General features: G+C 43.5%; 2 protein-coding genes across 7 annotated transcripts; one reads left to right on the top strand and one right to left on the bottom strand.

Moving 5' to 3' along the window:
• Positions 1–10,806: 10,806 nt before the first annotated feature.
• Positions 10,807–24,971, bottom strand: DYDC2 (DPY30 domain containing 2). Its single transcript, XM_070616923.1, is given in 6 exon segments — positions 10,807–11,172; positions 11,986–11,993; positions 14,112–14,226; positions 14,569–14,725; positions 14,875–15,515; positions 24,512–24,971. Coding segments are annotated over 4 exon segments (495 nt in total). The 5' UTR covers positions 14,716–14,725; positions 14,875–15,515; positions 24,512–24,971; the 3' UTR covers positions 10,807–10,947.
• Positions 24,972–25,124: 153 nt separating this feature from the next.
• Positions 25,125–47,533, top strand: DYDC1 (DPY30 domain containing 1). Of its 6 annotated transcripts, none has more exons than XR_011539343.1 (8): positions 25,173–25,326; positions 28,077–28,239; positions 28,681–28,782; positions 41,277–41,369; positions 44,475–44,531; positions 45,010–45,114; positions 46,317–46,518; positions 47,452–47,533. XR_011539343.1 is itself a non-coding variant. In XM_070616915.1 (7 exons), exons 2-7 carry the CDS (start codon positions 28,093–28,095, stop codon positions 47,479–47,481), a joined length of 534 nt encoding a protein of 177 aa, XP_070473016.1. In that variant the 5' UTR covers positions 25,125–25,326; positions 28,077–28,092; the 3' UTR covers positions 47,482–47,533. The 6 variants fall into 6 exon arrangements, 3 of the variants coding, with proteins under 3 accessions (XP_070473016.1, XP_070472991.1, XP_070473000.1); XR_011539341.1 differs by having other exon boundaries at positions 25,180–25,459; XR_011539342.1 differs by having other exon boundaries at positions 25,213–25,459; positions 28,080–28,239.
• The last annotated feature ends 20,040 nt before the right edge of the window (positions 47,534–67,573 follow it).

The following is a 67,573-nucleotide window of genomic DNA, read 5'->3' on the forward strand; positions in this document are numbered from 1 at the left end:
CATTGAGTCAACAAACCTTTCTTCAGAGTCAGCTTCTTCTGAGATTTTGGTCCAAACATTTTGATCTTTGGGCAGTATTTTTCTGTATGAATTTTCCGAGCATCTTCTGTTTTGGTCCATCCAACTGGTGGGAACTTCTCCTTCTAAGGCCATTTTGTTTTTTTCCAGTATTTGTGTTCTAAGTGTAGAACTGGAAAGTCTCCTTTCCAGACCAGAATTTGGGAGGAATTTTGCTCGGGATTTCTCTGTCAGTTTGACTCAAATGCTCCTGAATAGACCTGTGAGGAATCTTGTCTTGGTCAAACTCTTTTTGACATGGTACCCCGCTGAAAGAGCAGCTTGGGGAATTGCAGCCCAGTCACATGTGTCTGTTGGTAAGATATCCATTGATGTCACTTGAGAAAATGTGCCTCAATCATCTTTTATTTTTTTTAATGAGCTAAATATATATATATTTTGAAACATTGCTTTTTGAAGGGCCTCATCTTGAATATCTTCATCCAGGGATCTCAGGCCTCCAAGGGACCCTCCCGGGATGCTTACTTTGTAGCTAATTTTATTCAGGGAATTTCTTTTTTTCTGCAGCTGATTTTTGAGGAGTCTCGTAAACACTGATTTCATGCACTGATGGTGACAGTGATGAATATTGAGGAATTTCTTCCTGGCTAACTTTTCTCACTAAATTGCTTTCTATTGGCCATTATTCATGGGTGCTTTTAAGGTCTCTCCTCAGCTAGTGTCATCTACATGCTTAGTTTCTGCAGACAAATGGTCTGGAGGTTCTTCATTCTGGCCCATGACGGTCCTGGAATATGTCCTCAGTGGTGACTTTGTGTGTTTGTGGGGGTGGGGGGTGGATAATTGTAGCCTGGCTGAAAATAGCCACAGGTTTCATCTTAGGGGCAATGATTCCTCATCATTTTCTCCCTTCTTGGCATGATGTGTGGGTGTTTTCTTTTCTGGCACCTCTTGTGGAGCAATTTTTGCACCAACAAGCCCTATCTGTGAACTGTGTTTCTCCTAATATTTTTGATTATTCCGTTTCACTTTGGCTAAACTTATCTACAAGTGTGGTATTTTCAGACAATGGTATCTTTGGATCCTGTCATTTTATTCCTGAAGGTCATCCTTTTTGACAACAGCAACTGAAGAATTTTTTCTTTTCTAATAATTTCTTTGGAATAGGTATCTTTTGATCTTGACTCTAGGCGATGGTAGACACAAGAAACCCAATCTAGCATCAGCATGACTCTGACCAGGGCTTCCGAAGGTCTCCTTCCTGGGGGCACCTCCGGGGACTCTGCCCTCTGTGACATTTGGACTTGCCTTTTGTTGAAGGAAGTCTCTTACTTTTTGTTTTGTGAATTTCTTCTTGATAGAACTCAAACATGAAAGCAGAAAGACCCAGAGAGCCTTCCTCGACTAGCATGAGACGTGCAACATGACTCAGCCGTGAGCCGTCTCTGAGGAATTGCTGGCTCAGACACTGAATTGTCTTCATACAAACGGTAAATTTTAATCCTACCAGGAAAACCACTCACCAGTCTTTCCTGGCTGACAAGCATCTTCTTCTAGCCACATTTTTAGTTGATTTAGCCATTTCATTCTCGCATCTGAAAATACCTGGTTGTGACATCACAGTTTTTGTATTTGCTCCCCAAAGATCATTCTTCTTGTTCCCTTTCTAAAGATTGAAAAGGGGGATTTATTTCCCATAGGATATTATTCAACCTTTGAAAAATATTTAAAATTTTTACGTAGAATGATATCACTCAGTACTAATTATTCAAAAGAATGCTTTCACTGGACTATTACTCCGTCACTGGGAAGAACCGTAATTTATGGACCTTCTCACTTATGTGGTTACAACAATGTCTCTAAATGATCTGACGTGAACTTGTAAAGCATCCTGTTTGTGACCGTAAATGCTTAGAGCATTGGTTGGTTTGGGCTGATAATCAAGGCGATAAAATATGCATGAGTGAGCTTAAATGCTTCTGGATAACAATGATCATTTGAAAGCTCTTTAAAGATTTAATTTCATCTAAGAGGTAAGAAAAAGACTGTAGTTGACTTGGAACAAAATGTCCATGGACAAAGGATGAAGATTCCTTAATCAGACCGTGTTCTGCAGCACAGCCGGGCAGTCAAGTATGTGCGCTCCTGACAGACAGACCTGAGTACTGCCCCCGACCCTCTGACCTTGGGCCGGCAATTAGCCTCTGACCCTTAGTTGTTTCCTCATCCATAACACAGGGATTGTTAAAGTGCCCACTCATGGAGTGTTGGGAGAATTAAACGACATATTGTTATTAAGCACTTAGCACAGTGCCTGGCACGTATTAAACACCCAACATAAGTCAGATATTATCATCGAAAACTAAGATAATGCTTTTTAACTCTGTTCCTTTCTTTCTTTTTTTTACTGAGGTCATAATAGTTTATAAGATTGTGAAATTTCAGTTGTACATTATTATTTGTCCATGGCCATATAAATGTGCCCCTTTACCCCTTATGCCCACCCCTACCCCCCCTTCCCCTCTGGTAACTATGAATACATTCTCTTTGTCCTTGTGTTTGTTTATCATCTTCTGCATATGAGTGAAATCATATGGTGTTTGTCTTTCTCTGTCTGGCTTATTTTGCTTAACATAATACCCTCAAGGTCCATCCATGTTGTTGCAAATGGGACGATTTTGTCTTTTTTATGGTTGAGTAGTATTCTATTACATATGTATCTTTATCCATTCATCAGTTGATGGACACTTGGGTTTTTTCTATGTCTTGGCTATTGTGAACAATGCTGCAATGAACAGAGGGGTGCATAAGTCTCTTTGAATTGTTGATCTCATGTTCCTTGGATAAATAGCCAGTAGTGGGATGGCTGGGTCATATGATAATTCTATTTTTAATTTTTTGAGAAATCTCATACTGTTTTCCATAGCGGCTGCACCAGTTTGCCCATCTGATTTACACCTCGGCACCAACATCAGGTTCCAAAAATTTCCATGGGGCGAGCAAGAGAACCTGCCAGCCACCCAAGACATGGCCCTGCAGACAGGCCTGGATGCAGCGTCCCCGGCAGACGGTGGACCGTGCTGCAGGACACGGATGCTTCCATTCGCTCACCACGAAGAGAGGCGAGCGGCTTCCAGACCTGCGTGCCCATCAGGCACAGCTCGAATGAAGCCAGGTCAGGACAGGAGCTGACAGCGGCCACCTCCCATCCTCCCATCTCCCACCCGCTCAGAGGCGTCCCTGTACCTAGTTTCTCCAAATGGCAACAACTCTAGAACAACTGTGATATTGACATTGATACTGTCCACCAATCTGATTCAGTTTCTCCTGTTTACTTGCGCTTACTTGTGTACGTGTGTGTGTTTAACTCTAAGCAATTTATTTCAGATGTGTAGGTTTCTGTATCCACCATCACAATCAAAATATGAAACTGTTACATCACCATAAGAATCCTCTTTATTGCCTATTTATAGGAGACTTCCTTCCCCAATGTGTGTGAACACATGTGTGTGAACATAAGTTTTAATTTCTCTAGGATAAGTGCTCAAGTGTACAATTAATGAGTTGTGTGGCAATTGCATGTTTAGTTTTATAAGAAACTGCCAAACTATTTTCCAGAGTAACTGTACCATTTCACGTTCCCACCAGCAAAGTATGAGTGATCCAGTTTCTCCTCATCCTTGCCGGCATTTGATGGTGTTGTTTTTTCACCTTTAGTCATTCTGACAGGCATGTAGTGATGTATCATTGTGATTTTAATTTGCATTTCCCTAATGCCTAATGCTGAGCATATTTTCATGTGCTTATTTGACATCTGTATAATCTTTGGTGAAATATCTGTTCATCTCTTTTGCTCACAAAATGCAAAAATCTTTTCACTAGTAAATTCATAGATATATCAGCGGAGATTTGCTAGGATACAGGTGCAAGAAAGTTCATTGTAACAATATTTTAGGAACAAAACAGCAACAGCCACAAAGCCCACCCTGGAAACAGTGTAAAGAACGTTAGTAGGGATTGACCCAATTATCACTGCTCTGTGGTATGATCAAACAGTGGGGCCAAATAATGGGACAAAGGTAAAAGTCTGGAGTCCCTTAAAGAAGGAAAGGTTACCACTCACCTCACATGGATTGTGACATCCCAGAGACGACAGCTCCCAGGGAGAGGACAAGCATCCCGAACTTCGCTTTCCCATGGGGCGCTGCAGACACCACCTCATCGGCCAGGGGTCCCCCTGGGCCCTCTGCAAAGCTCCCTTTGCTTCTGCTTGTGGGGTTTTGGGTCCCCTGGCTTTTTCCAGCCACTCTGGAAAGTCTTCCCACCAGGTGCCAGTTGGAAGTGGAGACCTCAGCACACACCTGGAGCGATGTACTGAAGACTGAGCTGGTCCAGGCCACTCCAAGTTTCCCACGTTTCTCCTCTGTAATGGAACCTGACTCTGTGTTTCGATGTTTGACTGCTGACACATCTGAGGCTTCTACTCTCCCTCTTCCCCTGGTGCCCCACATCCAGGCAAGCTGGAAAGCTCAGCTGCTCCCAGCTTTGGCACGGCGGCAGTTTCAAACCATGCCAGCCCCTTCCTGGGGACAGTAGCTCCTACCTGGGCCCACCCACAGCCACAACACAAACCCCAAGCCGGTCTCCTTTCCTTGCTCTCTCAGCCATTTCCAAACCCGCTTGGGAAGCTCTCCTGTTCTTCCCTGAATGCCTCATCATGAAAGTAACTAATCTTTCACACCCTCTTGGTGTGCGGCCACCGCACCCTCCCTGGTACGTCCAGGCCTGAGGCCCTATTCTTATAATCCATGACTGAAGTCTGTTCCTATAACCCATCCCTGACCTAAGATTTCATACTTTTTAACCAGTAATGCAGTAGGTCTAATCTCTTTTCAACTTATTTTTTTAAAATAAAATGTTCTTACATCTCAGGTAGAAAACAAAACAAATCACATTTCCGTTGCTACAGTAACACTCTGAAGTCAGTGAGGAATCAATTATACGCATCACAGTATTTCACATTTCTTTCCCAGCAGTTTGTTCCTCCCAACCCCACTCCACCATTTTTATTTATTTATTTAAAGATTGGCACCTGAGCTAACACCTGCTGCCCATCTTTTTTCTTTTTCTTTTTCTTCTCCCCAAATCCCCCCAGCACATAGTTGTATAATCTAGTTGTGAGTCCTTCTGGTTCTGCTATGTGGGACGCCACCTCAGCATGGCCTGATGAGCGGTGCCATGTCTGTGCCCAGGATCCAAACCAGCAACACCCCAGGCCGCTGAAGCAGAGTGCACGATCTTAACCACTCGGCCACGGGGGCGGCACACCACCATTTTTAAATAAAAGAACATGGCTACTAATTAACCCATGTTAGAAGATTTGCAGTGGTTCTCAAATGCAAGCTAGTTTGTCCCTTAGGTAGGGTGACCAGTGGTCTTAGTGTGCCCAGGACTTTCCTGATTTTAGCTCTGAAAGTCTGTATCCTGGAAACCCCCCAGTCCCAGGTAAGTTGGGACAGTTGGTCACCCTACCCCCAGGGGATCTTGGTAAGGTCTGGAGACATTTTTGGTTGTTACGACTGTGTGTGTGTGTGTTCTACTGTATCTAGTGAGTAGAGGCCACAGACGCTGCTAACCATCTTACAACATATGGACAGTTCACCACAACAAAGGATATCCAAAATGTCAACAGTGCTAAGGTTGAGAAACTGCTGTAGCACTGTGCTCTTCAAAGTGTGGTCTTTGGATTAGCAGCTTGGGTACCAAGGAGAGTCTGCATGTTAGAAATGCAGCAACTCTGGGCCCATCCCAGAGCCAGTGGGCCGGGGTCAGCCAGCCATTTAACAAGCCCCCTGGGTGATTTGCGTACACATTGAAGCTGGAGAAGTGCTGCTCCAGTATTTACGGTTTATTCTTTCTGAGTGTCAGCATGACACAGGCTCAGACAGTTCTGATTAATTATATTCACTGATTTTTATTGAGCTCCAGTGTCACCATGGGGTCACCAGTAGCCTCTCTTTCCAGGGTGCCTTCTCACCCAGGGGCCTCTGAAAGCATTGTTGACCTGTGACACGATGTCTCAGATTCATCTTCTGCTCTCCTGCACCTGGAAGGAACCTTCTTTCTAAAGAGAGCTGCTTCCATTTAGTGGAGAACAAGACTGAGAGACCAAAACCCGGCCGTGGAGTTGTACATCTGAGCACGGGATAGAATAAGACAATAGCCAAGAAGTTAAACAGACCTTTCCCTCACAGGGTCCTCCAATGGGATCCGTACAGTGAGTGGATAGAAGCCGTGAAAGGAAACCTTAGAAAAATACAAGTGACTGCATTTCAGCCTAACACTCTTCTTTCACCCTTCATCTGCATGGGCACTAGTGTCATTTATCATGCACAGTTTTAGTTTTGAACTCCACTTTCTCAAAGACCTTTGGACAATTACGTAATAACTACAGCAATACAGCAGTCCAAATTTAAAAAGTTAATAAAGCATGTAAGCAAATACAACTGCGTTAATATTAAGAGTCATCAGAGGTGGAGAGTTATTTCATGGGATGGCCTGTGTTTCAAGGGAAGCAGCTAAAAATGAGGTAGCAAGTAATGATCTGGGAGCAGCAGTTGGAGGCCGGAAGAATTCTGGGCGGGCGAGCTGCTGGGAAGGTAGGGGCTTGGGGAAACACCAGGCTTCCGCAGAGGCAGGAAGTGAATTCTGCTAACAACCAATGAGCTTGAAAAAGAACCTTGAGCCTCTGATGAGACTGTGGCCCCGGCCAGCACCCTGCCTGCGGCCTGTGAGCGCGTGAGCCCGCGAGCAGAGAACCTGGTTGAGTCATGCCTGGACTTCTGACCTACAGAACAGTAAATGGGTGCTGTTTTAAGCTACTAGTTTGTGGTAATTTGTTACACGGCAATAGAAAACTAATACATTCCACCTTCTATGTTCAATTGTAGAGCATAGGATCCTTAATCCTTTCTCTGTCCTGCCATTCCAGAGGAACTGGTTAAAGTGTGTCAGTGACTGCAGGTCATCACGGCAGGATTTTCCCCAGGGATGGGAGGGGTCGTCTGAAAGAGCCATCACTTGATTCTGTTCACCTCTGTTATCAATCACTACTGCAAATGATTTAGGCATTTTCTTCCATTTTTTCTATTTATCAAAACACAAAATTAAGATGATTTTACCTTGATGGCTCTCAGTTGACTTTTCCCCCATCACTCGATGGCCCTTTGATGATGAAGTTTCCGTGCTCATCCTCTATGCTATCTCAGATCCCCACTGAGTCAACTGGTGTTTGTCCCACACAAGAATTTACTTGACTTGGCTGAACTCATCAACACTACGCACTAGCCAAATGAGCTTGTGCCCAGATCACTCCGAAAAACGGAAGAGGAGAGCACAGCATTAATGTGATTTTTAGATGTACTTTAAAACAGCCCACATTTTCACTGATATTACCACACTGTTGGGTTTCCACGTCCCTTTCATATCTCAAATCCAATTTTATAATTTTAAAGAAGACATGATGTTTATGATGTTACACATTTTCAGCTGAAGCATCATTAGAAAGTAAGAAGGGATTCTAAGTTCTTGGGTCTCTTCTACGTCCTGGGTGGACTGAGAATGTCCCTGGATCCTTGTGGACTGGAGGAGTGGACGCTGGCCCCTGACAGTGATTGCCAGTCCCACAGGGGGCCTGCTCTCTCATGGGAGGCAGAGATTGAAAATCACTTTAAGGAACATTTGTAATAGCATTCTAATCCCGAGGTGGCCTTGTCCAACGACCAGGCAGTGTATATCCATTTTAGTATTGGTTTTAAACCATAGCTGCAAAGGTAAATTTGCTTCTGGAAGATAAATGAAATGATGGTTTTACAAGCTAAGCATTACGTTATTATCTTCTAATATCCAAGAGTACCTCCCACAGGATGTCAAATATTTAACACAGTTGAACTTGGAAATGAACACTGCCATTTTCAGGGTTGAATTTCAGACCTTCTGAAGCCCCTTCAGATGATGGAGAGCAAATCTCACCCCCTTCTCTGGCATCTTGCGGAAAAGCCAGGGCTGGGCTGGGGCCTTTGGACTTTCTTGGGGCTCAAAGGAAGGGCCAGTGGCTCAGGACTGCCCTCCCTTGTGGCGCCTTCATGTCAGTCCCTTTTACTGGCACTAAATCCTTAGCAATGACCACACCTGTCCTTCCTCCTGTGTCTTTACTGCAAGAAAAGCCACCACCATCCACCCATGTCACTCAAACAAGAAATTTCGCCACCATCTTGGATTTCCCCTGCCTCCACCCTCTTCATCCTATTTAGTGACCAAATTCTCTGACTTTACTTTTGAATTATTTCTTACATAGCATGTATTGGCTAAATGGAGAGACTCTGAAACTCTACTCAGGCGATGCCCAACATTAAAAGGAATCATTGTCTATAATATGCTCCACCTCTCTTGTCCTGCAACAAGAAAGCGTTTTCTGTAGAAACACCATTCTGAATGATGTTAGGTTACTAGGCTGGCCTACAGCAGCCTGTTCAGACCATAATGTCCATGAATGGTGGCTGGGACTCCTTTCACTCTGGGGGTCTCTGAGGAAAGCCCACTCCCACCTCTGACCTGTGTTAGCCACTCACACCCATGAGACAAAGAAGGGACACCGCAGGAGCAGTGGCTTCCAAAGTTCTGAGCATTTTCCTTAAGCTTGGCACGTGTAGGCCTGCCTGTGGCCGCCTTGGATGATGTGTGTGTGCTGTGGAAGGCCAGGGGAGACCGCACCCACGCTTGAGTCTGTAGTGGTTTGAGCTTTGAGTTGCCTGTCCTAAGTTCTGACCTTATGGTTGGGGAAGACAAGGCCCCAGTAGATACTCCATGTGGCAGCAGCTCTGGCAGGAGCACGGATGGCCTCATGAGTGTGTGTCCTGTGCAGCTGCACAGGGCCTGCATTTGGAAGGGCAGCACACTTATTTAATGCTCTGCTATCATCATAATGAAAAACATAATTTTGAACAAGGAAGCCCACATTTTCATTTTGTCCTGGGCCCTGCATATCGTGTGGCCAGTCCTGGACTGGAGGAAGGGGTCAGCGTGCGGAACTGCAAACTCATCCTTGTGCCAATCAAAACCGGGCAGCTTGCCATTTTCACATGTCTGCTATGAATTGCCAGCCCTTGTAAGAGTTCAATTCATTCATTCACTTATTTGGCAAATATTTATTGCATACTTCTTGTGTGCTGGGCACCATTTTAGGTGCGAAACTAAACCAAGGTACCAAAGTAAACAGATAAAATCTCTGCCTTCAGGGAGCTCACATTCTACTGAGGGACACTGATGGAAGAAAGTATGAAATGTGGGTGGCATACACATAGGATGTATATATATAGATATATATAGATATAGGAAGTATAGATAGGATGGCCAGAAAAGGGTTCACTGAAAAGGCAACTTTTGAGCAAAGACCTGAGGGAAGAGAGAATCTGCAGAAATCAAGGGGTGTGGGGAGACGGAAGAATTCCAAGCAGAGAGAAGAGAAAGCAAAAGTTCTGAGGTGGGACCATGCCTGGCATGTTTGAAGAACAAAAGGGGTCAGTGTGGCTGGAATGGAGAGAACAAACGGAGAGTAGAAAGGCGATGGGGAATCAGGTCTTACAGATCTGGTAGGTCATAGCAAGGGCCTTGAACGTTTCTGTGACTGGGACAGGAGGCTGCTCATTAGACATGATCTGACTTACGTTTCACCAAGATCATCCTGGCTTTCGTGTTGAGGACAGACTCAAGATGGCCAAGGGTAGACAAAGGGAGACCAGTCAACAGGCTAGCGTAACAATCTAGGCAAAATATGAGTGTGGCTTGGGCATCCAAGTGGTTGAATTCTGGCTTTATTTTAAATAGAAACCCAACAGACCAGATGGAGGGTGACCAGAAAGAAAGTGGAGTTGAGGACGACACCAAGAGTTTTGACCTGAGCAAATAGCAGAATGGAGGGAAGATCAGGGATTCCATTTGGATAAACTAAGTTTGAGATATCCATTGGTCAACCAAATACAGATGTCAATCAGACAGTCAAGTTCAAGGGAATCTTTTTTACTGAGGTATAATTGACATAGTTTCAGGTGTACAACATCATGATTTGATATTTGTATATATTGCGAAATGATCACCACAATAAGTCTAGTTAACATCTGTCACCATACATACAGAATTTTTTTTCTTCTGATGAGAACTTTTAAGATTTACTCTTAGCAACTTTCAAATATGCAATACGGTATCATTAACGATAGTGATTTATTTATTTTATAACTGGAAGTTTGTACCTTTTGACCCCCTTCAACCATTTTGCCCCTCCCTCACTCAAGGGAATCTTGATTAAAGATATAAATCTGAAGCCATCAGCATACAGATGATATCTAAATGAATATAGATAGAGAATAATTGAAAAAAAAATTCAAACCTTTGAGTTTTACTGTCACTGGAGCTGTTTGAAAACAGCTGTTGTCAGTGACACAGGTCCACGCCAGGACGTGTGTGAACACTGTGGAGGGTCTGAGTGCAAAGTTTAGCTAAAGTCAAGACGTGAACACATGAGCTGGATGTGTTTTCATGGTCTGGTCTCCAAAAAAAATGATAAAACAAGAGGAAAAAGTCTCATCCATTTGGTTACTTATTTTAAATCCTTATTATTAGTTTATCTTATCGTATAACTAGTCCAAATCTTCACATGATTAAGGAGTCTTCATGCCTCTATCAGCTGAACTTGGGCCGGTGAGCCCCTGCAGAAACCTCTTTCCTCTCAAATCTTGCTGTAATCCACACAGTTACCATCTCCAGGTGGGAACCCTTATAGCGGCTGCATCTCAGTTTGCGGCTTTGAGAGAAGCATTATTAGAATCATCCATCTTTCGATAACCTACGAGGGAGACTTGGAGCCAGAATACATTAGGGAGCAACTTCATCCTCAAAAGCCTCGTAATTTGTCTCTCGTGGAGTTTGGACGTTCCAGTCAGTCTAGCCAGATGGCTCTGAAGTCTGCTGAGGCTCTCCCGGAACCACCCTGGAAGCGCCCGGCAGGGATGCCTGCTTCAAGGCCTCCTTCGCAAGGGGCTTTGTGCTCTCCTGCAGGAAGACGGTCTTCTTTGTGGGACTAGCCACAGAAATCAGGGACTAAACAGAAAAAGTCATTAGCAGAGACTAAAACACACTCGAGAAGGACACGATATTGCCATTTTCACGCCCAAGACCAAGAACAGAACTGAAACAGATCCGCTCTAGTAAAGCATAAAACAAAAACCTGATAGGATGGAGATGATGCGCCAAGAACGTAACTGTCTGCCAGAACAAAACTCAACGCCTTAGAAAAACAACAGAACCTAGATTCTTACGAAGCATCATCTATAATGTTCAGCACATAAATAGTAATTACCAGACATGAAGAAGTAGGAAAATGTAAACCATAATCTGGAGAAAAGTATTTAATACAAAGAGACCCCAAAATGACAAAGATGATGAAATTGGCAGACGAGGACTTAAAATAGCTATTATAAATATTTTTAACAGTTTAAAGAAGAAAAATGGACATAGTGAGTGAAAAGACAGGGCAGATCAGCAGAGAATAATGGAAATTACAGAAAGGAACCAGATAGAAATTGTAGAATTGAAAGGTACAATATTTGAAATGAAAAAATAAACTGAATCCCTAAATAAGACATTGGACAGTGCAGGAGACAGGCTCAGTAAACTTGACGACAGAGTGATAGAAATTACCCAGACTGAAGCACAGAGGAAAAAAGACAAAAAATGAAGACAGCCTCAGGGACCTATGAGATGATACCAAGCAGTCTGATATCTGTGGAATCGCAGTCCCAGTGGAGGTTGGAATCTTTGGCGCTTAAGCTCTGTTGGTCACCTCTACTGCCATCTTTGCCCTCAAGTCCCAAAGTCCATTCTACAGTGGACCCCGTGGGGCACTGAGAGCACCCTGTGACGTACATGTCCACACGGTCTCCAAGACCCTTCTACCTTCAAAGTGTTTCGAGTCTATGCAGCAGATCTATGTATCGATTCTGTAAAAATGCATTTCTGTACGGCTCTGATCTTTGTAAACAGAGGGATTGCTTTCAGACTTAGAAACTGAACTATGGTTTCCTTAGTCAAAGCTGCCTCTGCTCAACGACGAGAAACCAACACCAGGGCACCTTTTGTTAGCTTTCTTCTGGGTCTGACTCAACCGCCACCTGCTCCGTGAATCTCTTTTGCTTCCTATAACTGGATATGCTCTCTGCCACACATAGTGCTCTCTTTCTACTCCTCTTTTGACACATCCACTGGACCAGTAGTATTCAATCTGGGTGCATTCAAAGACTTTCTAAGGTTTAAGCAAGCAAGGATGGCTTTAAAATATTACAGAAAATCTTGCAAAGCTCTGGGATTGCGCATGCGAGCCCATCAGCTGAATCAGCAGCCTTGGTGAGATCTTATGCAACCCCATTCGAGAGCAGGGTTTACAGCACTAGTGGAACGAGTCTGGCAGTGACCAATAGCAAGGGCTAGTCTGCAATTCACCTGTAGCCGACAAGAAATCGGAACTTAGGACTGCGTCTTATTGGATGTACCCCCACCTCTTTGCCCTCACCCAGCCCTTTCAATCTGTGCTAGGAGAGCGGCGTGCTCTTGAATGACGCGGCTCTCCCCTGGCAGGTCAGCAACAAATTCAGCTTTGTTTTAGGTCACTGTTGGGTTCTCTTTATTTCCTTATAACAAAGGGAATCAATTTCCATCACCACAACGTGCATGTGAACTCTTTCCTAAAACTGAGAACTTGCACAGGGTCCAGGTATCATGCTGGCTCCGGTTTCCCATCTTCCCTTACAACTGCCTTTGTCTCACACTGGGAAGAAGAATAGCACGCCTTCTACCCATCTGAGTCCTGCTAAGGAATACTGCTGCCGGGGATAAAACCTGAGTGCAGTACAAAAGGACAATTCAAAACACCGATGTGAGCAGAACTTTCTTTAATAAAGGCACCATAAATCAGGGTGGAGGTTTGGGAGTCTCTCCCTGCCTTATATATTTAATTTCCACTAACAGTGAAGCAGGTGTTAGAAAAGGACGAGTGGGTAGCGAGCTATGACAACTTCTGCTTAATGAGCTCGCCTCTACCATCTCCAACAACTGTGCAAAGAATGAATTATTCCTGAGGGGAGTTCCTTTAGATTACTGTCAAACAGCGGTATGAAACTCTCTTTCTTTAGATTTACTTATAAAACATCCAGACTCAAAAGACAAATCTATTAATTATGAAGAAAGCTGAGGATATTAGTATATATGTACATAAGCTTAATATTTTCATGTCTTCACCAAAGTTGGCTGTGGAAACTAGCAAAAGCTGGTGAATTGGGCAAGGCTGCATTAAAAATCTTAATGCACAGGGTATAGTGATAGTCAAAAAGATGTCAGACAACAAGCCCAACAAGTGAATTCCCTATCCGGGTAGCACGTACTTCATAGAAAGCACAAAATGAGACATGAGACGTTTTTCAGAAGATTGTAGCAAAAATTGCGGGAGATAAAAGATATGTTTGTCACACTAATGAATACACAGTTCTTTCCAATTGAATAATTCACGACCACTATCACAGTACCACACAGCAGGCCTCTGTGGCTTGATACATACATAAATAGTATATAATAAATAAAATACTTACATAATATACAACAAATAAAATAATATACCTGAAGTATATACTGATAACCATATTCGGTTTCTGAAAAATATTGAATAATTTTGAAAAGAGCTCAAAGGATCATCTATGAAAATATATTTGATCCAAGTGACATATTAGATTTAAAAAAAATTGGATTTTGTTAATCATTAGCATCTATGGTATTTCCTAAAATCTAAAATGGAATGGCCTTTAAACATTTTCTTTTTTCATTGACAAGGACTGTGAATAAGATCAGTTTACACACAAACACATAAATATGGAGGAAAAAGTAGGCCACCAGAGCCCCCTGCACTCCACTCTGCAGCCGGCTGACTCAGGCATGTCCTAGGGCCCATCACGCGCGTGTGCCCAGGGCTGAGTTCCTCCCCTACCTCATATACTTTTCACCCCTCTGTGGAATCTGACACTCTTCTTGCGTTAGCATTTCCGTTACTTCTGTTTCTCTGAGGCTATTACCACATTCTGCCTTCAGCTGGATCTCCTCCTGCCTCTCCTGGGGTGATGGGACCCAGTGGAATCAGGTCAGCCCCTGGGAAGCTCATCCCTCACTGGGACAGACCTCAGGGCCCGGGCCCTTCCACCTCCTGACTTCGCTCCTGTAACTAGCGTCAGCCTACTGGAGCTCCAAACCCACCAAGTCCACAATTCCTCTCAGTGGGATGCCCTCTTCAGCCCCCAGCCTCCCGGCCCTCTGGGATATCTGGACCTAAGCAAGCCTCACAAGTGGAATAAACCAGGAAACTCTACGGGCCGGCTCTGGAATCCCGCCTTGGATTTCAAGTCACTCTGGGAAAGCTGGAAAGCGCTCCCTAGGCTGACCGGCGCACAGACACACCTCTTCTCTGGCCTTAGCGGTTTTCCTGTAATGATAAAGCCAGTGTGCCAGGTACTCTATGGGGTCGCTGGGCCGAACCTTTGCCACCTCGGCAAGTGCCTGGGCCAGGCAGTCTCCGAGGCACCTCTTCAGGTAGTTGGTTTCCATCCTTGTGGGCCTGGGGGACATCAAAACACAGTCACGCTGTTTTACAAACTTAACCTGATTTAAAAAATAGACAGGTTCTAACCAACTCAGATTCATTTCAGGATAAATATGAGATGCTTCTGGATCCCACCCTTCCCAAAAGAACCAATAAACACATACCTGCGAATAGCTCGTATGTTTAAACAGACTTTTTTCTGAAGCTCTTCAGCTGTACTAGGTGAGATGACAGGTCCTGGGGGTCATCAGGCCTCAGAACAGCTTGAAACATTGGTGGTAAAGGGTGGCTGAGGCCTCCACCTACCCACACACTTCTACCCTAGAGGAGGGTGGAAATACCAGCAGGCAGGAGGTCCCGAGAGGGGCTCTGAGCACCTAGCAAGCTGTGAGCTATGCCATTGTGAGGGTGGAACCCCAGTCGCCTATGACATAGATGAGGCAGTCCTCTGCGTTTCACAGGGGACGGCTGGGAGGCCTGGGGAGGGGAGGGAGGGAAATGGTGCCACTGCGGCTGCTGCCGGCCGGGGCTCTGCTGGTACCGCTACCACGTTCTCCTCTCTATGGCTTAAGCAAGAAACTACTTTAGGTTGGGTCCACGTGCCTGGATTTACCGTTAATCAGATTTTAAGAGCTGGAGGCAACACAGCCCCAGCTGGACCGTAAGAAAGGAGAGGCAGTGGGGGCAGCAGTGTGCACGTAGACCCCAGGATCAGACAGACCAAGTTCCAGGTCCGGGTCTGCCATCTACTAGCTGTGTGATCTTCAGCAAGTCACTCAGTTTCTCTGAGCCTCGGTTTTCTCATCTGCGGAACAGAGCAAGAAAAGTATGTATCTCATAACCATGAAGATTAAAAAAGATGATAAACACACGTAACACTCAGCCTGCCACCGAGTAAGTGTTTAATAAATATTAGCCAAGGCTTGGGGCTGACCCCATGGCCGAGTGGTTAAGCTCACGTGCTCCGCTGCAGGTAGCCCAGTGTTTCGTTGGTTCGAATCCTGGGCGCGGACATGGCACTGCCCATCAAGCCACGCTGAGGCAGCATCCCACATGCCACAACAAGAAAGACCCACAACTAAGAACACACAACTATGTACTGGGGGGTTTTGGGGAGAAAAAGGAAAAAAAAGTCTTAAATCTTAAAAAAAAATAAATATTCGCGAAGGCAGTGGAAGATTGTGATGTCAGATGGCCCAGCACCAGACTGTTCCTGAACAACTCCACATTCCCAAAGTTGACATGTTTTAACTTCAAAAGAGCTAATAATAAAGTGAATAATAAAGGCTCAGATCTAGTCTTAGCATTTTCTGGATGCAGTTTTCAGTTTAAGGGAGAAAAGACAGATAGATGCGAATACAGAAAAAAAAACTTCCCAGCTCTTTCCACCGCAAAGTTCCAAGAGCAAAAACACCTGAGGGGCAAGGGGCACCCGGCGCACAGAGAACTCGCTTCCAGCAGCCTTCCCTACTCAAGAGGAATCAGGGCTCCCTGGAGACGTGGCTACTTCCAAGGTTGGGGCAGGAAAAGTCCAATAAGCCTGGAACATTTTGTTGTCCCAGAAAGTAAGAAGATGCTGAAAAATAAAATGGTTGGGGACACAGGAGACGGCTCGAAGGCGGCTGCTCCTAGCTGAGTCTGGGCAATCTGACCTTCAAAATAAATAATGCCTGTAATGGATGACAACTGACTGAATAAAATAAGAATCCACGAGTCCATGTAAGAACGAATAAGCGAATGGAAGAGAAGGCAAGTTCTTTCTTAAAATAGAATGTCAACTAAGAGACGAGTGAAGAATAATGGAGTTTAAAAAAAATCACCAGTTTGTAACAATCACAGTATAACTGAATCAAACCAGTCACCAATGAGTGCTAGAACTTGGTGACTATTTGACAAAGAACAGGATATTTATATAGTGTCAAAGTTTCTCCCCACAAATTATGTATTGCAGTGGTTCCCCCTTCTCCACGGGGGAGATGTTCCAAGACTCCAGTGGATGCCAACACCGAGGATAGTACCGAATCCTAAAAATACTATGTTTTTGAATTATAGGCGGAGCAAAATGGTGGGGTGAGCTGACCCGGGATTCTCTCCCCTCCAAAATACAACAAAAGATTGGAAGAACTGAATTTCAGAGAATAAACATAATGCCAGCTCCCTAGAGACCTACAATACCAAGAAGGTGGAGATCATAACCTTGCTTACACCTTCGGAGGCGCTGGAAGGGTAGGAGAGAACATCGCTCCCTCCCCTAGAGTCTGTGATCGCTGCGGCGCGGGTCGGGAAGGAGCTGGGGAGGGGCCGCGTGACGGGGGATCATCCAGGACTCCTGCCGCTGATTCAGTGGAGACCCGCTGATGGGGGGAAAGCTTCCGTCCGCGGGGACCCTATGAATCAAGGGCCTTGGGAGACCAGAGAACAGAACTGATCTGAACCCAGACGGTGCGTGTGAGTAACAGCCCCTCCCCCCTAACAAAGCCAGTGGGCGCAGCCATCTTGCCCCGAAGGCGGAGAGCTAACATGCCGCTCTCGACCCCCATCTAGTGGCGACAGGCTGTAACTGCAACTGAATTCTGCCACCATGAGAAAAAACCGCTCCTCTACCATCCAGCAATTTATAAAAGCCCCAGACCAGAAGGAAAACAATAAAAACACAGAATTAAGTCCTGAGGACTTGGAATTAGGTAAACTAAGTGATAATGAATTCAGAGCAGCTATAATCAAAAAACTCAATGAGGTAGAGAGAAAGATAGAGAAACAAGCCGAGTTCTGGAGTTACTTCACAAAAGAGATTGAAATCATAAAGAAGAATCAAACAGAATTACTTGAGATGAAAAACACAATGGACCAGATAAAACAGAATACGGATTCCCTGAATGCCCGTGTAGACAACCTAGAGGAGCAAATCAGCATAATCGAGGACAGACAGGCTGAATGGCGCCAGAGGAAGAAAGAGAACTAAGCATTAAAAAAAATGAGGAAAATCTCCGAGAGATAATGGATTCAATGAGGAGTAAGAACATAAGGATCATAGGAATTCCCGAGAATATGGAAAAGGAAAATGGAGCAGAAACTGTGGTTAACAAAATTATTGAAGAGAACTTCCCAAATCTAGGGATCAACGGAGAAATGTGTGTAGAGGAGGGTTTTAGATCTCCTAGATTTGTCAATGTAAAAAGACCCACCGCAAGGCACATAATAGTAAAGTTGGCAAATAGGAATGATAAGGAAAGAAAACTCAGGGAAGTAAGAAAAAAAAAGAGAATAACCTATAAAGGAGCCCCTATCAGACTGTCAGCGGATTTCTCTACAGAAACCCTACAAGCTAGGAGAGAATGGAGTGACATATTCAAAGATTTAAAGGATAAAAATCTTCAGCCAAGAATACTCTATCCAGCAAGAATTTCCTTCAGATATGAGGAAGAAATTAAATCTTTTCCAGACAAACAAAAGTTAAGGGAATTTGTAACTAAAAGCCCTCCATTACAAGAAATCCTCAAGAAGGCTCTCATACTTGAAAAAAGAAAAAAGGGAGAAAGGGGGCACAATCCACAGACTAGGGAGACCGATGGATAGAACCAGAACAGGATAGCAAATATTCAACTATAGCATTAGGGTAAAAATAAGGAAACTACCAAAACAAGGACGATCTTAGCACTCTAACTACAAATTAGTAAGACGAGTTGGAATAAAAAATGAAAATAATTATTTAGGAGGGGAAGAGAAAAGGGTCTACATCAGTATTGGTCGAGTAAGTAAGAGACCACCAGAGAATAGACTATATTATACACGAGATTCTAAATACAAACTTCAAGGTAGACACTAAAATAAAGTACAGAACAGAGTCACAACTCATAGATTAGGAAAAATCTAAGAAACCCAGCATAAGAAATTGCAGTATTAAGTGGGTAGTCTAAAGCACACAGGAAAAGAAACACAGGAAAACAAGATAATGAGCGACAGATTGACAGCATTAAGTCCACATGCATCAATAATCACTCTCAATGTGAACGGATTGAACTCTCCAATAAAAAGACACAGAGTGGCAAAATGGATTAAAGAACAAGATCCAACAATTTGTTGCCTCCAGGAAACACACCTCAACCCCAAGGACAAACACAGACTCAGGGTGAAGGGGTGGAGGACAATACTTCAAGCAAATAGCAAGGAAAAAAAGGCAGGTGTTGCAATTCTCATATCAGACCAAGTGGATTTCAAAATAAGATAGGTAAAGAGTGACACAGAGGGACAATATATAATGATCAAAGGGACACTTCATCAAGAAGAAATAACGCTTATAAATATCTATGCACCCAACACAGAAGCACCAAGATTCATAAAGCAACTATTAGCAGACCTAAAGGAAGATGTTAAAAACAACACAATAATAGTAGGGGACCTCAACACCCCACTCACATCAATGGACAGATCATCCAGACAGAAAATCAACAAGGAAATAGTGGAGCTGAATGAAAAACTAAAACAATTGGACTTAATAGACATATATAGATCACTCCACCCTGAAGGAGCTGAATACACATTCTTCTCAAGTGCACATGGAACATTCTCTAGGATAGACCATATGTTGGGAAACAAGGCAAGCCTCTACAAATTTAAAAAAAATTGAAATAATAACAAGCATCTTCTCAGATCATAGTGCTATAAGGCTAGAAATTAATTACAAGAAAAAAGCTGAGAAAGGCACAAAGATGTGGAGACTAAACAACACACTACTGAACAAGCAATGGATCATTGAAGAAATTAAAGAAGAAATAAAAAAATACCTGGAAACAAATGAAAATGATAGCATGCCATACCAACTCATATGGGATACAGCAAAAGCTGTATTAAGAGGAAAATTCATCGCAATACAGGCACATCTTAACAAACAAGAAAAATCCCAAATAAGCAACCTTAAAGCACACCTAACTGAACTAGAGAAAAAAGAACAAATGAAGCCCAAAGTCAGCAGAAGGAGAGAAATAATAAAAATCAGAGCAGAAATAAATACTATTGAAACGAAAAAGGCAGTAGAAAGGATCAATGAGACAAAGAGCTGGTTTTTTGAGAAGATAAATAAAATTGACAAACCACTAGCCAGACTTACAAAGAAAAAAAGGGAGAAAGCTCAAATAAACAAAATCAGAAATGAGATGAGGAGAAATAACAACAGACTCTGCAGAAATACAACAGATTATAAGAGAATACTACAAAAAACTATATGCCAACAGAATGGATAACCTAGAGGAAATGGATAAATTCCTGGACTCCTACAATCTCCCAAAGCTCACTCAAGAAGAGGCAGACAATTTGACCAGACCAATCACAAGGAAAGAGATTGAAACAGCAATCAAAAACATCCCAAAGAAGAAAACCCCAGGACCAGATGGCTTTCCTGGGGAATTCTACCAAACTTTCAGAGAGGATTTAATACCTATCCTTTTCAAGCTATTCCAAAAAATTAGGGAAGATGGAACACTTCCTAACACATTCTATGAGGCCAACATCACACTGATACCAAAACCTGACAAGGACACCACGAAAAAAGAGAACTACAGGCCAATATCACTGATGAACATAGATGCAAAAATTCTCAACAAAATTTTGGCAACCAGAATTCAGCAATTCATCAAAAGAATCATACACAGGGATGGTTCAACATCCGCAAATCAATCAACGTGATACACCACATCAACAAACTGAGGAATAAAAACCACATGATCATCTCAATAGATGCAGAGAAGGCATTTGACAAGATCCAACAGCCATTTATGATAAAAACTCTGAACAAAATGGGCATAGAAGGAAACTACCTCAACATAATAAAGGCCATATATGACAAACCCATAGCCAACATCATACTCAATGGGCAAAAACTGAACCCCATCCCCCTGAAAACAGGAACAAGACAAGGATGCCCTCTATCACCACTCTTATTTAACATAGTACTGGAGGTCCTGGCCAGAGCAATCAGGCAAGAAAAAGGAATAAAAGGAATCCAAATAGGGAGGGAAGAAGTGAAACTCTCGCTGTTTGCAGACGACATGATCTTATATATAGAAAACCCCAAAGAATCCATTGGAAAACTGTTAGATGTAATCAACAACTACAGCAAAGTGGCAGGGTATAAAATCAATTTGCATAAATCAGTAGCATTTCTATACTCCAGTAATGAACCAACAGAAAAAGAACTCAAGAATACAATACCATTCACAATCACAACAAAAAGAATAAAATATCTTGGGGTAAATTTAACTAAGGAAGTGAAGGACCTATATAATGAAAATTACAAGGCCTTTCTGAGCGAATTGGATGACGACATAAGGAGATGGAAAGACACTCCATGTACATGGATTGGAAGAATAAACATAGTTAAAATGTCCATTCTACCTAAAGCAATCTACAGATTCAATGCCATCCCAATCAGAATCCCAATGACATTCTTTACAGAATTAGAACAAAGAATCCTAAAATTCATATGGGGCAACAAAAGACCCCGAATTGCTAAAGCAATCCTGAGAAAAAAGAACAAAACGGGAGGGCATCACAATCCCTGACTTCAAAACATACTACAAAGCTACAGTAATCAAAACAGCATGGTACTGGTACAAAAACAGGTGCACAGATCAATGGAACAAAATTGAAAGCCCAGAAATAAAACCACACATCTATGGACAGCTTATCTTTGACAAAGGAGCTGAGGGCATACAATGGAGAAAAGAAAGTCTTTTCAACAAATGGTGCTGGGAAAACTGGAAAGTCACATGTAAAAGAATGAAAATTGACCATTCTTTTTCACCATTCACCAAAATAAACTCAAAATGGATCAAAGACCTAAAGGTGAGACCTGAAACCATAAGGCTTCTGGAAGAAAACGTAGGCAGTACACTCTTTGACATCAGTATTAAAAGGATCTTTTCGGACACCATGCCTTCTCAGAGAAGGGAAACAATAGAAAGAATAAACAAATGGGACTTCATCAGATTAAAGAGCTTCTTCAAGGCAAATGAAAACAGGATTGAAACAAAAAAACAACCCACTAACTGGGAAAAAATATTTGCAAGTCATATATCTGACAAAGGCTTAATATCCTTAATATATAAAGAACTCTCGCAACTCAATCACAAAACATCAAACAACCCAATCAAAAAATGGGCTGGAGACATGAACAGACATTTCTCCAAAGAAGATATACTGATGGCCAATAGGCACATGAAAAGATGCTCATCATCGCTGATCATCAGGGAAATGCAAATCAAAACTACACTAAGATATCACCTTACACCCGTTAGAATGACAAAAATATCTAAAACTAATAGCAACAAATGTTGGAGAGGTTGCGGAGAAAAAGGAACCCTCATACACTGCTGGTGGGAATGCAAACTGGTGCAGCCACTATGGAAAACAGTATGGAGATTCCTCAAAAAACTAAAAATAGAACTACCATACGATCCAGCCATCCCACTACTGGGTATTTATCCAAAGAGCCTGAAGTCAGCAATCCCAAAAGTCCTGTGCACCCCAATGTTTATTGCAGCACTGTTTACAATAGCCAAGATGTGGAAGCAACCTAAGTGCCCATCAACAGACGAATGGATAAAGAAGATGTGGTACATATATACAATGGAATACTACTCAGCTGTAAAACAAAACAAAATCATTCCATTTGCAATAACATGGATGGACCTTGAGAGAATTATGTTAAGTGAAATAAGCCAGCAAGAGAAAGATAATCTGTGTATGACTCTACTCATATGAGGAATTTAAAACTATGGACCAAGAACAGTTTAGTGGATACCAGGGGAAAGGTGGGGTGGGGGGTGGGCACAAAGTGTGAAGTGGTGCACCTACAACATGACTGACAAACATTAATGTACAATTGAAATTTCACAAGATTGTAACCTATCAATAACTCAATAAAAAAAAATACTAAAAAAAAATGCTATGTTTTTCCCTATGTATACATACCTATGATAAAGTTTAATTTATAAATTAGATACAGTAAGAGGTTAACTACCACAACTAATAGTAACATAGAACAATTATAACAAGATATTGTAATAAAAGTCACCATAGATCTTAGTGTCTCCGGCATACAATTTTTTGGTCTTTCCTTATTAAGTTGAGAACTTTCTCATTTTCACTTAAAGGAAGCACTTTATGGCTTCTCTTTGGCATATCCGAATTGTCATCATGACTATTCTTGTGCTTCGGGGCCATTATTAAGTGAAATAAAGGTGACTCAAACACAAGCACTGAGACACTGCGGCAGTCCATATGGCAACAGAGACAGCCACTCAGTGATGACGGGCGGGTAGCTATACAGCGTGCAGATGCGGACAAAGGGATGAGTCATCATGCTGCTCAGAACAAGCAGACAATTTAAAACTTATGAACTGCTTATTTCTGGAATTTTCCATTTAATAATTTTGGACCCTGGTTGACTATGGACAACTGACACCACGCAAAGTGGAACCGCAGAGAAGGGGGCAACTACTGTAATCCCAAAAGGAAACACAGAAGCTTCACAGGGGTGAAACCTGGCCTCACAGCCTTAACCAAGTGGTCAGAGTAAATGTCACTCATAAAGGGACAAAGTGACATCACCTGTCTCCCGAGGGGATGCACTCAGTGGGACATGGACATTTCTGCGGATTCCTGCCCCAAATGCAAAACTTGAATCTAACTGAGGAAACATCAAGCGAAACGGAGAGACAGTCTGCAGCTGGCCTGTGCTCTTAAAAATGTCAAGGTCACGAAAGACAAAGAAAGATGAGGCAGCGTTCCAGGTCAAGGGAGCCTAAACAGGCTTAACAACTGCACCCAGCACAGGATGCTGGTTGGATCTGGACCAGAAAGAAGAATTCTAGAAAGGACGTTGTTGGGGAAACTGACTGTGAATTGTAGATCACATAATAGGATTGTATCAAGGTGGAATTCCCTGGTTTTGGTAATTGTAATATGCGTAAGCACGAAAATGCCCTTTTTCTTAGGAAATACAGTGTAGTGGGGCTGAATAAGGGCTCCCAAAGGTGTCTATGTCCGTGTACCTGGAACCTATGAAATGTCACTTTATATGGCAAAAGGGACTTTGCAGATGTGACTTGAGGAGGTCATCTGGACTATGCAGGTAGGAACAACGCAGGCGATCACAAGGGTCTTTGTAAGAGGGACACAGTAAAGGCAGACAGAGAAGAGGGAGATGTGATGACAGAAGAGGGAGAAAAGGTGACGTGATTCAGGGCCACCAGCCAAGGAGTGTGGCAGCCTCTAGAAGCTGGAAAAGCCAGGAAGTGGACTCTCCCCAGAGGCTCCAGAAGGAATCAGCCCTCCTGCATTCTGGTTTTGTCCCTGTAAGACTCATTTTGGATTTCTGACTTGAAAAACTGTAAGAGAATAAATGCGTGTTTAAAGCTACCGAGTTTAGGATTAATGGTGGAGGGTGGGGATGGGGTACGTGATGTCTGCTTCTGGCACTCTGTGGCCCACATGAATGGACGCACCTGGATAAACAACCTTCCACACCCCTCCTACTCAAAGTGTGGTCCGCGGATCAGCAGCACTGCATCACCTGGGGGCCTGTTGAAGATCCTCAGGTCCCACCCCAGACCTACAGATTCAGTTTGCATTTTCACAAAATCCCCAGGTGACTCACTTACAGACCCACTGTGCCTCTATCACTGTAGAACCACCCTCCCCGGAGGCTGGAGTCCCCGACTCTGCATTCCCAGGAAGCCGCCCCACTTCCCAGTCCCTTCCGATCTGTGCGCGCCCACCCTGGCGCTTACCACTTCAACTCACGTTCAGCGAGGCTTCTCCTGCCCGGCACCGCGCCGCACATAAATGCAAACAGAACACGGGAAACGCTAGTGGAGCACCGTGCACAAACGACGACGGCAGAGAAGGCTGCAAGGGCTCAGGCCTGGGGGAGGTGGGAGGGCTTCCTGGAGACAGGGCGCCCGAGCTGCTTCTGAAAGGGACCACGCGGAGGTCGCCCGCAAGTGCAGTGCAAAGGTGCCGGCTAGTGAAAACACTCGGCTATCGGGCTTGCAGCAAACAGCCTCTTCCGGCCCGGGGCTGTCGGGGCGTCCCGCCCTTCTCCCACCCCGAGAGCCAGCCGCCCCTTTATCCTTCCCAGGGCGCACCGGCCTAACTGCCCCATCAAATCGTCTTTTCGGGCGCGCTGTCCTAACAGCCTCTAGGCTGCACTTCTCTGCTCACTCACGATCTTGCTCCCTCCTCTGTGCCGCGCCCCTTCCACACCTCCCGCGCGCCTCCTCCTCTCTGCGGCGTACTCTCCCCCGGACCCCCTCTCGCCACCTGCGCGCCCCTCCTCTCTGCAGCGCTTTCTCCCCCGGGCCCCCTCCCTAGCGCCCTCCGCTCACCGGCGCGCGCCCCTCCTCACTGGGCCTGCGTCTCTGGCCCCGGGGCTGCGCGCGCTCGTTGCCTAGCGACTGGACGCGGCCCACGAGTCGGGGGCGGGCACGCGCCTCAACGCAGGCGCAGTCGGGGAGAAGGGGCTCGGTGCTCGGCTGGGCTGCGGCTGCAGAGGCGGTTTCGGACGTTGGCCCTCGCGGACCGTGCGGGGCGCGGGCGACGCTCCCGAGTCTAGCGGGGTCAGTTCAGCGCCGGCGGCTCCGCGGGTGCGCCCTCGGCTCCTCCTCCTCCGCTGCCTCCTCCTCCGCTGCCTCCTCCTCCGCTGCCTTCTCCTCCGCTGCTGCCTCCGCCTCCGCCGCCGCCTCCTCGAGGGTGCGTGGCGCCGCGCCTGGTTGAGGGCGGGACAACCCTCGGGGACCCGGGATAGAAAAAGGAACCCTACCGCCCCGAGTCGAGGGTTGCCAGATAAATACGGGACGCCCAGTTAAACTTGAATCCTTGTGCTTTATAGTATGAGTATAGTATAATACAAATCATTCGTTGTTTATCTGAAATTCGAGCTTAACTGAGCATCTTGTATTTTTATTTGCTAAATCTGGCAGCCCTACCCAGATCCTCTCCTTTGCCACTCGGCTGGCCAGCTTTCTCCCAGGCACCGGCCAGGGACCTCTATTTCTCTTGACAACTTCTCCAGGGTTGTTTCTCTGGGAAGAGGCTCCCTGATGTTTAGCTAAGATGCCTGTTGGTGTGTGTGACAAGCACCATTCCTTACAACAATCTTGCAAGGTGAGTGTTATTGCCATTTCATGGACAGGAAACACGCCAGGTGAGGTAAAGAGCCTCGCCGGGGTCCTGCTGAGAGTGGCATGCAGCGCCCATGGATCTGAGATGGGCCCTGGATGGGGCCCTAGTCCTGGGCCAGAGGCTTCCCGCTTCCTCCGTATTACCCGTTGCTCTGTATTATCTTTGTGGAGTAGCTGCAGGAGGCCGTTGCCTTTTTATGTCACTCCCCTTTAGATGACATTGAGGTGTCAGCGGAGTTATTTTTGTCTTTATAGTATATCCCGGTGAAGAAGTACAGTGAGGATGCTGCGTTGCAAACTCAGTTGTAGAATTCTTTCCACCGTGTAGTGAGGACACCAAGGCCGACCTGATAGGGAATTAGGTTCATTTGCTCCACTGTTCAATTTTTAGATGTTTAGTTTTTATGACTACATTTGTGTATACACACAGACACATTCCTTTTGCCGCAGCTGTTGCTAGCACAGAAGGTGGCATCCATATACAATTTCTGCACCTGGCTTTTTCCACATCATGCTGTATCCTAGAGACCACCCCCTGTTTTAGAGATCCTCCTCGTTCTGGTTTACACTTGCCCAATAATCCATTGTGTTGCTGTATCTCGTCAGTCCCCTAATGATGAGCATTTGGATGGGCTTCCATTTTGGTTTTTCTAAATAATGGTGCAAAATAACCGTTTGCGTATATCATTTTATATTTTTTCAAGATAGGACCCCAGAAATGAGATTGATGGGTCAAAGAGTAAGTACATATGTAATTTTCTAGATATTGCCAAATTTCCCTCCAAAGGAGTTATACCATCTTGTACTGTCGCTACCGTTGTATGAGAGAGACCCCATTGTATTGGGGTCCACGGATGAACCTCAGGAGGTCATTGTTGCTGAAATTTTGTGCAGCATGTTAGGTCCGTTTGTCCAGGGACGGGTGTAGACATGCTGGCATTCTATCCCCTGTAATTGCTCATGCCTGACATACAGAAGCACTGAGTGTGATCTGTTAAATAATGATTGTGTTTTGTTAGATTCTCAGAGGAGTCCGGATTCCATAGAGTCATCTGAGGGTGGTCACTTCTTTCAAAGCACCTGAGATGGAGTGCTTGCTACGTTTCTTTCTTCTTTTTTAAAAAAATCTGGCCTAAGATTATTCTTGAGCATCTTCATAACTGAACAGACTGGGACATTCCTGGGAGAGGGGAGAAGCTCATTCCCTTGCCACCACAAAGAGCCAGCTGTGTCAGCCTTATGACGAAAACACTCCTCCAGGGGCTGGAGGAGCTGGTCTCTGGAAGGACAGACACGTGCATACAGGCAGTCCTCAGGCAGTGTGACAAGTGCTGTGTGAACTGCCTGGGGAAGGAGGAACTTTCTGTGTCGTCTGAGAAAGCTTGGGGAATGAGAGATCTGCATCTTGCAGGTGGGGAGATATTTCCCGAGCCGAGCCGAGAGGTTGGGTGGGGTCTTCGTGTGGCAAGTGTGGCGATCGACAAGTGTGAAATGTGAGCAGCCAATGGCAGGATGTTCTGTGTAGTTAGAGGCCTGGATGTTGGAGGCAGAAGAGATGCCCCGAGGTGAGACGGAGTGTGAGGAGCCTCATGTGCTGTTCTCGGAAGCTTGAATTTTTTTATTCTTCGGCCTTGGAGATTCAAGGCCTTTTTTTTTTTTTTGAGGTGGACCTTTGTGATGCTTTCTAAAATGACTCTCCTGGCTTGGGAGCAGCATCTTAGTAGTCATTAAGGTAACCACCCTGGAATCAAGAGTTGGGTGTGACTCCTGCCTCCGCCAGGTGCCACTGTGTGGTCCTGGACTGTCCCCTTATGCTCTTCGTGCTGGGCCTCCTCAGCTGACAGTGGGGATAATGACGCCCACCTCTCAGATGTGTTGTGAGGATTGAGAGAGAAGTGTTGTTTGGCACGTGGTCATCTTGCAGTCAACAATGGCAGTTGCCCTTTCCTCACTCCTGGACTGGAGGGGCCTTCAAGATTTTGAAACTATTTTGGTTGGAGTGGCTTCTGTGGAGCCTTTTTAGAAACTGTTAGAAGTTTCCTGGGGCCAGCGTGCTTGTGCCGTCCCTGATGGGAGGTGCCCGTGGCTGGTGACAGGATGTAACACTTTTTGGCCTCCCCGGACCGTACTTTTATTGTGCCTTAATTGAAAATTTCCTGCATTAATGCAAAGATGCTTATCTTTAGAAGTGAGGAGTCCGAGATGGAGTCAATGTATCTTCAGAAGCACCTTGGGGCGTGTCTAACTCAAGGTCTTGCAGAGGTGGCGAGAGTCCGCCCCGTGGACCCAATAGAGTATTTAGCGTTGTGGATCTACAAGTATAAGGAGAACGTGACCATGGAGCAGCTGGTAAGCGTGGGTCTTCTTTCAGAAAGTTAGAAGAGTACAATAATTGGTCCAGTTTGTCTGCTTTTTAAAAAGTTCAATATTATTTCTTTCTGTTATAAAAATAGTATGTTTATTATACTAAAACTTGAACATGAAAAAGTAGAAGAAGAAAACAATACCCAAAGAAGACCTCTATTTAGATTTTTAGGTGTTTTCTTCTAGTCTTTTTATCTGTACATTTGTCTGTAGATATTTTTATATAATTGTGATCATATTCAATGGATAATTTTAATTTTGTGTTTCTTGTTCGAATAAAACACACATTTCCCCAAATCATTATATAGTTTCCAAGTGGATAGACTATAATTTACTTAGCCCTTTCCCTATTGTTGGTAATTAAGATGCTTTCAAAATTGTTTTGTCTCTAATTAGTCATGTGATATTGTTTCTAAACAATCCTAGAGACAACAGGAAATGGCTGACTTGGCACGAGAGAGACAGCACGCCCTGATGGAGCAGGAAATGATGGAGAGGCTTAGAGCAGAGGAGCTCCTGTTTCAGCAGGTGAGATGAGTAAGAGAGTTCAGCGGTGACTGGAATTAGCATCATCAACCTCTGTGTGATGCAACCCAAGAGCTGAAAAACTCCCCATCTTGGGTTACTTGGCTGTAGCTTTCTTAGGTTTTCCTCTTCACATTTGTGTCCGTCTTCGCTGGAGAAGCAGCAGCAGTGAGGTAGGAGGAAAACCCAGGGAGTGTGCCTTCCTCTGAGCTGAGGGGGAGAGCCTCTCAGTGAGACCTGAGTGATGAGCCCAGCCTGTCGCTGGTTGGGTGAGGACAGGACTGCACAGGGCCCCTTCAAGGCCACTGGCGACCATGGCTGGTGTGGGTGGGGTGGGGCAGAGCAGGGGAGATGGGGAGTGTAGGTGATGCTTTCAAGGAAGTTTTCAGGGAGCGAGTTTTTTTTTTCTTTAAGAAACACAGTGGAAGTGGGGGAGAGTAGTCGATGCTAAGAAATAGAGGGAGATGATTTTTAAAGTCAACTTTCCACAGAGACAAAGGGAAATTGAGTCTGGAACATAGGTTAGGAAGGTCAAAGGTCACTTCTTTGATTCAAGGAAAGAGGAGAGGCTAGGGTAGGTACGTGTAGGTGTATAGGTTTTGTGGCACACAGTTGAAAGCAGTTTCTGCGTGACTTGTTTCTTCTTTATGAAGTGGGGACCATGATTGTCTTCCAAGAATGAGGTGGTGGGCTGGCAGGTGTGGGGAGGGTGGTGAAGGTGTGAAGTGGTGGCTTCCGACCGTGGCAGAGAGAACTGGCCAGGGAAACTTCGAATTTCTTAGTAGCACTGAGTACCTGGTGTGGCTGGAGACCCAGCATTTAAAATGTTGCTGTTTGGTTGGGCTTTGTTGATTACGTGATTTTTCTCCACTTAAGCCTAGATATCTGAGCGCAGATGTGGAAGAGGCAGACCTTTGACGGCAGTAGGTTTGGGGTAGCAGCACTGGGGAGGCGAATGTGTTGGTAAGAGAGTGCTTGAAGGGATACGGCATGGAGTATAAACAAGATGGGGGACGTTCCAGAGTGGCTTCTGGACTCGGTTAATTTATGGAGAGCGTCTGAACTAAATTTCAGTCACCCCTCTAGTTCTACCATATAGTACTTAACTCTAGAGTCTCAACTCGAGTCTACATATTTAAAACGGGAAAGAAGCCTGTTATTGGGGTGTGTGGATAAAAAGGAAAATACAGACATGGCAAATAGCATCTCTGCCCAATCTCCCATCCTTGATTCTGGGGTAGAACATTCTAGGCGCCTTAGATGGATGTGCTGTTGAAAACTTGACTGCTTCTGAGTCTTCCTTGTTGAGTCATTTGGCTTATTCTTCTGGGAAGTTGCAGAGTGCTGAGTTCGATGTCAAATGATCATCCAAATGGGCAAGTGTCTGCCAGGGTGGTCCCAGCTCTGAGTGAAGAGCTGCCCTTCCTCTTACAGCTCCTGTAGCTGGTATCTGTCCCCTGTCTATCAGAATAAGAACTTTTCAGCAATTCTCCTTCCCCAAGATGATGGCGTCACAAATGTGGAGATGCTGAACTGTCTTTGGCTCGTCCATTGTACCTTACTTAGATAAAATCTGACAATACTGGAAATCAAACATCTCTCCAGCTGTGTCATGTAGACCGTATGAAGCAATCCACTGTGCATCAGACCCTAAGTATTGCATTGGGAGTGGAAGATACAGTAATATTCTGCAGAGATTTTATGGCCAGTAAAGAAGTGGCTTGGGGGGCAGAAATAGATGAGAGAAGGGACACGTGGAGAGGTAGACCAACAGAGAAGAGCTTAAGAGAGAGAGAGGGTGAGATGAAGAGCAACCGAGAGGCCTTTCCGTGCCCCTCGAGTCAAGTGAGCTGGAGGGTCAGACACTGCTCGCCTCCCTGGTGGTTGCCGGAGCAGGTGTCCTTGAGGTCGGGACTGCTGACTTGAAATTCCTTGAGACTTCAGGTGCCCTCTAGCCAGCCCAGGTCCTTGTGGACAGGGAAGCATTTTTACTGCCATTTTCTACTTGAGCTTATTTTTGAAGAAAAAGCTTTTTTGTTTTGTATTTGTTTGAATATCTTTCAAATGGTTTTACTCATGTGTGGAGAAAGGAATTGGGTTTTGAAAATTTCCTGAAAATGTTAAGAAACTGAGTATGTTGACCAGCGTGGTTGATATTTAGCGACTGTTCTTTCATTATTGTTGAGACATTAGAGTTGTTTCACTTCCTCTGCCAACGTCTGAAAGTCGGTTGAAGGATGTGTTCCTGTGTTTCAGCTACCTGCCCCATCGCTCTTATCTTGCTGAGAATTATACAGGAATACCAAGAAATTACCTTTAACAACTCTTTAAGACTAAATATTAATCACTGTTTATTATCTCTTTATATGTAAAAATGTATTATTTTAAAAATGCATTTTAAAAAATGTAGTTTTAAGATGCTCTTAATGGAGTGAGCTCGTTAGCCTGTTTATGGAATGGAGCTGGACTGATGGTGAGAAAGTATTTTCTAGCTCAGGCTGGCAAACTCTCTCTGGAGAGGTAGATGGTTTATGATTTGCAGGCCAAGAGGTGAAACTGAGGATCTTATGTAGGTATTATGGTTTATTATGTAGATATAGCAAGAGAGAAAACAAATTTCCACAAATGTCTTATTGATGAAATAAAAAAAGGTAATAACATGTGAATACGATTTTTTTAAATACAGGCTTATTAATGAGGAAATAAATTCTAGGGTTTTTTTTTTTTTTTTTTTAAAGATTTTATGTTTCCTTTTTCTCTCAAAGTGCCCTGGTACATAGTTGTGTATTTTTAGTTGTGGGTCCTTCTAGTTGTGGCATGTGGGATGCCACCTCAACATGGCTTGACGAGCAGTGCCACGTCCATGCCCAGGATTCAAACAGGCGAAACCCTGGGCTGCCGAAGCAGAGTGCACAAACTTAACCACTTGGCCACGGGTCCGGCCCCTGGGGTTTTTTTTTTTTTTTAAGTGAAATTTCTTTCTTTCTTTCTTTCTTTTTTCTTTTTTTTTTAATTAATGTTATGATAGATTACAACCTTGTGAGGTTTCAGTTGTACATTATTGTTAGTCATGCTGTGGGTACACTACTTCCCCCTTTGTGCCCTCTCCCCACCCCCCCTTTTCCCTGGTAACCACCGATCAGATCTCCTTGTCAATATATTAACTTCCACCTATGAGTGGAGTCATATAGAGTTCGTCTTTCTCTGACTGGCTTATTTCACTTAACATAATACCCTCGAGGTCCATCCACGTTGCTGCGAATGGGCCAGTTTTGTCTTTTTTATGGCTGAGTAGTATTCCATTGTGTATATATACCATATCTTCTTTATCCAATCATCAGTTTCTGGGCATGTAGGTTGGTTCCACATCTTGGCTATTGTAAATAATGCTGCGATGAACATAGGGGTGCAAGGGACTCTTGGGATTTCTGATTTCAGGTTCTTAGGATAGATACCCAGTAATGGGATGGCTGGGTCATAGGGTATTTCTATTTTTAACTTTTTGAGAAATCTCCATACTGTTTTCCATAGTGGCTGTACCAGTTTGCATTCCCACCAACAGTGTATGAGGGTTCCTTTTTCTCCACAACCTCTCCAACATTTGTCGCTCTTGGTTTTGGATGTTTTTGCCAATCTAACGGGTGTAAGGTGATATCTTAGTGTAGTTTTGATTTGCATTTCCCTGATGATTAGCGATGATGAACATCTTTTCATGTGTCTATTGGCCATATTTAAATCTTCTTTTGAGAAATGTCTGTTCATGTCCTCTGCCCATTTTTTGATCGGGTTGTTTGTTTTTTTGTTGTTAAGCAGTGTGAGTTCTTTGTATATTATGGAGATTAACCCCTTGTCGGATAAGTGGCTTGTAAATGTTTTTTCCCAATTAGTGAGCTGTTTTTTTGTTTCAATCCTGTTTTCCCTTGCCTTGAAGAAGCTCTTTAGTCTGATGAAGTCCCATTTGTTTATTCTTTCTATTGTTTCCCTCAACTGAGGAGTTATAGTGTCGGAAAAGATTCTTTTGAAACTGATGTCAAAGAGTGTACTGCCTATATTCTCTTCCAAAAGACTTATTGTCTCAGGCCTAATCTTTAGGTCTTTGATCCATTTTGAGTTTATTTTGGTGTGTGGTGAAAAAGAATGGTCAATTTTCAATCTTTTGCATGTGGCTGTCCAGTTTTCCCAGCACCATTTGTTGAAGAGACTTTCTTTTCTCCATTGTAGGCCCTCTGCTCCCTTGTCAAAGATTAGCTGTCCATAGATGTGTGGTTTTATCTCTGGGCTTTCAATTCTGTTCCATTGATCTGTGGACCTGTTTTTGTACCAGTACCATGCTGTTTTGATCACTGTAGCTTTGTAGTATGTTTTGAAATCGGGGATTGTGATTCCGCCGGCTTTGTTTTTCTTGCTCAGGATTGCTTTAGCAATTCGGGGTCTTTTGTTGCCCCATATGAATTTTAGGATTCTTTGTTCAATTTCTGTGAAGAATGTTCTTGGGATTCTGATTGGGAGTGCATTGAATCTGTGGATTGCTTTAGGTAGTATGGACATTTTAACTATGTTTATTCTTCCAATCCATGTGCATGGAATGTCTTTCCATCTCTTTATGTCATCGTCAATTTCTTTCAAGAAAGTCTTGTAGTTTTCATTGTATAGATCCTTCACTTCCTTGGTTAAGTTTATCCCAAGGTATTTTATTCTTTTCGTTGTGATTGTGAATGGGATTGAGTTCTTGAGTTCTTTTTCTGTTAGTTCATTGTTAGTGTATAGAAATGCTACTGATTTATGTATGTTGATTTTATACCCTGCTACTTTGCTGTAGTTGTTGATTATTTCTAATAGTTTTTCTATGGATTCTTTGGGGTTTTCTATATATAAGATCATGTCGTCTGCAAACAGCGAGAGTTTTACTTCTTCATTACCTATTTGGATTCCTTTTATTTCTTTTTCCTGCCGAATTGCTCTGGCCAACACCTCCAGTACTATGTTGAATAGGAGTGGTGAAAGTGGGCACCCTTGTCTTGTTCCTGTCCTCAGAGGGATGGCTTTCAGTTTTTGTCCGTTGAGTATGATGTTGGCTGTGGGTCTGTCATATATGGCCTTTATTATGTTGAGGTACTTTCCTTCTATACCCATTTTATTGAGGGTTTTTATCATAAATGGGTGTTGGATCTTGTCAAATGCTTTCTCTGCATCTATTGAGATGATCATGTGGTTTTTGTTTTTCATTTTGTTGATGTAGTGTATCACGTTGATTGACTTGCGGATGTTGAACCATCCCTGTGTCCCTGGTATAAAGCCCACTTGATCATGGTGTATAATCTTTTTGATGTATTGCTGTATTCGGTTTGCCAGAATTTTGTTGAGGATTTTTGTATCTATGTTCATCAGTGATATTGGCCTGTAGTTCTCCTTCTTTGTGTTGTCCTTGTCAGGTTTGGGGATCAGAGTGATGTTGGCTTCATAGAATGTGTTAGGGAGTACTCCATCTTCCTCAATTTTCTGGAATAGTTTGAGAAGAATAGGTATTAAGTCTTCTTTGAATGTTTGGTAGAATTCTCCAGAGAAGCCGTCTGGTCCTGGACTCTTATTTTTGGGGAGGTTTTTGATTACCATTTCCATTTCCTTACTTCTGATTGGCCTATTCCGATTCTCTATTTCTTCCTGATTCAGTTTGGGGAGGTTGTAGGAGTCTAGGAAGTTGTCCATTTCTTCCAGGTTGTTCAATTTGTTGGCATATAGTTTTTCATAGTATTCTCTTATGATGCCTTGTATTTCATTGGTATCTGTTGTGATTTCTCCTCTCTCATTCCTAATTTTATTTATTTGAGATTTCTCTCTTCTTTTCTTGGTGAGTCTGGCTAAAGGTTTGTCGATTTTGTTAATTTTTTCGAAGAACCAACTCTTTGTTTCATTGATCCTTTCTACTGTCTTTTTTGTTTCAATATCATTTATTTCTGCTCTTATTTTTATTATTTCCCTCCTTCTACTGACTCTGGGCTTTGTTTGTTCTTCTTTTTCTAGTTCTGTTAGGTGTCGTTTCAGGTTGCTTATGTGAGCTTTTTCTTGTTTAGTGAGGTGAGCCTGTATTGCGATGAATTTCCCTCTTAGGACTGCTTTTGCTGCATCCCAAATGATTTGGTATGTCATGTTCTCATTTTCATTTGTCTCCAGATAATATTTGATTTCTTCTTTAATTTCTTCAATGATCCATTGTTTGTTCAGAAGCGTGTTTAGTCTCCACATTTTTGCACCTTTCTCTGCTTTTTTCTTGTAGTTGATTTCTAGTTTCATAGCATTATGATCAGAAAAAATGCTTGATATTATTTCAACTCTCTTGTATTTATTGATGTTTGCTTTGTTTCCCAAAATATGGTCAATCCTTGAGAATGTTCCATGTGCACTTGAGAAGAATGTGTAACCTGCTGTTTTTGGATGAAGTGTTCTATATATATCTATTAAGTCCATCTGGTCTAATTTTTCATTTAATTCTATTATTTCCTTGTTGATTTTCTGTCTGGATGTTCTGTCCATTGGTGTTAATGGTGTGTTGAGGTCCCCTACTATTATTGTATTGTTGTTGATGTCTTCTTTTAGTTCTGTTAAGAGTTGCTTTACAAATTTTGGTGCTCACATGTTGGGTGCATATATATTTATAAGTGTTATATCTTCTTGGTGGAGAGTCCCTTTTATCATTATATACTGTCCTTCTTTGTCTTTCTTTATCTATTTTGCTTTGAAGTCTACCTTGTCTGATATTAGTATAGCGACATCTGCTTTCTTTTGTTCATTATTAGCTTGGAGTATTGTTCTCCATCCCTTCACTCTGAGTCTGTGTTTGTCTTTGGGGCTGAGGTGTGTTTCCTGGAGGTGGCATATTGTTGGGTCTTGTTCTTTGATCCATCCTGCCACTCTGTGTCTTTTGATTGGGGAGTTCAATCCATTTACATTTAGAGTGATTATTGAGATGTGGGGGCCTACCACTACCATTTTATGTCTTGTTTTCCGGTTTTCTTCAATTTCCTTTGTTTCTCGTCCCATGGTTTAATCTGTTCTGATGTAGAGCTGCTACTCTCTGTTCTTGTCCTTCTACTTATCTCCTCTGCTCTTGGTTTTGTAGCCCCTTTCCTTTTTTGGATTTTTCAGGAATGAGGGTTTTCCTGAGGATTTCCTGAAGAGGAGGTTTTGTGGCAATGAACTCCCTTAATTTTTGTTTATCTGGGAAAGTTTTTATTTCTCCATCGTATTTGAAGGATATTTTCACTGGGTAGAGAATTCTCGGCTGCAGGTTTTTGTCCTTCATATTTTTGAATATATCATTCCACTCTCTTCTAGCCTGTAAAGTTTCTGCTGAGAAATCTGCTGATAGCCTGATGGGGGTTCCTTTGTAGGTTAGTTTCTTTTGCCTGGCTGTCCTTAGTATTTTCTCCTTGTCGTTGACTTTTGCTAGCTTCACTACTATATGCCGTGGGGTTGGTCTTCTTGCATTGATAAAGTTTGGAGATCTATTGGCTTCTGTCACCTGAAGATCCATCTCTCTCACCAGATTTGGGAAGTTCTCAGCCATTATTTCTTTGAAGAGGCTTTCTGCCCCTTTCTCCTTCTCTTCTCCCTCTGGTATACCTATAATCCTTACGTTGCATCTCCTAATTGTGTCTGATAGTTCTCGGAGAGGTTCTTCATTCCTTTTTAGTCTTACTTCTCTCTCCTCCTCTGCCTGCAGCATTTCTATATTCCCATCTTCCAAATTGCTAATTCTTTCCTCCATATTATCGGCCCTACTGTTCAGTGCATCTAGATTTTTCTTAATCTCCTCTATTGTGTTCTTCATTTCCAGTATTTCTGTTTGGTTCTTCTTTATTGTATCAAACTCTTTTGTGACATAGCTCCTGAACTCGTTGAGTTGTCTATCTGAATTCTCTCTTAACTCATTGAGTATTTTAACGATGGCTGTTTTGAAGTCATCGTCATTTAGGTTATATAATTCATTTTCTTTGGGATTGTTTTCTGTGTATTTGTTATTTTCCTTCTGTTCTGGAGATTTAATGTATTTTTTCATATTGCTTAATGTTGTAGATTTATGCCTCTGCATAGAGATAGAGTTTAGTTGCTCCTTCCGCTTGTTTCTGCTGCTGTGGTGGGGGAGCAGCTGTTTATACTGCACCAACCAGGAACCCTATCCACAGTTGCTAACTGGGCCTGGGCCCCTCCTCGTAGTCACAGTGGTCCTTTGGATTCCCTCTTCTGCCATGGGGGCCGTCACGGGGGGGCTTCAGGCTGCTGGTGCCTACTGTTGCAGCCCACCTAGACGTGCTCCCTCCTTGGGGTCTGCAACGGTGTTATGGGCTTTTCCAGCGGCTAGGGGTAGGATCACTTATATTTGCCGCTCTGTCACTGTCAGCACCTACAAAATCTCACTTGTCCACTATGGGTCGCAGCAGAGCTATGGGCATCTTCTACAGTCTGTGGTTAGCTCACCTAACTATGCTACTTTTGTCCCGGGGTCTTCCAGCCTTGTGGCTGCCGGATGGGTGCTCTCTACTAGTGCTGTGCAGAGGCTTTCGCTGAGGCTGCTGTGAGCCTGTAGGGTTTCCCCCTAGGCTACGGAGCCGGGTCGCTGGAACTCCAGCCAGCCCCAGTCCTGTTCCCCAGGAACTCGGGGAGCCCTTTGCCCTGTCTGGGGGATAGCCGGAGATCCTGATTTCAGTGGTAGCTGGTCAGCTGCTGCCCTGCCTGATATTCTCCTCTCCGGGACCCTCCCAGTGTTGTGGATGCTGGGTGTGGCCCCTCCGCTAATGGCAGACAGAGAGTTTTGTCTGCTGCCCGGGCGGAACTCTGGAGCTTCCCCCCTGGGCTGCGGAGCTGGCCTCTGGAGCTCCACCCTGCCCCAGTCCTCTCCGAGATCTCCGGCAATCCCTTGCCCCACAGGGCGGGCAACGGCAGCTGGGGTTCGCCGCGCCCTCTGGGATTCTCTCCGGGACTTTCGCGGAGTTGTGAATGCTGGGCGTGGCCCTCTGCTAATGGCAGACAGAGAGTTTTGTCTGCTGCCCAGGCGGAACTCTGGAGCTTCCCCCCTGGGCTGTGGAGCTGGCCTCTGGAGCTTCACCCAGCCCCAGTCCTCTCCAAGATCTCCGGCAATCCCTTGCCCCACAGTGCAGGCAGTGGCAGCCGGGGGCCCACCGTACCCTCTGTGATTCTCTCTGGGACCCTCCGGGCACCGTGGACACCAGGCAGGATCTCCCCGCCAATGGCGACACGAGACTCTCCCTGTGGGCTCAGGTGTGTAACTCTAGAGTTTCCCTCTGCATTTAGGAGTAATTGCAGGGGGTTTAGGTAGGGTTCTGGTCACCTGTTTCCACCGTCGCTCCTCTGGTGTGTGCTTGCTCCTGCCCTAGGTGTGTGTTGATCTTCTGGGGGCATCCGCTGGAAGAAAGCCGCTTGCAGGTACTAGGCTGTTCGGTCGGGCTCGGAGAGTTTTCACCTATCTCCACCTCCTCCAGGAGGGAAGTCCGTCTGCCTTCCAATGTATAGTCGTGTGGGTCTCTCAGACGTCCTGAGATGCTATCTGGATATCCTTTGTTAAGCAATGAGTGTCCAAATAATTGTAGACTCGAAGGGGGAGAGACAAAGAGGACTACTCATGGCGCCATCTTGGATCTTCCCTCTTTCTTTTTTCTTTTTTAATGCTTTTTGGTGAGGAAGATTGTCTCTGAGCTAACACCTGTTGCCAGTCCTCCTGTTTTTCCTCCCCAAAGCCCCAGTACATATTTGTGCATCCTCGTTAAGTGCTTCTAGCTCTTCTGTGTGGCACGCCACCACAGCGAGGCCCTATGGCTGGTGTGTAGGTCTGCGTCCAGGATCCAAACTGGTGAACCCAGGCCGCGGATGTGGAGTGCTAAAACTTAACCACTGTGCCACCTGGCGGACCCCAAATTCTAGTTTTAAAGATAACATTTCATTTAGTTGGAGTTCAAAGTTAATGTTCTTTATCATCACTATTAATTGAAAATGTTTATCTGTTAGTGCTGATCTGTAATGAGATTTTACGTACTTCATCTTTGAAAATATCTTTTTACACAGATAGGTCCTGCCAAAGATTGATACCAGTCCATGTGCATATGATTTCACTTGAGCATATTCATCTTTTGGAAGGCATCTTCAGAATTCTGTTAGACTTTTCTCTTGATGTGTGCCTTTTAGGGTGTCATTACCTTGTAGATAATCACTTCCAAAAGAGAGTTGGTGAATGCTTCTCAATTACACAGTTAAATGGGTTTTGAAATATGGAAATTTCCTCTGCTCTTACAGCAAGGCCTAAAAACATTCAATACAATAGATTGAACAATAGTTTGAGCTTTGAAAATACATCCACTGCCACTTTGTGTGGGATGGACATCTAGTTTCATGTTTCAGTTTTTTGATGGCACTGGAAGTGTACAGTGCAGCTTGACATTTTGATTCAAACAACCTGAATTGTTGTCGAAATAACTTTTTTGCAGTTTAAGTTTTACATGTAAGTGCTGTTTTGCCTAATGATTTTAGGGTGTATTGATTAAAAAACATTATTAAGTCTGCAGCAACAGCTAATTTCCAAAGCCATTTATGTTGGATAATAGTGGTCGAGAATGGTTCTTCTCATTTAGAAAAGTTTCAGTCTTGGCTCTGAGCTCAAAAATTCACAATAAAACATGACCGTTACCACTGTGAAGCCGTGGAACTGCTGTGTGGTAGGGCAAGTCAGGATATATGTTCAGCTTCTGTTTCTGACAGAAATCCACAGAACTGATAAGTTCCTGAGAGTGTATGAGGGACGCTGTTGACACCACTGGCTCGATAACACGTGATAACTTCAAATATTTTCTGCACAGTAGCTGCTATTGAATAATACAATGAATACTTGTAGCCTTTATACACTGTATTTTCTCAAGCTTTGTAAATTTGTCCAACTAAACTGTCCTTTTTCTGTTGCACACGTTTTTATCGCCGTTGGCTGTAGCACATCTCAGCAGGGTTCACTTCTGGTTGTGCTGAGTTAATGTTTCTCAACTTCTTCGAAAATACTCTTCCCTATATTTATCCCATGAAGACTATTCATAGGAGCTGATTTTTCACTCACTTCAAACTCAGTATCGACTCCTTGCGTAAATGACAACAACTGAGCAGACTTGGGAGCTTTGCCTGCCCATCGAGAGTCGGGGAAAACTACTCAAAATCATTTGCCTCTTTTCAGTTGACTATCGATGTCGCTCCCAGTATCATCAACTATGTGAGCAACTGTTCTTGCCAAAAGGCTAATAATCTTAAACTGGTTTATTTTTTCCTGGACACTGAAATCAAACATATTTCAGTTAAATCACCATTGATAAGTGTATTTCCTTGCTTGGCTGAAAATGGGCCACTTGGAAACTTAATTACATTGTAGCCTCATTTTCGTTTTTAATTTTTGTGAAGAAATTCTGCTCTGATGAAGTAAGTCTGTTTTAAGTTTTCTAAAATCTTTGACCTTTGGTTTCGTGTGAGTTAAGAGTGTTGTGATGAATGCTTAATCTGGTGATGTTGATATTCATTGCATTCTTTTAGTACAGTGTCATCGCATGATAAATGATTAATTTGATAATAAAGTAATGCATACTCCAAAAGGACAATATTCAAAATCCACTTCTTTTCTCGTTTTGACATGATGAGTATGAACTGATGAAAAACTGTTGCAGTATGGTGATCCCAGGGCTCCTAATGCTGTTGAGTGACAGTGGCGTCACTGTCATCTGTGGTGAGATGAGAGCACCGCCTGTGGTCTCCGTTGCAGCTGTGCTATTGTGGGAAATCAGTCATAGACAACAAGGAAGGGACTGAGCGTGGCAATGTTTCCATAAAACTTTTGTTTATAGACATTGAGATTTGAATTTCATATGATTTTCATGTGTCATGAAATATCATTATTCTTTTGATATTTGTCAGGCATTAAAAAATGTATAAAAACCGTTTTTAGCTCGTGAGCTGTACGCAAACAGAAGTTGGGTCAGATTTGGCCCACAGAATTTAGTTTGCTGGCCTCTGTTCTAGCGTGGCATATATGTTGAGTTGGGACCAAATATGTTGTTGATTGTCTATAGTTTCAGATAATATACTTAAGATTTTCTCATCTACTGTTCTACAACCAAGGTTTGCCTATTTGAAGACCTATCTATGCTTAAAGAGATCGTATCTGAAAAAATTAAGGCAATCTCATTTACAGCTTCAAGACAAACAGAGAAAATAACTTGATTTTATAAACGGTGCTTTTCTAAAATTAGCGATTAAGGAAGTTTCCTTTTTTATTTGGACTTCAGGAAATATTTGTAAAACCTAAAGTATTGGGTGTTAGTGCCCATTTATTTGTGTAAGTTTCTGAAACTTAGGTGGGCATAGGCTTAATTGTCCTGGGACATTTCAGAGTGATAGAGTTAACTCCTTGCCGTTGAGCTGACTCTAATATGGCTTATTTCTTTCTGAATGTTCAGCAACAGCTGGCATTCCAGCTGGAGTTGGAAATGCAGGAAAAAGAGAGACAGAGAACAGAGGAACTGCAGAGAGCTCAAGAACAATTGGAAAAGGTAATTTGAAGTTTTTTAAATGTCTGTTTTATTTAAAACCTCTTAGAATCCTCGAACTGTTTCTTCTGGCTGTTGTCACGTGCGATTCATAGTCTGAAGACCTGCCACGCATTAGCTGTGTGACTTAACCAAGTCTTCAAACCTTTCTAGTCTCAGTTTACCTTTTTGAAAATAGGGATAACAGTGTCATATTATTAGCAACATCTCACTGGGTTGTAAGGATCAGGTAAGATCGTGTATGTGAAACTGCTTTGTGAGCAGTCGAGTTCTCGAATAGTAACATTGTCAACATTTTAGTCAAGAGATAGTTGTTCCTAATTAAGGTAGCTGATGTTGAAGGTTAAGTTTTTTATTATATTGGGAGTATTCTGATCTCTGAGACAGCAGTATGTCTTTTTTCTTTATGTTAGATGTATTATCAACAATAATTTACATTTTACACACGTTTTTGTATGTATTTTCATGTCTTTCATTAAATAAATTATTTGGTAACTTATATCGAAAAAGTCCATCTCCATTGACTGTGTCTGTGTACTTCATGTCAAGCCTCTAGTCTGACCAGTGTTTCCTTGTATCCAGAAATTTGCTTCATGTAGACTAAACTTTTGAGTGACTGACTTATACTGTTTACCTGGATGTTACAGGTTGTGTGCTTGGAGCTGGTATCTATCACTCAAATGTTACTCCCCCATTTATTCCATAGTTAAAATTTAAAACAGAAGCAGGTTTCACAGAATGTGCTTACTAATAGCTTAGAAGAGAGCTTCATTATTTAAAGCAATTAAACAAATTTGGAAGGGTGAATTGAATAAAAAAGATGAGATTGTTTTTTCTTTTTTTTTAATTGATATAATGTTGGTTTATCACATCATATAAATTTCGGGTGTACATCATTATCTTTCAATTTCTGCGTAGACTACATCATGTTCACCACCCAAAGACTAATTACCATCCGTCACCACACACATGTGCCCAGTCACCGCTTTCCTCCTCCTCCTGCCCCTTCCCCTTTGTAACCAGCAATCTAATCTCTGTCTCTATGAGTTTGTTTGTTGTTGTTTTTATCTTCTATTTATAAGTGAGATCATGCAGTATTTGACTTTCTCTCTCTGACTTATTTCACTCAGCATGACACCCTCAAGGTCCATCCATGTTGTCACAAATGGCAGGATTTCATCTTTCTTATGGCTGAGTAATATTCCATCGTGTATAAATACCACATCTTCTTTATCCATTCGTCCCTTGATGGGCACCTAGGTTGCTTCCAAATCTTGGCTAGTGTGTATAATGCTGCCATGAACCTAGGGCTGCATGTATCTCTATGTCTTTGTGTCTTCTTGCTCTTTGGATAAATACCCAGCAGTGGAATAGCTGGATCATATGGGAGATCTATTCTTAATTTTCTGAGGATGCTCCATATTGCTTTCCATAGTGGCTGCACCAGTTTGTGTAAACTGGTGGGAGGGTTCCCCCAAGCAGTGTACGAGGGTTCCCTTCTCTCCACATCCTCTCCAACACTTGTTTCCTGTCTCATTAATAATAGCCCTTCTGACGGGCATGAGGTGATAGCTCTTTGTAGTTCTGATTTGCATTTCTCTGATAATTAGTGATGTTGAACATCAAAAAGATGAGATTTTAAAAGGATAAAGCCAAAGCCCTGTACATAGTGTTACTGACATCATCTCAGAGTGCAGTCAGATGCATGGATATACATGTGCATGCACACACACATATAAATGCATACCCCCTTTCTCTTCAGTTAATATTCAGAATCTAAAATGAAAGAAGAAAACCCAGAATGCATTAAGAAGACAGTGTCTAAATGATACGAGAATTGAAAGTATTTTTTATCAAGATGCCCTGAGAGCTCTGTTTGACTGCTAGAAAGTCTGTGGTTTGTAGGAGGAGTTGGACTCTGTTTCATGGCTTCAGAGGGTCACACCCATGTTGTTCACTATCTGCAGGATCAGCGGACTGTGGGACCAAAGCCACAATAACTTAGTCATCTGTATTCCTCCTGGCTTATCACGCCTCACCTCTCCTGCAGAGGACCCATGACCCATGCCTCTCACGTTGCACAGAGGCGAGGCCATTCGTCTCCTTCCACCCTGACCTTCTTGTGGCTGCAGAGACACGACTTAAACTATCATTTGTGAAGGGAAGTTTATTGGAAGGATCCTGGGTTTGAGAAACTAAACCGTGAAGGACTCTGGTACAGTCGGGCCTTCCAGACCTTTGGGAGCAAGAGAATCCAGTGCCACCAGGGCTGTCACCTCTGCTCTTCTCTGGCCGTTAGTTCCAGTCTCTCACTATGACCCAGTTTGCTGCACGTGGCTGAGGAACGCGGTTCCCACTGCAGCCACGTGGTGGTGAGAGAAGACATTCTCAGGAGAATGGAATGGTCTTGAGAAACAGTGCCATGTGTGTCCCGTGTAATCGGGGTGACCATATTCATCTATGTCCCCTGTAATTACCGCAGCCCTGTATATGGTCACGAGCAGCCAGATGAATCAGCTCATGGTCAGCTAGGTGCCCCGCTGCCTTACAATGAGGAGAGAGAGGCCATGGCAAGGTGTGGCTTGGTTAGAAGAATGATTTCACACTCAGAACGAGGCCGCCCGTGTGCTCAGAGGTCTCGAGGGCACTGCTCAGGTCCTAGAGAGACGGTTCACCCATCGGATAGGGACTTGGGCCAGATTCATTCTTTCAGAAATATTTTCTTCTTTCTTATTATGTGTAAAATTCTACTTAACTGCGGGTTCTCTTTAAACTCTCTTATTTTAAGAATTTACTAAAATTTTTGGTCACTTTTCACGTTTGCTAATAATTTGGCTTCAGGTTTAATGTTTCAGCCCCTTTCATTTTTTTAAAAAGTTGTATGTAATTATAAGCAAAGCACAGCCATCTGCTGTTGGTATAAAGTATTAAGTGAGACTGGTCTGCAGTTGTGTATTGAGTGTATTTGGATCACTGCTTAAGAGGACAACGTTTTTGCTGTTAAATGGATCCTAGCATTGTGTGAAAAGAGAAATGCTTGAAAATTAAACATAGAATCAAGATTAAAAGAGTATTCCAAGTGTTTTTCTTCATTTTTATGTATTACAGGAGGCGAGACTGGATATGGACAGTATGGCTAAGAGCGAAGATACTTCACATTCAGAGGTGAGAAGGAGAAGTTATTCTGTGTTATGTGGAAGGAGTGAGTGTCCTGGAATGTCAAGGTTAATTCTGATATGTTAATAGCTAAATTGTTAGTAAGAAGATTATCGAAGCTGATAGTCCAAGTATGTATGCTAGTAATGACAATTCACAAATATGATGCACTTTAAAGGAAAATCTCAAAATGGATAAAAATTGGACATTCAGTTTGCCCTTGTCTTTTCAAAAACTAGAATATTGTGAGATATTGACCACACGATTACTTACAGTGGTATATTGTAAATTTTTGAATGTACTTTTTTAATAAGTCTTAGTGTTTATTTCTAGAATTCTTTGGTCATTAATGAGTATTGGTTCATTCCATTAATTAACAGTGTTGAATTTTGATGTTATAATTCAGAAATTTCTTATCAAAATGGAAAGAAAACTAATATATTATCTTTGAAGTCATTTAAAAGTAAAACTGGCTTTACGACTGTAGGACGCAGCAGCAGACTCAGGCAAGACGCTCGCTGAAATCAGTGATCGATACGGCGCGCCCAACCTGAGCAGAGTGGAGGAGCTCGATGAGCCGATGCTGTCCGACGTGAGTGTCTTTGGGAAAGTGGTGAAAGACCAGTTTGTCATGTTGGAAACCCTAGCGCGGATGAGCTGGGGTTTGGTTGACAACTGGGCCTTTTGCTTCAAAGAAAGAAAACCAGCTCCTGGGTGCGGACTGGATCCCTCAGTGACCTCCTGCCCTTTGGTGCACGTGTGCTGCTGGCCCCGGGTGAGGGTGGGTGCCTGTCTGGCCCCGTACAAATGCGCAGAGCGGATGGGAAGTAGCTGGGAGCTGATGTTGAGATAGCAGCCTGCCCTCCTGTGCAGAGGGTGATCCATATACATTGAAGTTAGGCTTTGAAAATTTCAAAATGTCTTCAAAACATATATTTGAAATCATTTGGCAAAATATATAATCTTTAAATTAAGTTTTTGGGGCCAACATTTTGGTTCTCAGAAGTGAACCCTGGAAAAATAAATATCCCAGTGGAAGTGTCTGCTTTGACAGGATGTAAGTCCATTTGTTTGTTTCATAAACACACAGTGTTTTGTATGTGCCAGGTACGGTGCCCAGTCCTGTTGTGAATAAAACAGTTTTTGACCTTGTCTAGGGGAGAAACAGACAATTGGACAAGCAGTTATTAGTCACTGATAGAGTGACAGGTAACTTAGTGTGCAAACCGGCATCCTTTGAAGTGAGAGAGGAGCTACTGATGGTTGAGGCAGGTCAGCAGGTGTGGACTGGGGCTGTCTGCAGGTGGTACGTTTACTCGCCTTGTGCACTGACCAGGTGGGACAGCACCCAGCTGAGGACCCTGGTCAGGGCAGGCATCACCCTCAGTGATGGGGTGAGGAGAACGTGTGAAGACCCAGCGGGAGGAGAACATATCTGGAGAGTGTGAGGCCAGGAGGAACTAGAGGGGAGGCGGGAGAGAGAGGGGGGCTGGCTCACGACAGGGCTTGTGATTTGTGCTCAGATGTCCAGTTTGTGCCTCAAGGCAGTGGAGGCCGATGTGATGAGAACGGCCACCTGGCTACAGCGAGTGAAGAGAATGGGTAATAGCTTTGAGGAGACCTGTTAGCAGGCCATCATAGTAATCTAGAGAGAGATGACACTGGTGGCCTGAAGCAGTAAATGGTGTTTTTAAGAGCTGTTTGGAAAGTGGAACTGGAAAGACTTGGTGCTCATCATAATCAGTCAGTGGGTAAATTTTTATTAAGTGTCTGCTGTGTTTTGGTGCTATGCAGGGAGCTGGAAAGTTCCAGTGAACAAAACAGAGTGGTTCCTGCCCTTTGGGGGCCGTGGAACCAATGGACCAGAGCAGGGAAACCTGACCAAGCCTGGACGAGTCTTCTGGAGGAAATGAGTTTTAAGGAATCAGCCTGAGATAAACCCAGCGGATGGAGAAAGCAAGATGCTTTGGAGGATGTGAAATGGTCGAGTATTCTGGTAGGTTGTGTGGAGCTGGGAGAATGGTGTGATTTGAAGCTGGCGAGGGGTTAGAGGCCAGATCACCCTGGGCTCTGTATGCCGTGTCAGGGATTTTGGACTTTGGTGGGAGTCATTGGAAGGGTTGTGTAAGGGTTAGACGTGTGTTTTTAGAAGGTGGAGAGAGGATTTGCATAGACAGGAGTGGAAACAGAAGACCACTTGGGAGGTTCTTACAGTCATCCCGATGCAAGATGACCAGCCCACGGACCAGGGTGCAGACAGCAGAGCTGGGGACAGTGGAGTGGATTCCATATTGGCTGGGAGGATAAGGGGGAGAAAGAAGTCGGGATGATGCCCTGATTTCTGCCTTGGACAACTGGACTCTTTACCATTTTTTGAGCTTTATCATTTGTTGAACATAGGAAGAGGAAGTTGGTTTTGTGAAAATGATGGCCTCAGTTGAGCCCATGTTGAGTTTCAGGTGACTCTGAGATATGCAGGTGAAAATGGCTGAAGACCAGTGACTGTATCATACAGGTCTGGAAGGCAGGAGAGAGCTCCCAGCAGGATATGGGAATGCAGCATTCGCCGGCATCTGTACTAAGTGAAGCTAGGAGAGTGAGTGGGTACCTGGGAGAGCTTGCAGAATGTGAAGGAGCGGGCTCAGGGTGAAACCATTAGAAATTCCAACATTTAAGGGGTGGGCACAGGAAGACGACCCTTGCAAGAAAGACAAGGATGACAATAAGAGTATAGCAAGGGAAGTAGAAGAAAGGATGGGTTAATAAATACGTTGAGAACACAATGGTTATTATATTGAATTTGGATTTTATTTGAAATAATTTGAAACTATCAAAAAGTTTTATATACATAGTCAGATAGAAATTACCTAAACTCTATTTTCTTTGGCTTGTTGTATTAAAGCATATTTACTTTTTATTTTGCTTTTAGGTTGCATTAAACATTGACCAAGATTTGTAGGATCAACCAACTTAAGAGCAATAAATTGTTCTGCCTGTTTCGAGTTTCAAAATACACGGTTCCCGGTTGTATTTTTTTCTTCCAAAGTTGAACTCCTCTTTTTTTTCCTTTAAAGACAGCTTCATAAATGGGATTCAAGGGTGGCCTAAAATTAGCTTAAAATATTGTTTTGGGTTCCCCAAGGCAACTGGTTATTCATGTGATTCTATTGAGAGAGCAGGAAAGGGAGGGTTTCCCAAAGTAACCCAAAGGGGCAAATGGGAGATGAGCTGAAAAGCACGTGTATCTACATGAGAAAGAGGCTACCCGAGGTGAAGGTCACTGGTCCTTGAGGAGTGGAAGAGGCTGCCGCTGTGTTGGCTCAGGCATTTTCAACATGGCTTAGACGTGGCGTTTCCTCCTGGGAGAGAACTCAAAGGTCTCCCGTTTGCTGGGAAGTGCTTATAGTCCATGCCTGTGATGGGACTGGGGTGGGGAAGGATACAGAGCTCCTGGGTACGGAGAAGCATCATTTCTTCCGGAACAACCAAGGGGCAGAAGTACTGGGCTGCCGTTGGAGGGAAGAGCTCCCTGGAAGTAAGCTGGGCACATGTTGCCTTGAGTAGGCGCTGTGTCGTCTGTGGACCCTGACTGTGTGTTTGGCGTCGTGGAAGTTTCCGGTCTATCTTTTGAGTTTTAGGGAGAGGTTGGCTTCCTTTATAAAATTCTTCCAAGTCTCAGTCTGTGTTATGAGTCCTTTCTGTTCCTGAAGGAAGGGTCTAGGCAGAGAAACGTAAATGCCGGGAAGAGGCTCCTTGTAAAAAAGAAAGTTCTGGTTTGGTTATAATGTACCTTTCTGTGGCCATGAGAACACAACAGCCTAGTTACTTAAATGGAAAGAGAAAAAGGGGAAAAAAATGCGAAAGATACTGGTTTCATTAAAAAGCAGTGTTATCTTGTCACATCAGCATCGTGTGCATTTTTGGGTAAGAAGTCCTAGGTGCCCTGGAGACGTGACGTGTGTTAGTCAGGCTGCCAGGCCCTGGGCGCCCAGCATGGGTGACCTGCATTCACTCACCCAGGCACGAGTGTCCCTCCGGGCCTCAGTCTCAGTCTGTGCGGTGCCATCACAGAGGGCTGGGGCAGAAGGGCAGGCCCAGAGGGCAGGGTGAGGCGCTATGGTCCTGGGGCAGGGGGTAGTCCTGTTTGAAGAGCTCCCATCAGAGCTGGGCATGGGAGGGAAGAGGTAGAATGGGGTGAAAAAGGAGAGGAAACAGGATCAGCCTCTGGGGAGAGAGCCTCACGAAGACTCAGCAGGTGATCAGGGTGCAGGCGGGTGGGCTGGTACAGGGGCGCGGCTCCTGTCCCCACAGGGAGGCGACTCGCAGGTGGAGCAGGTGCCCATGGCCCGCGGGGCCTGGGGCGAGGCTGTAGTCTGCGGGCCCACAGCCACACCGAGTCTGTGCTTAGGCCTTAGAGCTTCTTGCCAGTGGCGGCCAGCCTTCTCTTAGGCCCAGCCAGTGACTGGGTGGGGATGTCCCCTGTTCTGGCGGACTTTCTGCTGCTAGATGACATCCTGGGCTTGGCTGAAGTATTCTCGATTTTCTCGCTGACCTGGTCTCTTGGTAAGCAGGGGTAACAGAAGAGGAGGAGGAAATGGGAGAAAGAAGAGAGAAAGATAAAGGGTCCAAACATGTCACTAGACTAGATTTTCTCACTGCAAAAGGCGAGATATACGTACGTGAAAGATAAACACGTGGATGAGGAGAACAGATCAGTGGTTCCAGAGGGGAAGGGGCTGGGGGAGGGCAAAGGGGCACGTGTGGTCGGTGACAGATGGAAACCAGACTGTTGGTGGTGAACACAATGCAGTCTATGCGGAAGCTGAAATATAAATGTACACGTGAAATTTGCACAATGTTTTAAACCAGTGTGACCTCAACAAAGTAATTGTTAAAAAAAGGTGAGATAGACCATCAGAATACAGGTGCAGTAAATGCACATTTGGCTGGATCTCAAATGACCGAGCATTAATCTTAACTATTCAGCCAAAGTCAAGGCTGAAGTTCTATGCTACCTTCTGAGATACAGCAGTAAAAACACCACGACACTTTGATTAAAATTTTGGTAGTTCAGTGTTATAGGGCTGGAGCTATAATTTCTCAACGTTTTTCACTGCTGTCACTTTTGTGTTCACTGTGCGCACATTTGTGATACTATGTAAATGTTTATTTTCAGCTAAAATGGAGGAAGAAGATATTGTTGACTACCTTATTTTTCTCTAATATGTTTTTTTATTTAGATTCTATATTCTTTGTGTTTAATATTTTGGAGTACCTAATTTTTCTCAAATCCCCTTTTCTTTTCTATAGATGATGTATTCTTTATTTTGTTTGTGTTGAAGCTGACTTGTCCTGGATATAGCCACACATGATTTTTTGGGGGTAACAGCTTTATTGAGAGAGAATGGACATGACTAAACCATTCACCCATTTAAAGTTTACAGTTCATTGGTTTTTAGTACATTCAGAGAGTTGTGCAACCGTCACCACAATCAGTTTTAGAACATTTTCATCACCCCAAGAAGAAACTGCGCCCTTTAGCTGTCACCCCCAACCCCAACCCTCTCTCTTCCTAAACCTAGGCAACCACTGATCTAGTTTCTCTGTAGCACACCAGCAGGCACGATGTCTGGCCCACCACTAGTAGAGTTAAGGTTAACCATTGGGTTAAGGTGATGATGGTTGATGTCTTCTAAGATTCTGGCCCCTCTTGCAACTACAAAATAATTTGCTGGTTTTACAGTATGACCGTCCAATTCTAATTGTTTTAATACCAGTTGCTGATTCTTACCCACATTAAAATTTGCGTTGGAGTTTGTGAAATGCATTTTAAGTCTGTATTCCTTTTACTTTTGTGTCTAACATTCCTCTGAAAAGCTTTTCATCATCATTGGGAATTGTTGGATCACCCCAAAATATAATTCCTCCTGAAAAAACAAGATGAGTGTTTAATTCTTTTCCCTCAATGATCAATTTTAAAAGTAAGGAGTTTCAGGGGCTGGCCCCGTGGCCGAGTGGTTAAGTTCGCGCGCTCCGCTGCAGGTGGCCCAGTGTTTCGTTAGTTCGAATCCTGGGCGCGGACATGGCACTGCTCATCAGACCACGCTGAGGCAGCGTCCCACATGCCACAACTAGAAGAACCCACAACGAAGAATATACAACTATGTACCGGGGGGCTTTGGGGAGAAAAAGGAAAAAAATAAAATCTTTAAAAAAAAAAAAAAAAAGTAAGGCGTTTCAAAAGTAGCTGTGAACAGTGGCGATTGTTTTTCTGGCTCTCTTTCAATTGATTGTCATTATGGACTCATGGTATTTCATTGTTAAGTGTTTTTCAGTCCGTTACAATTGTTTCTTTTTTATTGTCATAACTTTGGTGAGTGGCAGCTCCTTTATTTCTTATGTCAGTGTTACTGTCAATATTCATGACCCTGAATAATTGATGTTATTCTCTCATCTACAGATGAAGAAACTGAGGCTCAGGGAGAATTGGCCTCTTTTCATACAGTTGGTGGGGCTGCATACCAGCCTAGCAGCAGACCTGCCTGGGAGGGAGCCTTTGCTGAGCCCCGAAGGCAGTATTTTCTTCCCCTTCACTATACTGACTCTGGATAGGGACAAGAAAATTGAAAGCAAAAATTTAAAGAAAGATCTGAAACAGTTATATTTGTATAGATCAATGCTCAAAGAGTATTAGACTTTTAAAGTATTTGTGTATTTTATTTTTTATTGTGGTAAAATACACATAACATAAAATTTACCATTTTAACCATTTTGAAGTGTACAATTCAGTGTCATTAGGCACAGACATGATGTTGTGCAACCATCACTGCTATTTACTTCCAGAACTCGTTTCTCGCCCCAAATGGAAATTTCATATCCTTTAAGCAGTCACTCCCCACTTTCCCCTCCTCCCAGCCCCTGGGAACCACTGATCAGATCTCTGTCTATGAATTTGCCTGTTCTGGAAATTTCAGATAAATGGAATCATAATATATGGCCCGGCTTCTCTCACTTGCCATAATGCTTTCAGAGTTCATCTAAGTTGTCGCATGTGTCCGTGCTTCAGTCCTGTTTTGTTGCTGAATGTTATTTCACTGTTCTGATATACCACATTCGTCCATCAGTTCATGGGCCCTTGAGTTGTTTCCACCCTTTGGCTACTATGGATAATGCTGCTGTGAACACGAGTGTACAAAGTTTTATGTGGGCATATGTTTTCAGTTCTTTTGGGTGTATGCCCAGGACTGGGTCACATGGTAATTCTGTGTTGAGCTTTTGAGGAACCACCAAGCTGTTTTCCACGGCTCCTCCACCATCTTACATTCCTACCAACAAGATATGAGTGCTCCAGTTTCTCCACATCCTCATCCACACTTGATATTTTCCATTTTCTTTTTTTCGTATATATGTGGCTATCCTAATGGGTGTGAAGTAGTATGTCCTTGTGGTTTGATTTGCATTTCCTAATGACTAATGACATTAGGCATCTTTTCATGTGCCTGTTGGCCATTTGTGTTTCTTTAGAGAAATGTCCGTTCAAGTCCTTTGCCTATTTTTAAACTTGGTTGTTTGTCTTTTTTGTTGTTTAGTTGTAAGAATTCTTTATATTTTGAATACTGGGCCCTTACCATTCACATGATTTGAAAATATTTTCTCCCATTCTGTGATCTATTTCACTCTCTTGATGGTGTCTTTTGATCCCAAGTGTTTTTCATTTTGATGAAGACCAGTTTCTCTATTTTTTTCTTTTGTTGCTTGTACTTTTGCTGTCATATCTAAGAAATTATTGCCAAACCCAAGGTCATAAATATTTACACTTACGGTTTCCTGTACGAGTTTTATAGTTTTAGCTCTTATTTAGGTCTTTGATCCATTTAGAGTTAATTTTTATATGTGATTTGAGGTAAGGGTCCAACTTTGTCCTTTGCATGTGCCTGTCCGGCTATCCCTGCACTGTTTGTGGGAGAGTCTGCTCTTTCTCCGTTGAGTGGCCCTGGCGCTGTGTTGAAGACCGGTTAACCGTAGACGTATAGGTTTATTTCTGAACTCTCGGTTCTGTTCAGTTGGTCTGTGTTACTATCCTTCTGCCAGTACCACACTGTTTTGACTGCTGCAGCTTTGCAGTAAATTCTGAAATTGGGAAGTGTGAGTCGTCTGACTTTGTTGTTCTTTTACAGTGTCATTTTGACTCTTAGGGCCCCTGTGCAATTACATATGAATTTTAGGATTGGCTTTTTCATTTCTGCAAGAAGAGGACTTTGGGATTTTGATGGGGATTTCATTGACCCTTTAGATGGCTTTGGGGCGTCTCGCCGTCTTAACAATATTGTCTTGTAATCCATGAGCACGCGATGTTTTCCATTTATTTAGGTTTTCTTCATTTCTGTCAACCGTGTTTTGTAGTTTGCAGTGGACAAGTCTTGCTCCTCCTTAGTTAAGTTTATTCCTAAGTAATTTTTATGCTATTATAAATGAAATTGTTGTCTTAATTTCCTTTTTACACTGTTCGTTGCTTGTATATTTAAATACAGCTGGTTTTTGTTGATCTTACATGCTGCAACTTTGTTGAATTCATTCATTAGCTCTAATAGTTTTTTCTTTTTACGAATTCCTTAGAATTTTCTATACACAGGATCATATCTCGTAATTTTAGTTCTTCCTTTTCAATTTGGATAACTTTTGATTTCTTTTTTCTCCCCCCTACTTGATCTGGCTAGAACTTCCAGTGTGATGTTGAATAGAAGTGTCGAGACCAGGCTCCTTGTCTTGTCCCTGATCTTAGGGAAAAAGCTGTCCATTTTGTCTGACGTTACTGTGTGTATTTCATAGATGTTTTCTATCCAGTTGGGGAAGTTCCATCGTATTCATGGTTTGTTAAGTGTTTTTATCATGCTGTGATCCTTTTTATATGTTTCTGGAGTCAATTTGCTAGTAATTTGTGGGGGATATTTGCATCTATAATCAAAACAGATGTTGGTCTGTAGTTTTCTTGTGATGTCTTTGTCTGGCTTTGGTATTGGGGTGATGCCGGTTTCATAGAATAAGTTGGGAAGTAGTCCTTTGTGTCTTGTTTTTAGAAGATTTTATGAAGGATTAATGTTAATTATTCTTTAAATATTTGGTGGATTTCACCCAAGAAGCCGTCTAGGCTTTGACTTTTATTTGCTGGAAACTTTTTGTTCCTACTTCATCCTCTTCCCTGGCAGGGTTTCTGTTTCTCCTCAGTCGGTGTGTAGTTTGTGTCCTTTCCGTCTGGATTGTCTCGTGGGCGCCGTCGGCACGCAGCTGTTGGTGGTCCCTTGTGGTCTCTCACATCTGTGTCAGTTCAGTTGTGGTATCGCTTCTTTCATTCTTGATTTTAGTAGTTTGGATCTTCTTTCTTGTTTTCTTGGCCAGTCTAGCTAAAAGTTTGTCAAATTTGTTCATCTTTTCAGAGTAATAACTTTGATTTATTTCTTTTGTTGATTTTTGACTATTTTTTCCTATTCTTTATTTTATTCATTTCTGCTGTAATCTTTATTATTTTCTTCCTCCCGTTTGCTTTGGGTTCATTTTGCTCCTCTTTTACTTGTTTACTTAGGAGGAAAATTAAATTATGGATTTGAGCTCACCCTTTTGATTAATGCTTGCTGTGGACTGACTGCTGTGCACACCCCACCCCCTCAGATTCACGTGTTGAAACCTACTCCCCACGTGACGGTGTTTGGAGGTGAGGGTTTGGGAGGGATCAGGTCATGAGGGTGGAGCCCTCATGCGTGGGATTAGTGCCTTAGAAAAGAGACCCCAGAGAGCTCCCTCACCCCCTCTCCTGGGTGAGGATTCGGCAAGAAGACAGCCGTCTCTGAGCTAGGAAGCAGGTCCTCCCCAGACACTGAATCTACCAGTGCCTTGACATTGGACTTCTCAGCCGCCAGAACTGTGAGAAATAAATGTTTGTTGTTTACGCACCCAGTCTACGATATTTCTGTTATAGAAGCTTGAATGGACTGACACCGTGCATGTGCAGCCATGAGGTTCCCTCTCAGCACTCCTTTCGTTGCATCTCGTTAGTTTTGGTATACGAAGTTTTCATTCCCATTTATCTGAAAGTATTTTCTAATTCCTCTTTTCTTTTTTGACCCATTGGTTATTTACAAATGTATTGTTTAATTTCCTTATATTTGTGAATTTCCCAAGTTTCCCTTTGTTACTGATTTCTAGTTTTATTCTATCATAATGTACTTTGCATTATTTCAGAAATTTAAAGTATTGAGAGTTGTTGTATGGCCTAGCATATGGTCTGTTGAGAGAGAAGGTTCTGTGTGCCCTCAAGGATAATCTGTGTTCTGCTCTTGTTGGGTGCAACGTTCCATAGATTTGTAGGTCTGGTGTTACGCAAGTCCTCTATTTTCTTTGTGATTCTCTGTCTAGTTCTATTTTTGAAAATAAAATAGAAGTTTCCAACACTTGTTGTCTTATTGTCTGTTTCTCCCTTTAATTCTGTCTGTTTTTGCTTTGTGAGTTTTTGGGTCTCTATTGTTGAGTGCACGTATGTTTATAATTGTTATGTTTTCTTGATGGATTGATCTTTTTATCATTATAAAATGTCCTTCTTTGGCTCTAACAATAATTTTTGTCTTAAAGTCTATTTCCTGTGATTTTGATATAACTAATATAGCTCTACTCTGATTATTCTGTTCATGATGTATCTGTCTCCATCCTCTTACTTTCAGCCTACTTCTGTCTTTGAATACAAAGTGTAAATGACAGTTTGCCATTCATTCTGCCAATCTATAACTTTTGACTTGATATTTAATCCATTTATATTTAATATAATTACTGACAAGTTAGGATTTACACCTGCTGTTTTGTTATTTTTTCTATGTCTTATGTCTTTTTGTTCCTTTATTCCTCCATCAGTCTTCGTTTGTGTTAAATAAATATTTTAGTGTACTGTTTTAATTCTGCTGTTGTTTCTTTTTACTGTATTTTTTTGTGATTTTCTTAGAGATTACAAGTAGTGTTAATTATTTTATTGAGGTATAATTCACATATAACATTATATTAGTTTCAGGTGTATAACATAATGATTCAATATTTGTATATATTGCAAAATGATCACCACAATAAGTCTAGTTAACATCTGTCACCATACATAGTTATGAATTTTTTTTCTTCTGATGAAAACATTTACCATTTGCTCTCTTAGCGACTTTCAAATATACAATACAGTGTTATTAACTAGAGTCACCATGCTGTGTATTGCATCCCCATGACTTACTTATTTTCTAACTAGACGTTTGTACCTTTTGACCTCCTTTACCCATTTTGCCACTCCCCATCCCCCGCCTCTGACAACCACCAATCTGTTCTCTGTAGCTATGAGCTCCTTTTTGTTTTGTTTTGTTTTTTAAGATCCTCCATATAAATGAGCTCGTATAGTATTTGTCTTTCTCTGTCTGACTTATTTCACTTAGCATAATATCCTCAAGGTCCATCATGTTGTCGCAAATGGCAAGATTTCCTTCATTTTTATGATTGAATAATATTCTATGTATATATATGACATTTTCTTTGTCCATTTATGCATCAGTGGACACTTAGGTTGCTTCCGTGTCTTGGCTATTGTAAATAATGCTGCAATGAATATGGGGGTGCATATATCTTCTTGAGTTAGTGTGTTCATTTTCTTTGGATAAATACCCAGTAGTGGAATAGCTGGATCATGTGGTAGTTCTATTTTTAATCATTTGAGGAACCTCTATACTGTTTTTCATAGTGGCTACACCAATTTACATTCCCACCAACAGTGCATGAGGGTTCCCTTTTCCCCATATCCTCACCAACACTTGTTATTTCTTGTGTTTTTGATAATAGCCATTCTAACAGATATAAGGTGATATCTTATTGTCATTTTGATTTGCATTTCCCTGATTATTAGTGATGTTAAGTAGACTTTTTTTAGGAAGGTTAGTCCTGAGCTAACATCTGCTGCCAATCCTCCTCTTTTTGCTGAGGAAGATTGGCTCTGAGCTAACATCTGTGCCCATCTTCCTCTACTTTATATGTGGGATGCCTGCCACAGTGTGGTTGATAAGTGGTGTGCAAGTCTGCACCTGAGATCCAAACCAGCAAGCCCAGGACCACTGAAGCAGAGCATGCAGACTTAACCATTTGCCACCAGGTCGGCCCCTTGAGCAGCTTTTCATATACCTGTTAGACATCTATATATCTTCTTTGGGAAGATATCTACTCAGATACCCTCCCATTTTTAAATCAGATTATGTGTTTTTTTGCTGTTGAGTTGTATGTGTTCTTTATGTATTTTGGATATTAACTCCTATCAGATGTGTGATTTGGAAATATTTTCTCCCAGTTAGTAGAAAGCCTTTTTATTTTGTTGCCTTCTTTCCCTGTGCAGAAGCTTTTTAGCTTGATTTAGTTCTACTCGTTTATTTTTGCATTTTTTGCCTTTGCTTTTGATGTCAAATCCAAAAAAAATCATCACCAAGACTGTTGTCAAAGAGCCACCTATGTTTTCTTCAAGACGTTTTATGGTTTCAGGTCTTACGTTCGCGTCTAATCCATTTTGAGTTAATTTTGTGAGTAGTTTAAGTGAGGGGTCCAGTTTCATTCTTCTGCACATGGCTGTCCAGCTTTCCCCACAGCGTTTATTGAAGAGACTTTCCTTTCCAAATAACGTGTTAATATGTAAGAGTACAGTTTAGATTAATACCAGCTCAATTTCACTTGTTTACACAAACTTTGCTGCCATGTAGCTCTATTTCCTCCCTCCTCTTTTGTGCTATTATTGTCATACAAATCACATCTCCTAATTTATATGCCCATCAACACAGATTTATAATTGTTGCTCTTAAATCATATAGGAGAAAAAACGTTAAGAAAAATACATTTATATAGTCTTTTGTATTTATCTACATAATTATGTTTATGAATGCTCTTTATCTCTTCATGTGAATTCGAGTTACTGTCTAGCATCCTTTCATTTGAGCTTGAAGAATTCTCTTTAGCATTTCTTGCAGGGCAGGCCTGCTAGTGATGAATTCTGTCGGTTTTATTTATCCAGGATATCTTAATGTCTCGTCCATTTTTGAAGCATAGTTTTTCTGGATATAGAATTATTATCAGTGTTTTCATCCAGCACTTTGAATATGTCATCCCACTGCCTTCTAGCTTCCAAGGCTTCTGATGAGGACTTGGACATTAATCTCGTTAAGGATCCCTTGTATGTGGTGAGCTACTTCTGTCTTGCTCTCAAGATTCACTCTTTGTCTTTGGATAGACTGATTATGATTTGTCTCAGTCTGCATCTCTTTGAGTTTATTTCACTTGTGGTTCATTGAGCTTCTTGGATGTGTAGATTAATGTGTTCCATCAAATTTGGGAAGTTTGGGGCCGTTATTTCCTCAAATTTTTTTTAGTTTAGATGATTTTTTGCTGTCTTCTCATTTACTTTTTACTTTTTGGTGAAGAAGATTGACCCTGAGCTAACCTCTGTTGCCAGTCTTCCCCTTTTTGCTTGAGGAAGATTGTCACTGAACTAGCATCTATACCAATCTTCCTCTATTTTATGTGGGATGCTGCCACAGCAGGGCTTGACGAGTGGTATGTAGGTCTGTGCCCAGGATCCAAATGCTCAAACCCAGGCCACCAAAGTGGAGCGCATGAACTTAATCACTACACCACTGGGCCAGCGCCCCATTTGCACTGTTTTTGATAAGAAATCTAATGTCATCCTTAACTGTTCCTATGTAATATGTCTGTTTTCCTCTGTCTGATTTTGATATTTTCTTTTTATCATTGATTTTGAGCAATTTGATTACAATGTACCTTGGTATGGTTTCCTTCAGTCTCTTATGCCTGAGGTTTGTTGAGTTTCTTGACTCATAGATTTTTACTAAATTTGAAAAACATTTTAGTCATTATTTCTTCAAGTACTTTTTCACTCTATCTTCTCTCCATTGAGTGAACTGAGCTCACTGATGCTTAGTTCCTTTTTTTTTGTCTTTTTTTCTCTCTGTTTCATTTTTAGAAGTTTCTATTGCTGTCTCTTCAAGTAGACTTACTTGTTTTCTCTGATGTCTAATCTTCTGTTAATTCTATTTGGTATTGTTAGCATTTGTATTGATTTGCTGCTTTTTTTATATCATCCATCCTGTAGTTGACCTGTCCATTCTTTCCTCTAGCATCTAAAACATGTGGAAGACAATTAGAATTACTGTGTTAACGTCTTTGTCTGCTAATTTTATCATTGCTTTATTTCTGGGGCAGTTTTGATTGATTGAGCTTTTTTCTCATTACACGTCATTAGTTTTTCTCTCCTTCTTTCTATGCCTAGTAATTTTTGATTAGATGTGAATTTTGCCTTCTTGAGTGCTGGATATTTTTACTCCTATAAATATTTTTGAGCTTTGTTCCTAGGTAAAATTAAGTTATTTGGAAATAGTTTGATCCTTTCTGGTCTTGCTTTTAAGAAGTTTTGTTAGGTGGCCAGCGGAGCCTTTAGTCTAAGGCTAGCTTAGCCCTGCTATTCAGGCAACACTCCCTGAGTCCACTACCCAGTGCTGTGAATTAGGAGGATTTTCACTTTGGTTGTGGGAAAATAAATTATTTTATCGTGTTTTTTCAACTACTTTATTGAGGTGTGATTGACAGGAAGAGAAATTATTCCTGGCTCTGTTTGAGCCACGGGCATACCCTCTAATCCTTTCAGAGGGTTCTTAGCTTCATGTCATTTCCTCACACACATGCGTTTATTACAGCTGAGGCTCAAAGGGCACCATCTGCAGACACCCCTTGAGTCTCAGCTCCTTCTCCCTAGTGCAAGGAGACCCCCTGTCTTTGCATACATTCTCCTCCCTGCTCGGTAGCTTAGCCACACTCTGAGGGCAGTATCCCGGGCAGCCGTGGGGAGCTCTTGGTCTCCCATTTCTCACAGGCTACTGGACTTCGTTGCCATATGTTCACTGCCTTGACAACTGTTGTTTCACGCATTTTGCCCTAGTTTTTAGTCGTTTCACGTGTGAGGGTAAGTGCTGTCCCCATTAGACCATCTCGGCGTGAAGCGAAAGATCGACTGCTACAGACTTTCTCATGGAAACTCTTCGTTTGCTGTACTCAACTCTCCTAATTTAATGAGCTTTAATGCCATTACTTCTGAGAAGAATTTTGGGGCTTTTGGAGGTGCATAGTGACTTACATCTCTCATCCTATTTGGAAGCAGGCAGAGGGGCCAAATGGGAGTCATAGAATCAACTTTACAAATGTGAAAACCACATCAGGGAGTGCACTTTGGCCAAAATGGAGTGTCCTGTTCCTTCTGGCATCTTGAGAAAAGCTTGGAGATCTTCAGTTCTCCCTATGGCAGATGGAAAGCCTGGTCCGATCTTCTCCTCATATAGGAGACGGAAGCATGGAGGGGCTGTGGTCAGTTCTGATTCCTGGGACGTGCAGGAGCAGGAGCCTGCAGGCCAGGATGAATTGCAGCCGTTGCCCCAGACCCACTCATCCTTCTCTTGACAGAAGCAAGAGAAGAGGGTGCAGAAATAGCCTGGCTTCCTCCTCTGCCATACCACTCTGTCCTGGGAGATGACACTATCTCGGTCTTACTTTGGCTGAAATAACTGAAACTCTGAGTCAACTGGCTCAGTGGATCAAATGAGCTGCTGTCTCTGTGAGAAGTGCAGAGAAGGGCAGGGCGCACCCACGACGGGTCAGGGCTCCAGCTCCCATCTCCTGGCTCTTTCTCCTCTGCTGGTTTCAACTCAGGTTGCTCCTGAGTCGTTCCTAGTGTGGCTGCAGTAAATAGTTCCAATGTCCTATGCAGACATGACCGCATCTCGTGGAAGAAGCCGGAAGTGTCTTCTGGGACGTTGTTGTGTATGTTCCTGGAGGCCCCTCAGCAGGCTTCCCCGCCTGCCTCCCTGACTGTGACCGCGTTGTGTGCCTCTTAGCTCCAGTCTCATCTCCAACAAAGAGAAGTGATCGTCACCCCAAGTACAGATCCTGCCGTCATTGTATTGATTCATTGGTTTATAGATTCATTCATTGCCGATCTGTGTCAAAGGGACATCGCTAGTTACCGGGGCTGGGCCAGGGTGAGGCAAACGAGGTGCAAAATTTAAGTACTGACTTTTCTCTTACATGAACCTGGAATGAATGTCTCTTAGATTTGCTCCCTGGTGCTATTTGCCTTGCTCTGGTCCTGGCCCTGCTACTTACTGTGGGAAATAAGATTAAGGTGTGATTTTCCCTGTACAGAGTTTCTGTGTCATTGAAAAGTGTAACTTGTGTGCACATATGAGGCAGTGTATATGAAGAACTATTAACTGTACAAACAGGAGCTAAGGATGTAGAGGAAGGTGTGGTTTGAGCAAGCTTCATGAAAGGGAGAGCTTTTCAAAGGACCGTCAAGAAGAGGTAAGTTTGGAACGTGTGTAACCCGGGGGATGTGAAGGAGACTAGCCAAGCGGAGGGTTAGAGGGGCTGTCAGGAGCCAGGTCATGGGAGATCTGGACGTCGGGCTCAAAGGTCTGGACTTGAGACGTGGGAGTGTGCGCAGGAAGCCCTGTGATGGCCTGTGAGGACTTTTTAAGGTTTTCATTAAGGACGTGGAGGTGAAATTCAGGTCGTGTGGTTAAGAGCGTGAATTTTGGTAAATAAAGGAAAGAGATGGTAAAGCTATTCTTTGTAGCAATTTGGTGGTGAAGAGAGAGTGATCTGAGGATGGAGCAAGGTGGAGACGGGTTCTCTTTGTGGGGAGAAGTGAGGTTTTGCTTGTGTTTTGGTGGTAGGAAAGTTGGCGAGTTGAGAAGTAGAGACGGAGGGCGTGGCTCGGGCTGGGTAGAGCAAGGTTCCGGAAGAACTGGGCGTGGAACAAAGTCGCAGGGGAGGAAAGCACTTTGGGAATGACTTTCTTCTCTCTTACAGGAGGGGGAAGATAAAGGAGAGATTTCGAGTGAAGAGGATGGGCATTTGGGGTGGTAGGGCATCGCAGAGTCTGCAACACACACCTCTGATTCTCTTGGTAGAGAAGGAGGGAAGGGCAGAGGTTGGTCAGATGTTGAATGAGGGTGAACTTGAAGATACCTGCCGGGGGAATGGATGAGATGACTCTGTGGGCCCACTTGAAGTTTATTCACCCTAAAAACACTTCATGAATGCCTGCTCTGCCTCAGTTTCCTCATCAGTGTAATAAGTAACGTCACAGTGCCTACTTCGTAGGGTAGTTGTGAAGATTAAATGACGTAATTCGTGTGAAGCTTTTATAGCACCGTCCAGCACTTAGTAAGTACTCACTGAGTAGTGAGGTTGTTACTACCTACTGCTAGTACTTGCTGGGCACTGTGCTAGGTAGGTAGAGACCTCATCAGAGTGCTTAAGTCATATTCCCCAATAGCCTGCAACAAACTCAAAGGGAGAACAGGGTTGGTGAGCAGTGGAGGTGCCCAGGAACTGAGGATGGGCGGACTGTCACAGGGCCATGGAGGTCTAGAGCCACGTGAGAGCACCCTGGAGTGTGTGGCTCCCGTGCTCACCATCAGCTAGGTGACAGCACCGTGGCTCTAGGGCAGGTGTGAATGGCCTTGTTCAAAGCAGATTCCCCGCCAGGAGCAGAGCGATGGTGGGAGGGGGAGGTCAGGGCAGGAGAGGAGACCGTGAAGGGCATGGCTCAGGGGAGGGGACTTCGCAAGGATCTGGCCCAGCCAGGCAGTCAGTGTTTGGGAGGAGCTGTGGTCCTACCAAGGAGCTTGACTGGAAATCAGGAGCAGGGCCAATGCCTGCTGTCCAGCTAAACACACACTGTAAGGACCGGGGCAAGACAGAAGGGGCTTGTGACTGGGTGCGAAGGGGTCAGGCATGAAGTTGGTGAGAGAAGGGGACTAACACTGAGCGCGTGTAGTGACAACGGCTCCACTAGGAGTTGGAGGTATGGAGAAATGAAAGACGATTCATAGTTGTCCAGCCAAGGGGTGTTGGAGCTGGCCTTGCAGCCCAGTTCCCCTGACGTATTTGACTACTGGATGTATTGGGGCAGACCAAGAGCATTAACAAGTAGCAAGTCTAAAAGAGAATTGACTTTACTTTCTAGAAGCTTTCTCCTCTCCTCGCCTCTTGAGTATCATAGACGGCTTCCTTGTTGTCTGGGTGCCTGGTTCACAGTGTGGGTCATCCTTGACCTTCTGTGGCTGTTATACTTCTAGTCCAGTATACTGAGCCTAGTACTCGCTCCTCTTTCTCTCAAGCTCTGAAGCCACAGGTGACAGGCTTCTGAGATAGTCACTTTCCTAGTGTCTCTGTCTCCAGTTCCTTGTCAAAATATGGAAGATCAGCTTGTCTCACACATTATTCAGAATCACATGCCAGCCACCTCCAGGTGAAAGATTATAAGGGTTTGTCCCAATTGCAATCAGTGGCCTTCCTCCTTTTATCTAATTTTCCTCATTTCAACAAATCTCTCTTAGTTGGCTCCCCTCTGAGGCCTTAGTTGGCTTCTGCGTGCACACGCTGGTGTGAGAGTGGTCAGTGCCGCTGAGAAGACTCTCCCAGATGGTGAGCAAGGGCGCAGGCGAGAAGGTGAGTAATGATGCAGACTCCAGAGGACCAGCTGGGTAGTTAGTGTATTGACTTTTTACACGGACAGACATCACCTAGAGCTTCATGGAAGTGACACGGCCAAACAAAACAGAAGGCAAAGAGCAAAGATGCAGAAGTGACTGTGGGTGGGGAGGAGGAGAAACGTGAGCAGAGGAACGAAGGTGGGATGCTTGCAGGATGCTTGAAGAGCAGATCCGAGCGGGGATGTGCTGAGAGGGAAGCTCAGGAAGGTCGATCAGGACCAGATCGTGAAGCATGCAAAGTTCCACGCGAAGAAGTTTAGACAGTATCTCCTGACGATGGGGTGGAAATGGCAATTGTACGTTGAAAAAATTTATTGGGAATGTGGGGTGAGAAAATGATGTTATGTTGCAAAGAGATGTTTGAAGATGCTTAAAATGGTGGCATTTAGCATAGTTTTGGCTTCGGATGCTATTGTCATAGTCTAGGCTTCAGGTAGTAAAGGTCTGAAACTGGGCTGTGGCAGTGGAAATTCATTCAGTGAACATTTATTGTGTACCTACTGCATGCCAAGAACTGGACTAGGTTCTCGTGGGGAACACGTGTACAAGCTGTGGTTGCTGCCCTCGAGTCATTCACAGTTGGTGGGGGATGTAAGGAAAACAAGGGATGGGTGTGACACGTTCACAGGTGGACTTGGGAGCTGACTGCATGGATGTGAAGGACGTAGGAGGAGCCTGGGACCTGGACCAACGTGGGTCTGTTGGAGGGTTTAGAGTTGACACAGGGGCGCAGGTCTGGGCAGGCAGCGACGTCTGGCCCGCTGGGTGTGTGGCTGGGGTGCAGGAGGAGCTCCGAGCCTCTTCCTGCTGTTCTCACTGACCCAGGGTCTGGGGAGAGGGGGCCGCTGTACGGGGGACACTAGAACTGACATCATAATGCAGTTTTCAGGAGCCCAGTGGCTGAGCCACATAATTAATGTATACAGGGTAATAACCTTATTCCCGTGTCACCTCCATTAAAAATATTCACTATGGATCACTGAAACACAAATAAAAACAAAAGCACAGGCTTTTAACATTTTGTGGAGATTTAATTAAAACAAGAATTCTGATGTTAATAATGCCTTGAATCAAGTTTGTTTCTAATTGTGTATTAAATTGTAACTATTTCTGCTACCGCTAGATGTCACAAAGATTTGGTTTTAAAAGCCCTACCTCTTGAGGCTGTGGCTTTGGAAGATTTCTTTTTGTACAGAAGTAGGAGTTTCTAATATTCAAAAGTATAATGAAACGCTACTTTTAAATTTTGACCTTATTTTTATGAAATACTCCAAATACGCGCGAGTCCACGGTATAACATAGCAGTATCTTTTACCCCAACCCAGACTTAGCAAATATCAACTTTTTACCATGTGTTTGACAGCTTTTTAAAAAAACAGAATCTCCCCGGTGCTGTTCTCTTTGTGCTCCTCCATCGCATGCCTCTCATTTCTTGCCCACAGACAACCTTATCTCGAGGTCAGGAGATGTACTTCTCAGGTCTACATCCTTGATGTTTTCATGCAAACACTTATTTATTTATCCAAGGGTGACATTGATTTTTTTGGTGAGAATTTAACTTAATGTTGAATGGTATCATGTTGTCATTCTGCAACTTGCTTTTTCTCGTTCAGCATTATATTTTCAAGATTTATTCCTGCTCATCCACGTGTACCTACTTTATTTATTTTATCTGCTGTGTAAGGTACCATTGTACCCGTTCTTCTGCCGGCAGCTGTTTTGACTGCTTTAGATGCTTTATTTTCATACGCGCATCCTTGTATGCATCTCTTTGTGGGAAGGTGTACATTTGAGAGCTGATTACCTGTGCCCTGTCCCGTGACTCAGTGACACTCTGTCCTAGCGAACCAAGGTCTGTCCGACCGCCTTCCTAGCCAAACCTACCAAGGACCACACCCCTAGTGTTCTGGCACAGTGTCCTGTTGAAACAGGTGAGAACCAGTGTGAGAGCTCCTCTGGGGTGCTGGTCTGAGACTTGAGCAGGCACCCAAATCAGCCAGCAGCCTTCCTAACACGCACCCCGTAAGGCGGCCTGGCTCTGGCGGAGGCCACGCGTGTCTCACAGGCTGGCAGGTGCAGCTGCTCTGGGGTGAGGAAGCCACCTGTGCGTTCCTGGGGCCGTTCCCCCTCTGCTGGGTGATGCTGAGCCACTTTCCAAAGTGGTCGTGGAGTTTCCTAGAGCCTCCTGCCCGCAAGGTGGGCGGCTCCTGCTGTGTCATTTCCATCCCGGCCCCTGGTAATGGCACGCTTGAGCCTGTTTGCCCATCGCAGGCTGTGATGTGGTGCCTTCTTTGTTGTTTAATTTGCATTTTCCCCAATTGTTGGTGCGGTTACAAGTCTGTTCGTGTTTATTGGGCAGTGGCTTCGCTCTTCCAAGAACCGCGTGTTCAAACTATTTGTTTATTTTCTTTATTGATTTGTTTGCCTTTTCTTATTGACTTTCTCTGTCGATTATCTGTGTTGGGAAATCTCTCAGGTGGTGGGTTGACTTTTAACTTGGTTTATGGTGTTTGTTTTTTGCCAAAATGTTAAGTCTTATTTCACTTAAATATAGCTTTTTTGGCCATTCACGTTTTGTGCTTTTTTTGTCTCTTTGTTTAAGAAATTAATGAAACATTATTAATTCTGAAAAACTTATGATATCCAGTCTGATTTAAGGATTATCTTTAAAAATTATTTTCATGTGTTTTAATTGAGATTGTTCACGTTAATTTTCTTCAAGTATAGTCAGTAATCAAGCTGACAATGTAAAAATCAGGTAAGACGTAATTTTACCAGTCATACTGAATAATAAAAGCAACTCTAGTTCATAACTTGTGCTTTGGTAATGTTGCTGAAATGGTATTTTAAGTGCTGAAAATGAACCTGTTGCAGTTTAACCACCTCAACCTACTTCCACCACTGCTGATATTTTTGGCCTTTTAACATGGTGATTAAACACCTTCTTCAAGGAGAAGGAAGAAAGAGCCTTCGGGTCAGTGGACTCTAGAGTGCCAGCGGGCGCAGGGGCAGTCCCCAGGTTGGGGGTGCGCGGTGACGGACTTCTGGCGGAGCTGGGCTGACAGTGCTTGGCCGAAGTGATTTTAAAGTCACGAGAGATGCTTACCTCCTCCAAAATGTCTCCCGGGTGGCCACGCCGGCTGGAGCAACACCAGTTCAATATTTGTTTGCATTAACACTGTTTTGAAATTCCGTTATCTCTGACGTTATGGCTCATTTTTTCAAAAGGAAGAGAGAGCACTTAGCGTGCACCAGGCCTGGTGTGCAGGATGCTTTGTGGTGTCTCTACCCTCCTTGTAAGGCAGATCGCATCCCCATTTTCCAGAGGCAGAAAAGGAAGTTCAGAGAGTTATTTAAATTTCTGAGATTCGCACAGCTTATCATTGGGAGAGCTGAGATGCAAACCCAGATTTTTCTGACTTTGGAACTTTTTTGGAACACAGTGCCGTGTGTTCTCAGTCCCATTTCATCAGAGCCTCCTGTGCGTAGGGGATATTAGCTGTTCATACTTTAGTGTGAAGTAGCCCAAGCTGTCTTGTAACCAGGAAACTTGGCTGAGTTGGAAGCACTGGGGGATGGGTGAGCAGTGGCTGGTCCTGGAGAGTTGGAACTTGGCCACACAGCTTCAGGGAGCCTGAAGAAGTGGTACCCGAGGGCAACATGGGGTGGGGGCAACCAGACAGGAGGAAGTTCACTTGCTTTGTGGGTCCTGTTAGACTAGTGCTTCTCAAATTTTAATTTCTTATAAATCACTGGGGGATTTTCTTAAAGTGTAGATTCTAATTCCTGAGTCTAGGGTGGAGCCCCAGATTCTGCATTTCTGGCAAGTGGACAAGTGATGCTAAGGCTGCTAGTTCAGGGCCCACGCTGAACAACCGGGGCCCAAGGAACACTAAGAAGGCGTGTGTGGTGGAGAAGGGACTGGAGAGGAAGGAAAAGGCGTTTGATAGACACTTGCAAGTCTGGAGGAGTTTGGGGCGGAGCAGCCATTCTAAGGAAGGTGGGGGAAGCGGTGGGTGGTCAGGGAGTGGTGGGTGGTCAGCGGGTGGTGGGTGGTGGGCGCAGTCTGCGCGCAGCATCACCCTCTCCTTCAAGGAGTCTGAGCATCCCTGGACGTGGTCCTGCACACGAGTGGTCCTGCTGGCTCCAGAGCCAGTGCACGCAGGTCGCACTGAGCAGCGGGATTAGAGGTGCGCTCGCTTCGTTGTCCAAGAGCCCTTCAGTGTAGCCTGGAGTGCTCGATGGCAAGCTTTCTGCAGACGAAGCTGGGAAAGGCTTTTCTCTAAGATCTGGTAGCAGGACGCATCAGAGTAGCTGGCAGCAGATAAATAAGTAGCCGTAACTTGCGGGTAGTTACTTTTTATCATCTTGAATTAGGAGAAAATGGAAGCAGTTTTAGTAGGCAGCACCGGGTGGGGAGGGGAGGGAGTT

Source organism: Equus przewalskii, chromosome 1 (genome assembly GCF_037783145.1).
Source record: "Equus przewalskii isolate Varuska chromosome 1, EquPr2, whole genome shotgun sequence".
NCBI classification, from domain to species: domain Eukaryota; kingdom Metazoa; phylum Chordata; class Mammalia; order Perissodactyla; family Equidae; genus Equus; species Equus przewalskii.

What these genes read in the sequence shown, in the direction of transcription:
- DYDC1 (XM_070616915.1), top strand. Translation starts at nt 28,093, where the DNA reads ATGGAGTCAATGTATCTTCAGAAGCACCTTGGGGCGTGTCTAACTCAA. An exon ending in AGGAGCTCCTGTTTCAGCAG is followed by an intron (nt 28,783 to 41,276) that starts GTGAGATGAGTA and finishes CTGAATGTTCAG; the next exon opens with CAACAGCTGGCATTCCAGCT. An exon ending in ATGAGCCGATGCTGTCCGAC is followed by an intron (nt 45,115 to 47,451) that starts GTGAGTGTCTTT and finishes TTTTGCTTTTAG; the next exon opens with GTTGCATTAAACATTGACCA.